Source organism: Muntiacus reevesi, chromosome 3, assembly GCF_963930625.1.
Source record: "Muntiacus reevesi chromosome 3, mMunRee1.1, whole genome shotgun sequence".
NCBI classification, from domain to species: Eukaryota; Metazoa; Chordata; class Mammalia; order Artiodactyla; family Cervidae; genus Muntiacus; species Muntiacus reevesi.
In genome coordinates this window covers 69,415,644-69,487,732 of record NC_089251.1, presented here as the reverse complement: position 1 = coordinate 69,487,732, position 72,089 = coordinate 69,415,644, and positions in this window count along the sequence as shown.

Here is a 72,089-nt window from a genome sequence, read left to right as displayed (position 1 = left end):
ATGTTTTACAGATATTGTTTCTACACTTTCTAGTGTCCTCACTTCAGTCATAATCTAAGAAAATAATTTAAAAATTAATCTGAAGTCACAAATGACTATCTTCTTTTAAAATTAAGACATATTTTCATTTTATTAAATATCATTTTTAAATTGATTATTTTGAAAAGAGCATTATTCAATTTACTTATCCCAAAGATTCTTGGTTTTTTTTTTTTTGGCTATACAACTTTCCTTTCCTTTCTTCAGGAAGGAAGAGAAGTTTAGAAAAAGGCATATTTCTGATAAGGAAAAAGAATTGTATTCATCTAAAAATAATTTGGGATATTTCATCACATTTTGGTTTCCTAGGCATAATATGATGTTTCTTAATGTGTAGAAAATTAGAAGGAATACACAAAGCACCTTAAATAATATGTTTGTGGAATTTGAAACTGGATATGTCACTTGAATTTAGAAAGACATTAACATAGCCCTTAGATATGTATAGCTGAATCAACATGCTATATCTGAGTAGCTATAATTACATTTAATGGATGGAACCACTTGTTAATAAAATGCAAAGATCATTTGATACTAAAATAACCAAGGTTGAGCACACATAGTGTTACTTGCCTGCCTTCATTGTTTCTTTCTTTCCCTCTCCTTCTCTTCCCTTCTTTCCTTTTTCATGGTCTTTTCTCTTCCTCCCTTTTTTTCCATTATTTCTTTCAATAGGCCTCTGGAATGTAAGCAGAAATGTTACACTGTGAAATTAACTCTTTTTTTACTACAAGAAAATAACTCCTTTAGACTGTTTTTGTCTTGTGGTAAGTAACTATAAAAAGTAATGTATTAAAATTATTGATATTCTGCAAAAAGAGTTTTCAAAATACATGTTCTATTTTTTTGTTTGGAAGTTTATAACCTAAAATAGGCAATGCAGACATAAACACAAAACTGGAGCACATATGGAGACAGTAGTAATCGGAGTCTCTAGGTTATTTCCCACAGTATTTGTTTATATCACTAATTGGATAATATGATGATGTAAAGAGCACTAGAAGAGACCAGGAGCTGGTGTTATTTCTGAATCTATACTGTACTATCTGACCATGGTTAAATCCTTATTTCTCAGGACCTCAGCTTCTTTGTTAATAGTGTTTTAAAAGACTTATCCTGCTCACTTCAGTTTTTTTTTGTTAATTAATATCAACTGAAGAATGCAAAATGCTTTAAAGATGTGATATGATATTAAAGTGAATAAAATTATGTTTCATCTCTGCCTCATTAATGCAACTACAAGTTCTCTGAAGCTAGAACTACATCTTCAAAATAAAAAAAAAAGAAGAAATCTCTCACTCTGCCTGTTAGTCTATGTTATGTGCTAAATAAATAACAGCTAAATACAAGTAATAACACAGGAGCAATACATATGTAAATGCCAAAAGTCATTCCAAGGCACTTATCACAAGAGGTCAAATATATATAGACATATATGAACTGAACTGATGACCCTACTGAATATAAAATGAAATAATCATGACAAATAGATACAGTGAGAAAGTGAGAAATAAACTATCAAAACCTGTATTACTATAAAGATGCATTACCTAGGATGAAAACTATTTTTCTAGTTTAATTTCTCACCACTCTCCTTCTCTACATACTTGTTCCAATATGCCTGGATAGTTTAGGATTTCATGTCTTTCCTCATTCAATTACATTCTCTCATGGGAATGCTCTTATAAACTAAGGGAAAAAAAAGCTCCTTGGGGTCCAAATCCAAATCCAAATCACACCTTCAGTGTGAATTACTCATCCCTTTGTTTCATTTCTTCTCAGCTACTCATCTGTTTCATTATTCAATGTGTGAGCTACAAGTCACTGTGGAAGGAAGGATGAATCTGAGCATATATGTCATTTGCCATGTACAAATCTGGTCTTACAAGTTCTTCTAGGCAGCAGGCGTGATATTTATCACATGACCATGTTACACGAACTGCATTTCTTCAAGTTTCCCAGAGCAGTCTTCTAGCTGCTCTTCCTGAATCTGCTTGCCACCTAATGCCAAGGCCAGTGCCACACATTTAGATGTTGGTTAAGGCAGCACCTCATTTCTGGATTTAATTTCTCTCTCACTATCTCTTGCCATGTAGGAAGAGATGTGAAGAAGTGAGAAATGTTCGTTGCTCAGTTATGTCTGACTCTTTGCAGCCCCATGGACTGTAGCCTGCCCGACTCCTTTGTCCATGGAATTCTCCGGGCAAGAATACTGAAGTGGGTAGCTATCCCTTTTCCAAGGCATCTTCACAACCCAGTGATTGAACCCGGGTCTCCTACACTGCAGGCAGATTCTTTACTGTCTGAAACCATTCCAAAATTAAGTGACTTAAAGCAACAATTCATTTGCTCATGAGTCGACAGAGAAGCAAATTAGCCAGGCCTCCAGGTAAGGTGGCAAGTCTCTCTCCCATGTTGTGGTGACTGGGCTTTCTCATGCGACTGCAGTTATCAAGTAGTTCAATTTTTAGGGCTTGGTCAAAGGTCTGCTGGTGGTTAAGGCTCTGAGCTGGGTCACATGTCTCCATAGCCTAGCCTAGGATTTTTCACAAGCCTCAGTAGTGAGAAAGTGAGAGTGGCACCTGCAAGGGCATGGAGCCTAGGGAATGACACATAATATCATTTATATAATCTACCATCATCCATAGAAATATCACAAGACTAATTTCAAGGAAAAGGAGAGTCATATGGCAAGTTTAGTTCAGTTCAGTCGCTCAGTTGTATCCGACTCTTTGTGATCCATGGACTGCAGCATGCCAGGCCTCCGTGTCCATTGCCACGTCCTGGAGTTTACTCAAACTCATGTCCATCTAGTCAGTGATGGCATCCAACCAGCTCATTCTCTGTTGTCCCCTTTTCCTCCTGCCTTCAATCTTTCCCAGCATCAGTATGTCTTTTCAAATGAGTCAGTTCTTTGCATCAGGTGGCCAAAGAGTTAAAGCTTCAGCATCAGTCCTTCCAATGAATAATCAGGACTGATTTCCTTTAGGATGGACTGGTTGGATCTCCTAGCCGTCCAAGGGACTCTCAAGAGTCTTCTCCAATGCCACGTACAAAAACATCAATTTTTCAGCGCTCAGCTTTCTTTATAGTCCAACTCTCATATCCAACATGATTACTGGAAAAACAATAGCTGGGCTCTAAAATCACTGCAGATGGTGATTGCAGCCATGAAATTAAAAGGCGCTTATTCCTTGGAAGGAAAGTTATGACCAACGTAGACAGCATATTAAAAAGCAGAGACATTACTTTGTCAACAAATGTCCATCTAGTCAACGCTATGATTTTTTTCAGTGGTCATGTATGGATGTGAGAGTTGGACTATAAAGAAATCTGAGCACCGAAGAATTGATGTTTTTGAACTGTGGGGTTGGAAAAGACTCCTGAGAGTCCCTTGGACTGCAAGGAGATCCAACAAGTCCATCCTAAAGGAGATCAGTCCTGGGTGTTCACTGGATGAACTGATGTTGAAGCTGAAACTCCAATCTTTTGGCCACCTGATGCGAAGAGCTGACTCATTTGAAAAGACCCTGATGCTGGGAAACATTGACAGAGGAGGAGAAGGGGATGACAGAGAATGAGATGGTTGGATGGCATCACTGACTCGATGGACATGTGTTTGGGTGGACTCCGGGAGTTGGTGATGGACAGGGAGACCTGGTGTGCTGTGATTCATGGGGTCGCAAAGAATCGGACATGACTGAGCAGCTGAACTGAACTGAATAGCTTTGACTACATGGACATTTGTTGGCAAAGTAATGTCTCTGTTTTTTAATTTGCTGTCTAGATTGGTGATAACTTTGCTTCCAAGGAGTAAGCATCTTTTAACTTCATGACTTCAGTTACCATCTGCAGTGATTTTGGAGCCCAAAAAGATAAAGTCTGTCACTGTTCACTGTTTCACTCTCCTCTTTCACTTTCATCAAAAGGCTCTTTTGTTCTTCCCTTCTGCTATAAGCATAGTGTCATCTGTATGTCTAAGGTTATTATTTCTCCCAGTAATCTTGATTTCACCTTGTGCTTCATCCAGGCCAGGATTTCTCATGATGTACTCTGCATATAAGTTAAATAAGCAGGGTTAATATACATCCTTGACATACTCCTTTCCCTATTTGGAACCAGTCTGTTGTTCCATGTTCAGTGCTAAATTTTGCTTCCTGACCTGCATACAGATTTCTCAGGAGGCAGGTCAGGTGGTCTGGAATTTCCATCTCTTGAAGAATTTTCCATGGTCTGTTGTGAGTCACATGGTCAAAGTCTTTGGCATAATCCATAAAGTTGACATATATGTGTTTTCTGGATGTCTCTTGCTTTTCAATGACCCAACAGATTTGGTAACTTGATCTCTGGTTCCTCTGCCTTTTCTAAATCCAGCTTGAACATCTGGAAGTTCACAGTTCATGTATTGTTGAAACCTGGCTTGGAGAATTTTGAGCATTACTTTGCTAGCAAGTGAGATGAGTGCAATTGTGCAGTAGCTTGAGCATTTTTGGAATTGCCTTTCTTTGGGACTGGAATGAAGACTGACCTTTTCCAGTACTGTGGGCACTGCTGAGTTTCCAGATTTGCTGACATGTTGAGTGCAGCACTTTGACAGCATCATCTTTTAGAATTTGAAATAACTCAACTGGAATTCCATCACCTCCGCTAGCTTTGTTCGTAGTGATGCTTCCTAAGGCCCACTTCACTTTGCACTCCAGGATGTCTGGCTCTGGGCGAGTGATCACACCATTGTGCTCATCTGGGTCGTGAAGATTTTTTCCAATAGTTCTTCTGCGTATTCTTGCCACCTCTTCTTAATATCATCTGCTTCTGTTCAGTTTCTACTCTTTCCATCCTTTATTGAGCCCATCTTTGCATGAAATGTTCCCTTGGTGTCTCTAATTTTCTTGAAGAGATACCTACTCTTTCTCATTCTATTATTTTCCTCTATTTCTTTGCACTGACCACTGAGGAAGGCTTTCTTTTCTTTCCTTGCTATTCTTTGGAACTCTGCATTCAGATTGATATGTCTTTCCTTTTCTTCTCTGCCTTTGGCTTCTCTTCTTTTCACAGCTGTTTGTAAGGCCTCCTCAGACAACCATTTTGCCTTTTTCCTATGTTTTTCTTAGGGATAGTCTTGATCACTGCCTTCTGTACAGTGTCATGAGCCTCTGTGCGTAGTTCATTAGGCATTTTGTCTATCAGATCTAATCCCTTGAATCTATTTCTCACTTCCACTGTGTAATCATAAAGGATTTGATTTAGGTCATACCTGAATGGTCTAGTGGTTTTCCCCACTTTCTTCAACTTAAGTCTGAATTTGGCAATATTCATGATCTGAGGCACAGTCAGCTCCCAGTCTTGTTTTTGATGACTGTATAGAGCTTCTCCATCTTCAGCTGCAAAGAATATAATCGATCTGATTTCTGTTTTGACCATCTTGTGATGTCTATGTGTAGAGCCTTCTCTTGTGTTTTTGGAAGAGGGTGTTTGCTATGGCCAGTGTGTTCTCTAGGCAAAACTCTGTTAGCCTTGTCCTGCTTCATTCTGTACTCTAAGGCCAGATTTATCTATTATTCAAGGTATTTGTTGACTTCCTACTTTTGCATTCCAGTTCTCTATAATGAAAAATACATCTTTTTTGGGTGTTAGTTCTAGAAGGTCTTGTAGGTTTTCATAGAACCATTCAACTTCAATTTCTTCAGCATTATCGGTTGGGGCATAGACTTGGATCACTGTGATATTGAATGGCTTGCCTTAGAAATGAACAGTGATCACCCTGTCATTTTTGAGATTGCATCCAAGTACTGCATTTCGGACTCTTTTGTTGACTATGATGGCTACTCCATTTCTTCTAAGGGATTCTCACCCACAGTAGTAGATATAATGGTCATCTGATTTAAATTGCAGAGGGGAATGCAAGTTGGGATGGACAAAGTAACCATAAGCATTTTTACAGATAACTCACTAAACACCAGTCTAGTAAGAGTAAAACAAGTGACTGAGTTTATGTCTGTGCTGAGAAGCACAGAAGTATGGCTAATACTACCTGTGCTTTTCTGGTTGCTCAGTGGTAAAGAGTCTGCTTACCAGTGTAGGAGATGGTTTGATCCCTGCATCAGGAAGATCCCCTGGAGAAGGACATGACAACCCACTCTTACATTCTTTTTTTTTTTTTTTTTTTAAATTATGAAAGTGTGGTAACACATTTACAGGAGACTTGGAGAATATAGAACAAAGTTACATGTAGTTCCACTATATATTATGATCATTTTTAAGTAAGTAAATTAAGAGTTTTAACTGGAGTTTCAATATCAAACTCACAAATTAATAGAGTGAATACACAGAAAAGTGGAAGGACATGGTAGACCTGAAAAACACCATTAGCCTATTCAATATAATTAAGATTTGTACAGTTTTCACACAAGTGTAGGATACAAATTCTATTCAAGTTCCCATACACTATAAACTAGGAGACACTGGAACATATCCAGGGCCATAAAACAAAGTGTAAAAATTCCATGGTCTAAAGGTATTGAAATCATACAGAGTCTGTTCTCTTATCACTGTAGAATTATGTTAGAAATCAATATCAAAAGATATTTGGAAATAATCCACATATTTTCAAGTACAATGTGACATTCACCAAGAAAAATCTTTGATTTAGTCATTGAAAGCTTCAATTAAGTTAGAAGAATGAAAAAAATACAGAAGGTGATTGCAGAGAAGAAAGCATTTAAATGAGAAATTGACATCAAAGATACTTTCAAAACCTCATGTGTTTGGAACTTAAATGTCCAGTTTTAAATGATGAGTATATCTAAAATTCTAACAGGAAAAAATATAAAATATTTGTGACATAATAAAAATGAAAAGAGACTTTACTAGAACTTGTTGCATGCAGTTGAAGCTGCCCAATGCAACTAAATACAATCGCAATCCAGTATTCTTCCCTGGGAAATCCCATGGAGAGAAGAGCCTGGCAGGCTATAGTTCATGAGGTCAAAAAAAGAGTCAGACACAAATCAGTGACTAAAAAACAACAACAATACTATTTGGAGAAAATAAATATTTCTCATGGAAAAGAGGAGGTTCTATGAACAATGTATATACCTTCTAAATCACAAGTATTATCTTTCCTTGAAAGTTCTTTAAAGCTGTGCCTGAATTCAATTAGTATTTGTTGAATAAATGAATGTCACCAGGCATGCCTATAAAAGAGTCTAGACTTGTGTCCTATACTATAGCAAATTCCTTAACACTATTAAAATTTTTTTCAATAAAGATTTGTTCAGGTTTATTATTGCTTCCTAATAATGTATATTTTCCTATGGGATGTTTTATTCTGTTGAGATTAATATTATTTTGGTCATCCATCCTAAGTTCTTATTTTAAACTCTCTGTATTAGTAGTCATGGCCCTTTTCTGCATCTCCTCTGTAAGATTTTCTCAGCCTTCTTAGCTGTCTGTTTTCTCTATTAATAACTTTGTTTTCTAACTTCATTCTCAGAATTAAACTAAAGATATTTAAACACAATTCATTTTTCTTAAATTAAATCTCATATCATATTACTTCACATTTGCAGAGGAGAGTATTTTTCCTTCTCCCTCTTCTTTGCACTATATCATTAAGATATTAACTATAAATTATGTATTAGTTTTGATTCTAACTCTCAAAAAATTAAAATTGCAAGATGAAATGTGAAGTGGAACAAGGGATTATTGCCTGTTGCCTTTTCTAATTACAGCACATAGTAATCCTACTAAGCCCTGTTTTCCTGATCTGCTGCCATGTGCTTTATACATATATATATATATATATATATATTTTTTTTTTTTTTTTTTCTCAGAAGATTGGAATTCTGGTATAGACTACTGCTGCTGCTTCTAAGTTACTTTAGTCATGTCCAACTCTGTGCGAGCCCATAGACAGCAGCCCACCTCCATCCCTGGGATTCTCCAGGCAAGAACACTGGAGTGGGTTGCCATTTCCTTCTCCAATGCATGAAAGTGAAAAGTGAAATTGAAGTTGCTCAGTCATGTCCGACTCTGTGTGACCCCATGGACTGCAGCCCACCAGGCTCCTCCACCCATTGGATTTTCCAGGCAAGAGTACTGGAGTGGGGTGCCATTGCCTTCTCCGTCTGGTATAGACTACATTTGTTTAAATAGGGAACCATGGACAGAACTTACAAAGACAAAAGAGTAATCAAGGTGTGACTTTCCCATTAAATTCTCTGCTCTTTCAGTATAATTCTTTCTTCTGGCTTTCCTTTCAATACAGTGGCTAAATAGTGGGTGAAATATTCCTGAACTAGTCTTGTATATGTGTTTCTTTAGCCCTTCAGTAATAGAGACAGAATTGCTTAGATCAAGAACAGAGATAGAGTTGAAAGGAGGCTGAAATGTCTTTTATTCTCAATACAGATAATGCATTTGAGATTTTGTACATAAATAATAGAAATTTCTTTCTTTTCTCTTTTTGGTAGAGCAAATACCAGGGAGAAATGTGAGCCAAGAGGTAGTGTAGACTAGATTGGGCTGCCACTGATCATTCCTACCAAATGGATGTGGGTCTTAGGGCACCTTTCCTTGTCTACTTTAATCATATTCCTTCAGCATCGTACGACTTTATTTTGATGAAAGAATTGATACAGAATGCCACATGTTACAAGAACTTAGTAGCCTTCTTCACACTGCCTTTGCACATGTATGTTTGGAAGTTATCTTAGAGTACTGGTTCTTACAAACAGTTCAGGAAATTCACCTCAATTCTAGAAATCAGAAGTGTAGAAAGAGAAGTTGGTATTGCTGGCTTCCTTTGTAGGCCTTCAGTTTCAGCCCTCCCAGTCCCATGTTTCTCCAAGCCCTGAGCATTCCTTGGGTTAGCTGGCTAGCTGCAAGTAGTATGTGGGTAGAATAAAGTACTGGGGAACTGACACAGAGAAGAGAATATAACTCCAAATGTATGTGTCAGGGAATAATATCTAACAGGTATGCATTTATCAACAGTGCAAGGGTAATAAGGAAAATAACAGTGATACACATTGAAGTTACTATTTATTAGAAAGTTGTGAGCATATACTTAAAGCTCAATAATAATCATAAAAGAAATAAAAGTAGTCAGTTAGAGAATAGAAAAATACAGAAGCCAGGGTTCCTTTGGTGCAGTAATATTATGCTCTGATCCTTCTGTAGGTGTTGTTTCTATAACCATCTCTTGCTGAATTTTTATAAATGATTAAAGATGTAAGGGGATTGATACTTACATTTACAATTTCTCTGGATTATTACTTCTTGAAGGAAAAAATACTATCTAGATGGGTTCTGTTATTCTCAGAGCTTCCCTAGCAACTAAACAACCATTAACAGTGAAATAATTATGGGAAATATAAATAAACCCTGAAAAATATGAGCATTTGAGAGGTATTAGGTCTTCCTTTATTCAAACAATCTTAATTAATTATTCTAGTCAGGTAGCTTTTAAAGGTAGTTTATCAAGTGACAAACCCCTGTTTTGAAAATTAATATTTTACATAATAAAAATTACATATGTAATAAGACAAATAATAGAAAAAGAGCACTCATTGCCCTGCCTTCACCCTGAAACCCTTGTCTGGATCCCAGGAGACATTGAGACTCCATCATTAAACCTTGGAACTTTGTCCTACACAATTTGATAACCATCGTAGCTGGGCCCAGGTCAGTCCTTAAAACTTGTACAGCCTCCACGGTCATGGTTCTTCTGTCACATACTACCACATCACCTGGAACAAGCTTCTTCTGAGGCTCCAGGTTTTAGAACTTGAGAAATAGGAATGTCAATAAATCTCACATCTCATTTTCCAATCAAATACAATGATAAACACAGGTGTCAAGATGGGCATCAAAAAACCCTTACATTGCCAATAAAGTTTTTTGCAGGACATAGTCTAGGTGCAAACAAATGATGATTGTGATCCCTGCTCCCCCCTCCCCCACTTGCCACTGGATGAATTAGACAGATTCATCTGGTCATAGGTAAAATTGATTAGCTAGAGGCCTGTATCTACAGCGCAAAGAGCTAAAGAGTATGCACATTGTCTGCAGGCAGCCAGATCCTGGAAGAGGGGTAGGAGAAAAAAGCTGCAGCAGGCATGATCGATTCTTTCTTTCAAACTTACAAATAAACCAAATTATTTCCCTAGTGGTGAGGTTGTAAAGATATGAAGAAATGCTCAGCGTTTACTCTAATAGGGGTCTCTCAAAATGGAAATACTGGATATGGGCAGTAAGTGCTCCATAAATATTTGTCATCTGACATTTGGGTCAAATTATACCTACTTGGGGCTTCCCTGGTAGCAGCTCAGCTGTCCCAGGTTCGATTCCTGTGTCAGGAAAATCCCCTGGAGAAGAGATAGGCTACCCACTCCAGTATTCTTGGGCTTCCCTGCTGGCTCGGACAGTAAAGAATCTGCTTGCAACGTAGAAGATCTGCATTTGATCCCTGGGCTGGGAAGATCCCCTGGAAGAAGGCATAGCAACCCACTTCAGTACTCCTGCCTGGAGAATTCCCATGGAGGGAGAAGCCTGGTGGCTTACAGTCCATGGGGTTCCAAAGAGTCGGACATGATTCAGTGATTAAATACACACACATATATACCTATTTGAGAGGTTTGTGCAAGTGAGGTGATGTTTTTGAAAGTATATGATTTTTAGCATTCTCTCCATTATTATCTTAATTATTGCTATTTCTCAAAGATTCACTTTAGTAATATGCTTTTGTTGCTACTTAATGACAGAGTCATCTCCTCTGAAAAAGAGCCAAGTACATTATAACAACCAAACAGCTAATTTGAATGTATGGATAGTTGTTTTTACACGCATGATGATAATATGCTTTAAATGTTTAAGATTATGGATTCACTTTGAAGATGACTGATTACCACCAAAACAAAAAAGGGAAGAAGAAGAAGAAGAAGAAAAAAACCCACCATTGAGCCCAACATACTATTATCAGATATTTTGGTTAAAAAGTTTAAATCATAAGGTTCCAGTGTAAAAGTATGCTTACTTAAAATCAAGATAGGTACCATTAATCAATTTATTTTCTCAGTTGAACATATAACTTTGTTTCAAAAGGTTTACTTTCATTAATTTCCTAACATCATGTGAAGATTTCAAATATGCTTTTAAAAGAACATATTTGTAAAGATTTCTTACATATAATTTGATAAAACTCTCACTGGTCCTTACTAAGAATCACCTAATATGAATGTGATCTTATTTTCATATTTAAATATAACACTCTATTTTGATTCTTGGTCTGATATATCCAGAAAGATTTTCAGGTCCAGGACTCCAGGATCATTTGATCCTATAAGATCTTATACATTTTTATGTTGATCAGAAGTGCAATTGAAGTGTTAAGGTAGACTATTTCTTCACTGCCCTTACCAGCGTGCTATAAGCATAAGCGAGTGCTAACCTCATCTCCTTCTTCACGCAGCAGAAAAAGAAAGAGCAGCTTTGCAGCAGTATCATTGCCACAGGGTGTCTCAGCCCAAACTTAAACTTAATCATAACCACTTACATCAGAAAGAAAACCAGAACACTGATATTCAGAAAGAAACGGCTTCTGCTGCTTAATGGTTATTTTTAATAACACTATTTTTAATACATGTTCATTTTAATAACTAATAGCAGCTGACTGGGGACTTGTGATATTTATTTATGATGACAGTCTACTCCAATAAACATTTTATTAAGGTGAAATTCCACAGTTCTTACAGTTTGAAAAACTAAACTCTTTTATTAAAAAAAAAATCTTTGGCAAGCTTTTGCTGGTAGTAGTAAATATAGTTGTTGTTTTTTTAATTATAGAGGGATTTTAACTGACAAAGTAGGTTTTCTTTCTTTTAAGTTATTTATCTTCTTTCTCCAACAAGTTTTGATATCAAATCAGGAGGTCTTGCTGAAATGTACAGTTTGTGGAACAAGCATAGTACAGGTAGGTTATGAGGGTCAGATTTTTCTGAACCTGTTCCAATGCAGCTTCTTTGCAGAGATACTTGGAGAATAGCCAACATGGAATCAATTCTGAAATACTCTGCTAACCCATCTGGAAGAACATGTTTGTTTCTCAAACAGTCAAAGAGCTCTGCAAGGTGAAGCCTGCCTTCTGTAATGGGGAAGATTTCCCTAAGGGAAGTCTGTAGCAGGCAGTACAGATGTCACTGTAGTGGCATATCGGGACAATGGGAAGACATGTGGCTAGAAGAAATGGACCACTCTATGAGCATGTTGGAGTCTGGGGAAGTCAAACAGTGCCCTGCACAGCATTGCTCTGAGTACCCTGATTCCAGGTCTCTCACAGAGGCCAAAGAGATGAGGAAGTCCAACAGACACACAGGAGCAGGGGCTGGCTACTTATCAAGATATGTCAGTATTCAGAGAATATGGAACACAGGATTTTATTAATAGCACAGAAAAGAAACTTGGAGATTATTTAGTCCAAATTTCTATTTTTACAAGTGAGAAAATGGACTCTAAAACTGAAGATTTGGTTTGCCTAACTTTTTGCAACACTCTTATGGGAGAGGAATGATAGGATCCATTATGAATATTTGGAAAAAACCTAAATGTTCATCAACAAAAGAATGGATACATAAAGTTGTAAAGCCTTAACAACAGTGTACAGGGGAAATATGATGCATAGATTGACTTAACTGTGCATCTCACATGCTTCAGAAAGTGAAATTGAAACCCCATTCAGACCCCATGATTTGAAAATGTGAAAGAATTAGATTTCCCACTTATTTGTAGATTTGCGGCAATAGCCTGATGAATAAAGATGGAAGGTAGAGAGGTAAGCAAATGTTCATGAAAAAAGTCAAGATGGTGTTCCTGTCACCTCATCATCCAGCAGAGAAATACCATTTGCTGGAGAAGTGACCCTGGTATCATTTTCAGAATGAAAGAACTGCTGATACAATAGTGCTATTCTAATTAAGAGAACACACCATCCAGAACAAAAAAGCAATGCTTTCCTCTTAGTTGCTAATATTTCCCCCCCTCTGTAATATTCAGAGAGATTCTGCAAACAAATGTCTTAATGCTAAAAGTAATGTTCCTGATTAATTCTGATTGAACACACACTATGGGCTAATTTATAGAGATTATTTTAATTATCTCAAAAGATTCAGTCAAAACTATTATTATTATTCCATTTTATAGATGTTCAAACAGAGACTCAAAAAGGTTCAGTTGTCCAAGGTCACAGACCTAGGAAATGGAACAATTTGGAATCAATACAGTTCCTTTGCCCTTTAAGACTGAGAGAAAAACACACAGTGTAAAAACTGTGAGTTAAGTTTTCTTCAGTAACCTTACTGAGGATGATAGCCTAGAGAGACAGTCTTTCAGATAATTTTGAGGAACTGCTCTGAAGAGGTTAGGGAGGAGACAGGCTATGTGTGATTTTTTTGTTGCTCTTGTTGGAAAATAAACATGTAGTTGAATAGCAAAGATTTTCATTAATCACAAAGAACAGATACCTGAAATTAATAATTTTACTGCTTTTTTATATATGGAAAGATAGAAGAATCAAGAGTCAATGAAATTTTTTCCTTAGACATGTGTCTTTAGCTATCTAGGAGCCAGGATATCCAAAGTACAGATATCCTGTTTTCCTCTATCCTGAATGTCCTCAAGGTGCACTCTTGGTAGGTGACTTAACTGGCTTAATCCTTCTAGAAATGGAATGGAAGGCAACATTTTTTTTTTTTTTTTTCTTTACACCTTCCACTAATGTCTGTTTGGTTAAAATTTTTTTCCCCATCTTTTTCATTATTGTTCTGCAAGACTTTATTAGTGTGTCTGTTTGATGCCCAGAACAAACATTTAGGTAATTTCTCCCTTTCCTCCCCCAGATGTTTTGGGGTAATGGAAACCTTGCATCAATCTCTAGGGAGCAGTCATCTTCCTTGAACTGTAAATGAAGTGCTAGCTCGAGTCAGATTTCACCTACTGTGTTACCTTGAGCCAAAATCTAATTTTTTTTTTCAGCACAAAAATTCACTGTCAGAATTCTACATGCTATATCCTCCTTCCAGCTTAAGTCAGAAGGACAATACTGATTCTTCATTTGGGTCAGCAGATGGATTTTTCTCACCTCAGTCGCAAGCATCTGAAAATAGTACTAGATAATTCAAACATTCCAGTCGCAGAGACACATCACATTCTTGTATATATAAATGTCTTGCTTATGTTTACTTTTTTCCCTCTCAGGGAAAAGTTAGAGACATAATTGCTTATGAAAATTAGAAGATGCTCATACAAGCAGGTGACATTATGGCTATAGAATGAAATATTTTAAAGAACCCTAAAATATTATGTAATTCAAAATGTGTTTACTCACGGGAAAAGGGCATATGTCAACCAGGGAATACCAGACACCTGTGCATTCTTCTTAAAAATATTCCATTCCATCCTCCAACACACACAGTCTATTATAATCCCTAGGAGAATATTGTCTCCTGCAACTTTACACTGAAATTTCCCTGACATTCACAGACTAAATGAGCCATCATTACTAAGAGGAATGTGAAATAAACTATGTGTGTACTGCAAAGTAAGAATACTATTGGACTTCCCTGGTGGCTCAGATGGTAAAGCATTTGCCTATAATGTGGGATACCGGGGTTCGATACCTGGGTTGGGAAGATCCCCTGGAGAAGGAAATGGCAACCCACTCCAGTCCTCTTGCCTGGAAAATTCCATGGATGGAGGAGCCTGGTAGGCTACAGCTCACAGGGTTGCAAAGAGTTGGACACAATTGAGTGACTTCACTTCACTTCACTTAAGGGATACTGTTGGAGAAGGAAATGGCAGCCTACTCCAGCATTCTTGCCTGGAGAATCTCATGGACAGTGGAGCCTGGTGGGCTATAGTCCATGGGGTCACAAAGAGTCAGACATGACTGAAATGATTTAGCACAGCACAGGAATACTATGTCACCAGTCTTGGAAGAAAATGGAGCCCATGCATGCCAGACAAAATAACAGAGAGGGTTTAACAAGGGGAACTAATTTACAGAGGTATTGGGAGAACTGAAAGCCAAAAATGAGAAGGTGAATTAACCTAGGAGTTAGCAGTGTCATGAAACTAGTGTCTTACCGGGGCTGGAGTAAAACAGCGAGAGTAGGAGCCCTGGATTGGAACCACCCAAAGTAGGTAGAACCAGGAAGAGAAGAACCACAGTGGGAAAAAAATTTCAATCTCTTGAGCCTCCTATTGGTTGACTCTATTAGGAAATCAGATTTCAAGGAAGCCATAAAAGGTTAGCTTGCAGGGCACAGTTTCCCACAATACAGAAGAAGAAGCGGGGAATAAAGATAAGTGAAAATAAATGATGAACAGAACTGTTTCAGTCCACTCTCCTATTTCTATACAGGAGAGCATCATTATCTCTTGATAAACAAGACTGCAGTTTTTCTTAATAACAAACCTCATAGTTTCATTCACATAGCCAGAAAGTCATTTCTACCACATACATTTAATTCATTTTAGTAGCCAGTTAATTCACTTTTAGTGAACTTCAGTTGATGATTATGTCACATGTGGAGGTTGTGGCATCATTGCACTTCTAAAACTGGAAGGATACATCTGGGATAGACTGTTGGAGCGCACAGACAGAAACTTGTGTGCACCAGGACCCAGGAGAAAGGAGCAGAGACCCCACAAAGACTGACCCAGACTTGCCCTGAGTGTCCAGGAGTCTCAAGCAGAGGCATGGGTCAGTGGTGGCTTGCTGCAGGGTTGGGGCAGTAAGTGTAGCAGTACATGCATGGGATGTTTTGAAAGAGGTCGCCATTATTTTCATTACGTCCACCAAAGTTTGGCCCCAGGTAAATACCAGGGAGGGAACACAGCTTCACCTATCAACAGAAAATTGGTTTAAAGATTTGCTGAGCATGGTCATACCCATCAGAGCAAGACCCGGTTTGCCCCTCAGTCAGTCTTTTCCACCCGGAAGCGTCCATAAGCTTCTTAACCCTCTCCATCAGAGGGCAGACAGAATGAAAACCATAATCACAGAAAACTAACCAATCTGGTTACAAGTACCACAGCCTTGCCTAACTCAAGGAAACAATGAACAATGCCTTGTAGGGCCAGCCCAGATGGATGGGTCATGGTGGAGAGTTCGAATAAATGTGGTCCACTGGAGAAGGGAATGGCAAACTACTTCAGTATTCTCGCCTTGAGAACCCCATGAGCAGTATGAAAAGGCAAAAAGATAGGAAACTGAAAGACGGACTCCCCAGGTCGGTATGTGCCCATTATGCTACTGGAGATCAGTGGATAAATAATTCCAAAAAGAATTAAGAGATGGAGCCAAAGCAAAAACAACACGCAGTTGTGGATGAAACTGGTGATAGAAACAAAGTCCGATGCTGTAAAGAGTAATATTGCATAGGAACCTGGAATGTTAGGTCCATGAATCAAGGCAAATTGGAAGAGGTCAAACAGGAGATGGTAAGAGTGAACATTGACATTTTAGGAATCAGTGAACGAAAATGGACTGGAATGGGTGAATTTAGCTCAGATGACTGTAATATCTACTACTGTGGGCAGGAATCCCTTAGAAGAAATGGAGTAGCCATCGTAATCAACAAGAGTCCAAAATGCAGTACTTGGATACAATCTTATAAAATGACAGAATGATCTCTGTTTATTTCTAAGGTAAGCCATTCAATTTCACGGTAATCTAAGTCTCTGCCCTGATCACTAATACTGAAAAAGCTGAAGTTTAAGGGTTCTATGAAGACCTACAAGACCTTTTAGAACTAACACCGAAAAAAAATGTCCTTTACATTGTAGGGGACTGGAATGCAGAGTAGGAAGTCAAGAAATACCTGGAGTAACAGGAAAATTTGGCCCTGAAGCACAGAAAGAAGCAGGGCAAAGGCTAAAGAATTTTGCCAAGAGAACACACTGGTCATAGCAAACACCTTCTTCCAACAACACAAGAGAAGGCTCTACATATGGACATCACAAGATGGTCAATACAAAAATCAGATTGATTATATTCTTTGCTGCCAAAGATGGAGAAGCTCTATACAGTCAGCAAAAATAACACTGGGAGTTGACTGTGCCTCAGATCATGAACTCCCTTTTGCTAAATTCAGACTTAAATTGAATAAAGTGGGGAAAACCACTAGACCATTCAGGTATGACCTAAATCAAATCCCTTACAATTATGCAGTGGAAGTGAGAAATAGATTCAAGGGATTAGATCTGATAGACAGAGTGCCAGTTGAACTATGGACGGGGGTTCGTGACATTGTACAGGAGACAGGGATCAAGACCATTCCCAAGAAAAAGAAATGCAAGAAAGCAAAATGGCTATCTGAGGAGGCCTTACAAATAGATGTGAAAAGAAGAGAAGCAAAAAGAAGAGCAAGAGAAGGAGAAAAGGAAAGATATACCCATTTGAATGCGGAGTTCCAAAGAAGAGCAAGGAGAAATAAGAAAGCCTTCCTCAATGATCAATGCAAAGAAACAGAGGAAAAAATACAATGCGAAAGAGTAGGTATCTCTACAAGAAGATTAGAGATATTAAGGGAACATTTCACGCAAAGATGGGCACAATAAAGGACAGAAATTATATGGACCTACAGAAGCTGAAGATATTAAGAAGAGGTGGCAAGAACACACAGAAGAACTATAAAAAAAGATCTTCATGACCCAGATAATTATGATGGTGTGATCACTCACCTAGAGTCAGACATCCTGGAATGCAAAGTGAAGTGGGCCTTAGGAACAAAGATAGTGGAGGTGATGGAATTCCAGTTGAGCTATTTCAAATCCTGAAAGATGATGCTCTGAAAGTGCTGCATTCAATATGCAGCAAATTTGGAAAATTCAGCAGTGGTCACAGGACTGGAAAAGGTCAGCTTTCATTCCAACCCCAAAGAAAGGCAATGCCAAAGAATGCTCAAACTACTGAACAATCACACTCATCTCACATGCTAGTAAACTAATGCTCAAAATTCTCCAAGCCAGGCTTCAACAGTTTGTGAACCGTGAAACTCCAGATGTTCAAGCTGGATTTAGTAAAGGCAGAGGAGTCAGAGATCAAATTGCCAACATCCGTTGGATCATCAAAAAGGCAAGAGATTTCTAGGAAAACATCTATTTCTGCTTTACTGACTATGCCAAAGCCTTTGACTATGTGGATCACCACAAACCGGAAAATTCTTTAAGAAATGGGAATACCAGCCACCTGACCTGCCTCTTTAGAAATCTGTATGCAAATCAGGAAGCAACAGTTAGAACTGGACATGAAACAACAGACTGGTTCTAAATTGGGAAAGAAGTACTTCAAGGCTGTATATTGTCACCTGGCTTATTTAACATATATGCAGAGAACATCATGAGAAATCCTGGGCTGGATGAAGCACAAGCTGGAATCAAGATTGCTGGGAGAAATATCAATAAGCTTGATGAAACCATTATATGGAAGAAAGTGAAGAAGAACTGAAGAGCCTCTTGATGAAAGTGAAAGAAGAGAGTTAAAAAGTTGGCTTAAAGCTCAACATTTAGAAAACTAAGGTCATGGCATCTGGTCCCATCACTTCATGGCAAATAGAAGGGAAAGTAGTGGAAACAGTGGCTGACTTTATTTTTTGGGCTCCAAAATCACTGCAGATGGTGACTGCAGCCATGAAATTAAAAGACCCTTGCTCCTTGGAAAAAAAGTTATGACAAAACTAGACAGTATATTAAAAAGCAGATATATTACCTTGCCAACAAATGTCCATCTAGTCAAGGCTATGGTTTTTCCAGTAGTCATATATGGATGTGAAAGTTGGACTATAAAGAAAACTGAGCATCGGAGAACTGATGCTTTTGAACTGTAGCATTGGAGAAGACTGTTGAGAGTTCCTTGGGCTGTAATGAGATCCAACCAATCCATCCTAAAGGAAATCAATCCTAAATATTCATTGGAAGGACTGATGTTGAAGCTGAAACTCCAATATTTTGGGCACCTGACACAAAGAAAACTGTTACATTTGAAAAAACCCTGATGCTGGGAAAGATTGAAGGCAGGAGGAAAAGCGGACAACAGAGGATGAGATGGTTGGATGGCATCACCAACTCAATGGACATGAGTTTGAGTAAACTCCGGGAGCTGGTGATGGACAGGGAGGCCTGGCATGATGCAGTCCATTGGGTGAAGAGTCAGACACGACTGAGTGACTGAACTGAACTGAACTGAAGGATACATCTGCCATACTTAGTTAGTGTCGACATATGATGGTCAAAAAAGTGAAAATTTTAATTATATTTTTCAACTTGTACATATTTCATTGTCTCACCATGTTAATAATTTTGCATTTGATGTAAGGGTTTTTTGAAAACCATCTAATATCCAAGAATATTTCTCTTGTTTCTTATATTTTGTTCTTTAAATTTCATAGAAGGGCACCTTTCTTCCTCTGGTCATTTACACCAAATCCTAAACTCTTAATTTAATATTTTATTAAAGTCTTATTAAGTTGGAAGAACAAAGTATGTTAAAGCTTTGATAGAGGTTAAATTTATAATTTAATGGTGTAAATCAATAATTTCCAAGGTACAGTAGTAGCATTAAATGTGACTTTCAAATAATGTATTGAATTCCTCTTATGCCCAGACTCATGTTTCTCAGCCCATTTTTTTCTATCAGTCTTTTCTGCAGCAGCCATATTCATGGAGGCAGAACTGGGCAGCACCTTACTTCATCAGCAGGCTCTAATGTGGGAACCTCGAGTAGTCTTGATACCTCACGGCATGCACAACCTAAATGTGCTAGGAAGGAAATCTGTTGTTGAGTAAGCTTAGACAGATGGGAGGAAGCAGTCAAGAGATAAATGTAATTTTCTTCCAGTTTACAGATAAACCCCTCTAAGGCGCATTCTGCACAGCTCTCAAAGGCTTCAATAGGACTCAGGACAAACTGCTCTTCGTGGTAACCAATCTGATCATGTCTTCTTGTGTTAGTTTTCCCCTCTTGTCCTCAAGAGAAACTCAAGTCCTTGTTTCGATCTTCACTTCCATGGAGAACAAAAGCTGAGGCAAATACGTCATGTATTTTTAAATTTTTATCATATATTTTACTGCATTGTATTTTTATTTCATATTTTGTCATAATTTTTATTTTCTTGACACGATTGCCAAAGATTTTATATATATATTATATATGATTAAAATAATGCATTTAATATATCATATTGAATATACATGTATATTTATGTATATATATATCTTGTACTTTTCAAAGGACTTAAAAACTACATCTATTATTTTGAAGCCATAATAGGGGCAAAGAAATTACTATTTCTTTTATTTTCTATGAAAAGAAACTGATACGGAGAAGGTTAAGTGGTTGCTAAAATGTTTCTCCATTCAAGTCCACAGGATGGAATCAAACTTCAATGTGCTTATTGAGAACTTGTTTTTAGGAAGCTGTAACCAAACGATCAGATGTCTATCTCTTGCCTTGAGTTAATGCAGATGGCATTTTACTAGGTGCAGCTTTAAGTGATGGAGTAGAATAACCAAGGCCTTCTGAGAACCTGGAGTGGCACACAAATCATCCTTGTATACAACCATCATCAGTGATCCGATCTCCTACTAGCAAAGGTCATAAGGAGGAAAAAATAGTTGCAAAAAGCACTTAATAGCAGAAACTTCAATCACAAAGACAGGCTTCAAGATCATATTGATCTGGAAATACTGCTGGTGAGGTCATTGGTTAATTCAGTCTTATCATTATGTGACATTTATGTGTAAATTTTCACTGTAATTTGAGAAAATGGGTTTTCTATCAAGGTCTCTGTAAATCAGACCTTAAGCAAGTATTGTTTTTATATGAAATAATGGAAGTAATCAGATCCTGAGACGATGGCCAAACAGAAAATCAAAAATATTTGATTATTTGCCATCAGAAATATGTCACCAGGGGAATGCTGATCTGCTTTTTTTAAAAAAAATAACTTAACATGATATCTTAGTATATAAATTTTACTGGAAGAGAAATTTATTCTCTGCCCTCTCCTCTTGTCCACTCCTTTCTCTTCAGTTGAGCCTCATTTCTCTCCTCCCACCATACTAGTCTGTTTCTTCTGTCTCAGAATTACCTTATATGGCTCAGCTGAAAAAAAAATTGCCTGCAATGCAGGAGACCTGGGTTCAATCCCTGGGTTGGGAACAACCCCTGGAGAAGGGAAAGGCTACCCACTCCAGTATTCCATGGACTGAATAGTCCATGGGGTCACAAAGAGTTGGACATGACTGAGCATTTTCACTTCACTTTGCTAAGTACAAAAATATTACGTTCCCATAGACTACCAGTTCACAAGGATTCCCTATGCTTTGGAATATAAATTGCTAGAGAGTAATATTGCTCTCCACAATAGTAGATATAATGGTTATCTGAGTTAAATTCCAGTCCATTTTAGTTCGCTGATTCCTAAAATGTCAATGTTCACTATTGCCATCTCCTGTTTGACCACTTCTAATTTGCCTTTATTCAGGTACCTAACATTCCAGGTTCCTGTGCAATATTGCTCTTTACAGCATCGGAATTTACTTCCATCACCAGTCACATCCACAAGTGATCATTGTTTTTGCTTTGGCTAAATCTCTTCATTCTTTCTGGAGTTATTTCTCCACTAATCTCTAGTAGCATATTGGGCACGTACCAACCTGGGGAGTTCATCTTTCAGTGTGCTATCGTTTTGCCTTTTCATACTGCTCATGGGGTTCTCAAGGCAAGAATACTGAAGTGATTTGCCATTCCCTTCTCCAGTGGACCACATTTGTCTGAACTCTCCACCATGACCCATCCATCTTGGGTGGACCTACAAGGCATGGCTCATAGTTTCCTTGAGTTACACATGGCTGTGGTCCATGTGATCAGATTGGTTAGTTTTCTGTGATTATGGTTTTCAGTCTGTCTTCCCTCTGATGAAGAAGGATAAGAGGTTAAAGGAAACTCCCTGATGGAAGAGACTTACGGAGGAGAAAACTGTGTCATGTTCTGATAGGCAGGGCCATACATAGTCAAAAAAGAGTCCGAAATGCAGTACTTGGATGCAATCTCGAAAATGACAGAATGATCTCTGTTCATTTCCAAGGCAAGCCATTTGATATCACAGTATCCAAGTCTATGCCCTGACCAAAAATGCTGAAGAAGCTGAAGTTTAAGGGTTCTATGAAGACCTACAAGACCTTCTAGAACACCCTCTTCGAACAAGACAAGAGAAAGCTCTACACATGGACAGCACCAGATGGTCAATACCGAAATCAGATTGCTTATATTCTTTGCAGCCAAAGATAGAGACGTTCTATACAGTCAGCAAAAACAAGATGGGAAGGTGACTGTAGCTCAGATATCAAGGGAACTTTCCATGCAAAGATTGGCACAATAAAGGACAGAAATGTTATGGACATAACAGAAGCACAAGACGTTAAGAAGAGGTCACAAGAATACACAGAAGAACTATTCAAAAAAGATCTTCATGACCCAGGTAATCACGAAGGTGTGATCACTCACCTAGAGCCAGGCATCCTGGAATTCAAAGTGAAGTGGGCCTTAGGAAGCATCACTAGGAACAAAACTAGTGGAGGTGATGGAATTCCAGTTGAGTATTTCAAATCCTAAAAGATGATGCTGTGAAAATGCTGTTCTCAATACGCCAGCAAATTTGGAAAACTCAGCAGTGGCCACAGGATTGGAAAATATTTGTCTTCATTCCAATCCCAAAGAAAGGCAATGCCAAAGAATGTTTAAACTACTGAACAATTGCACTTATCTCACATGCTGGTAAAGTAATTCTCAAAAGTATCCTAGCCAAACTTCAACAGTTCTTGAACTGTGAACTTCCAGATGTTCAAGCTGGATTTAGGATAGGCAGAAGAATCAGATATCAAATTGCTAACATCCATTGGATCATTGGAAAAGCAAGAGAGTTCCAGAAATACATCTATTTCTACTTTATTGACTATGCTAAAGTATTTGACTGTGTGGATCACAGCAGCCTGTGGAGAATTCTTCAAAAGATGGGAATACCAGGTCACCTGACCTGCCTTCTGAGTCATTTGTATATAGGTCAAGGAGCAACAGTTAGAACTGGACACGGACCAACAGACTGGTTCCAAATTGGGAATGGAGTACATGAAGGCTGTATATTGTCACACTGCTTATTTAACTTATATCCAAATACATCATGAGAAATGCTGGGCTTGATGAAACAGATGCTGGAATCAAGATTGCTGGAAGAAATATCAATAACCTCAGGTATGCAGATGACACCACACTAAAGGCAGAAGTGGAAGAAGAACTAAAAAGTGTCTTGATGAAATTGAAAGAGGAGAGTAAAAATGTTGGCTTGAAACTCTACATTCAGAAAACTAAGATCATGGCATCTGGTCCCATCACTTCATGGCTAGTAGATGGGGAAACAGTGACAGACTTCAATTTTTTGTGCTCCAAAGTCATTGCCGATGGTAACTGCATCCATGAAATTAAAAGATGCTTGTTTCTTGGAAGAAAAGTTATGATCAACCTAGACAGCTTATTAAAAAGCAGAGACATTACTTTGCCAACCAAGGTCTGTGTAGTCAAAGCTATGATTTTTCAGATAGTCATGTATGGATGTGAGAGTTGGACTATAAAGCAAGCTGAGTGTTAAAGAATTGATGCTTTTGAGCTATGGTGTTGGATAAGACTTCTGAGAGTCCCTTGGACAGATAGGAGATCCAACCAGTCCATCCTAAAGGAAATCAGTCATGAATATGGTTTGGAACGACTGATGCTGAAGCTGAAACTCCAGTCCTTTGGCCACCTGATATGAACTGACTCATTTGAAAAGACCCTGATGCTGGGAAAGATAGAAAGCAAGAGGAGAAGGGGACGACAGAGGATGAGATGGTTGGATGGCATCACTGACTCAATGGACATGCATTTCAGTAAGCTGCAGCATTTGGTGATGGACAGGGAGGCCTGGGCTGCTGCAGTCCATGGGATCACAAACAGTAGGACACAACTGAGTGACTGACATGGACTGAACTGAATATATATCTCCATGATACTAACTATGTATGTGTATTCTTCAACATCCCAGGCAGTGCACTGGAGAAGTGGAAGTTTAGGTGACTTACATTACAGTAGGCAAAATTCTTGAATGCAATGTTGGATATTTATATGAACCTTCTTTCCATTTCTACATATAAATTGAAATGTTAAATATACAGACCGTTTGACAATGTTCACAATAGGTTTCCTTTCTATCAAATCCACAGATATGAGTCGAGTCCTAAAATGGAGGAGGAATAGGATGGGGAGACCACTTTCTACCCCACAAATTCAACTAAAGATCATTTGAACACTGAGCAAATTCCACAAAACAAGTTCTGAACGCTGGCGGAGGACACCAGGCCTCCAGAAAGGCAGCCCATTGTCTTTGAAATGAGGTAGAACAAAACATAAAAGATGAGAGACAAAAGAATTACTGATGGAGACCCATCCTGGAGAGGGATACGTGAAAGAGGATAAGTTTCCAAACACCAGGAAACCCTCTCACTGGTGGGTCTGTGGAGAGTTTTGGAATCTCAGAGGGCAAAATGACCAGGAGGAAAAAATAAATAAATAAAACCCACAGATTTTGCGCCTAACCACAACTCCCAGTGGAGCAGAAGCCCAGAGGCTCACATCCACCACCAGCAAGCGGGGGCTGAACAGGGAGGCACGGGATGCATTGCTTAGGGTAAAGATCTGGCCTGAATGCCCTGAGAGCAATCTGAGGGAGCTAATTTCAGATAGCAACCCAAACTATGGGATAGCCAGAGAGAGATTTTAAAAAAAAAAAAGAGGGAGAGAGAACTTTCCTGCAAAAAGTTCTAACCTAAAGCACTGCCTGGCCTGCTCACAGAACATAAAAGGACTGAGCGAATACCAGAGAGGAGCTAGCCAGCTGCAGACCGGCCCATCCCCCAGCAGAGACAGAGAGGCAGGCAGGTGACAGCTGGAGTTGGAAGGCAAGGGGCAATCTGGGCCCCAGAGACAGCATCCTTTACCAAAGTGTGAGCAGGCTCCCAGTTGCTAACCAAGTCTTCCTGGGATCCTGGACGGCTGACATCCACCAGGAGGGTCACAGCCAGAGAGCAGCTCCCCAGAGGAGACACACAGCACACCTGAGACGGTGCTCCCACTGCACACCCAGGAAACCGAGTGACTGGGGCCTGGGAGGTGATAAGATGTATCGCCCACCTGGGGAGAGTGTGCTCACCAAGTACCTGGTCGCCTGAGCTGCTCGGACCTAAGGGCACAAAATGCAGGCCCAACCGACTCCGTGCCTTTGTAGAGTACCTGAGAACCTGAACCTGAACGGTTTAGACCTGGGAAGTGCACGCAACCCAGGGCCTGCTTTAGACAGTCCCCTGCAGAGCAACCTGGAACCTGAGCAGTGTAGACTGGGAAAGCACACATGCCATCAGCGGGGGCAAACCCTGTGTGGCCCAGACACTGCGAGCACTCCCCCCACATGCCAGTGCTATTTGTTTGCAATCTTCCTCCCTCCCCACAGCACAACTGAACAAGTGACCCTAAATAAGTGACCACTTTCACCCCCTTGTGTCAGGGCAGAAATTGGACACTGAAGACACTTGCAAACAGAAGAAACCAAAATAAACAGAGGGAGCCACTTTGGAAGTGACAGGTGCAACAGATTAAAACTCTGTAGTTAGCACCAACTACATTGGAAGGGGTCTATAGATCTTGAGAATAAGTATAAACTGGAACAAGGAACTATCTGAAACTGAACTGAACCAACACTGCCCTAAAGAGCTCCAGAGAAATTCCTAGATATATTTTACTATTATCATTTTTTAAATTAAAAATTTTTTCTTTTGAAATCCATTATTACTCCTTTAATTTTCATTTTTATAACCCACTATTACCTTGCAAAAAAAGACCCTATTTTTAAAGAAAATGTATTTCATATATATTTTTTATAATTTTTGTGATTTTTTAAAAATATTGTATTTTTGAGAGTTTAACCTCTACTCTAGATTTTTAATGTTTGATTTTTGATATTTGTGATCAATTTTGTACCTTTAAGAATCCAATCTTCAGGACCTATTTTTCCTTAGCTGTGTGAATACTGGCTTGATTGAGCTCTCCCCCTTTTCACTCTCCTTTTTCTCCCCTAGGTATCTCTATCTCCTCCCTCCCCTTCTCTCCTCTACCCAACTCTATGAATCTCTTTGGGTATTCTGGACTGTGGAGGGCACATAGGGAATTGATTACTGGCTATATTGGTCTCTCCCCTTTGATTTCCCCTCTTCTCACCCCGGTCACCTCTATCTCCCTCCTCCCTCTTCTCTTCTCTGTGTAACCCTCCAGAACTCTCTGGGTGTTCCTCGCTGTGGAGAAACTTTTCTCCATTAATCTAGATGTTTTATCATCAGTGTGGTGTGGATGAAGAAGTCTTGAGGCTACAGTAACAATAAGACTGAAAACCAGAGGCCAGAGGCTTAAATCCAAAACTTGAGAACACCAGAAAACTCCCGACTCCAGGGAACATTAATCATAAACAGCTCATCCAAAAGCCTCCATACCTACACTGAAACCAAGTGCTACCCAAGGGCCAACAAGTTCCAGAGCAAGACATACCACATAATTCTCCAGCAATGCAGGAATACAGTCCTGAGCATTAATATACAGGATGCCCAAAGTCATACCAAACCCATAGACACCTCAAAACTCACTACTGGACACTTCACTGCACTCCAGAGTGAAGAGATCCACCCACCAGAACACTGATGCTAGCTTCCTTAACCAGGAGTCCTTGAAGATCCACTTGTCCAACCCCACCCACAGAGAGGAACCTCCACAATAAAGAAGAACCACAAACTTCCAGCATACAGAAATGCCACCCCAAACACAGAAATCTAAACAAGATGAAAAGGCAGAGAAACATTCAACAGGTAAAGGAACATGATAAATGCCCACCAAAGCAAACAAAAGAGGAGGAGATAGGCAGTCTACCTGAAAAAGAATTCAGAATGATAGTAAAAGTGATCCAAAATCTTGAAAACAAAATGGAGTTACAGATAAATAGTCTGGAGACAAAGATTGAGAAGATGCAAGAAACGTTTAACAAGGACCTAGAAGAAATAAAAAACAGTCAAGCAATAATGAATAATGCAATAACTGAGGTCAAAAACACCCTGGAGGGAATCAACAGTAGAATAACTGAGGCAGAAGATAGGGTAAGTGAAGTGGAAGATAGAATGGTAGAAATAAATGAAGCAGAGAGGAAAAAAGAAAAAAGAATGAAAAGAAATTAGGACAACCTCTGGGACAATGTCAAACGCCCTAACATTCAAATCATAGAAGTCGCAGAAAAAGAAGACAAAAAGAAAGGCCATGAAAAAAATACTTGAGGAGATAATAGTTGAAAACATTTCTAATATGTGGAAGGAAATAGTCATCCAAGTCCAAGAAACCCGGAGAGTCCCAAACAGGATAAACCCAAGGCAAAACACCCCAAGATACATATTAAGCAAATTAATGAAGATTAAACACAAAGAACAAATATTAAAAGCAGCAAGGGAAAAACAACAAATAACACACAAGGGGATTCCCATAAGGATAGCAGCTGACCTTTCAATAGAAACCATTCAGGCCAGAAAGGAATTGCATGGCATACACAAAGTGATGAAAGAGAAAAACCTACAACCCAGATTACTGTACATAGCAAGGATCTCATTCAAATATGAAGGAGAAATTGAAAGCTTTACAGACAAGCAAAAGCTGAGAGAATTCAGCACCACCAAACCAGCTCTTAAACAAATGCTAAAGGATCTTCTCTAGACAGGAAACACAGAGAACGTGCATAAATTCAAACCCAAAACAACAAAGTAAATGGCAATGGGATCAAACTTATCAGTAATTACCTTAAATTAAATGGGTATTGCCCTAACCAAAATATAAAGACTGGCTGAATGGATACAAAAACAAGACCCCTATATATGCTGTCTACAAGAAATCCAACTCAAAATAAGGGACACATACAGACTGAAAATGAAGGGCTGGAACAAGATATTTCATGCAAATAGAGACCAAAAGAAAGCAGGAGTAGCAATATTCATGTCAGATAAAGTAGAATTTGAAATAAAGGCTGTGAAAAGAGACAAAGAAGGACACTACATAATGATCAAAGGATCAATCCAAGAAGAAGATATAACAATTATAAATATATATTCACCCAATATAGGAGCACTGCAATATGTAAGGCAAATGCTAACAAGTATGAAGGGGGAATTAACAGTAACACAATAATAGTGAGAGACTTGAATACCCCACTAAAACCTATGGATAGATCAACTAAACAGAAAATTAGCAAGGAAACACAAACTTTAAATGATACAGTGGACCAATTAGAGACCTATAGGACATTTCACACCAAAACAATGAATTTCACCTTTTTCTCAAGTGCACATGAAATCTTCTCCAGGATAGATCATATCCTAGGCCATAAATCTAACCTTTGTAAATTCAAAAAAATTTGAATACATTCTAAGCTTCTTTTCTGATCGCAATGAGGTAAGATTAGATGTCAACTACAAGAAAAAACCTATTAAAAATACAAAAATATGGAGACTAAAAAACACGCTTATGAATAACCAACAAATCACAGAAGAAGTCAAAAAGGAATTCAAAATATGCATAGAAACAAATGAAAATGAAAACACAACAACCCCAAACCTATGGGACTCAATAAAAACAGTGCTAAGGGGAAGGTTCATAGCAATACAAATTTACCTCAAGAAACAAGATAAAAATCAAATAAATAACCTAACTCTACAGTTAAGCTACTAGAAAAGGAAGAAATGAAGAATCCCAGGGTTAGTAGAAGGAAAGAAATCATAAAAATTGGAGCAGAAATAAATGAAAATAAACAAAGGAGACCATAGCAAAAATAAACAAAGCTAAAAGCTGGTTCTTTGAGAAAATAAAATAGACAAACCATTAGCCAGACTCATCAAGAAAAAAAGAGAGAAGAATCAAATAAAGAAAAGTAGAAATGAAAATGAAGAAATAACAATACACAACACAGAAATACAAAGGATCATAAGAGACTACTATCAGCAACTATATGCCAATAAAATGGACAACTAGGAAGAAAGCGACAAATTCTTAGAAAGTATAACCTTCCAAAACTTAACTAGGAGGAAATAGAAAATCTTAACAGGTCCATCACAAGCACGGAAATCAAAACTGTAATCAGAAATCTTCCAGCAAACAAAAGCCTAGGACCAGATGGCTTCACAGCTGAATTCTACCGATAATTTGTAGAAGAGCTAACATCTACCCTACTCAAACTCTTCCAGAAAATTGCAGAAGAAGGTAAACTTCCAAACTCATTCTATGAGGCCACTGTCATCCTAATACCAAAACCAGACAAAGATGCCACAAAAAAAGAAAACTACAGGCCAATATCACTGATGAACATAGATGCAAAATTCCTTAACAAAATTCTAGCAAACAGAATCCAACAACATATTAAAAAGATCATACATTATGACCAAGTGGGCTTTATCCCAGGGATGCAAGGATTCTTTAATATCCACAAATCAATCAATGTGGCACACCACATTAGCAAATTGAAAGATAAAAACCATATGATTATCTCAATAGATGCAGAAAAAGCCTTTGACAAAATTCAACATCCATTCATGATTAAAAACCCTCCAGAAACCAGGCATAGATGGAAAATATCTCAACATAATAAAAGCCGTATATGACAAACCCACGGTAAACATTATCCTCAATGGTGAAAAATTGAAAGCTTTCCCCTGAAAGTCAGGAACAAGACAAGGGTGCCCACTCTCACCACTACTATTCAACATAGTTTTGGAAGTTTTAGCCGCAGCAGTCAGAGGAGAAAAAGAAATAAAAGGAATCCAGATTGGAAAAGAAGACTAAAATTCTCACTGTTTGTAGATGACATGATCCTCTACATAGAAAACCTTAAACACTTCACCAGAAAATTACTAGAGCTAATCAATGAATATAATAAAGTTGCAGGATACAAATTAACACACAGAAATCCCTTGCATTCCTATACACTAACAATGAGAAAACAGAAAGAGAAATTAAGGAAACAATTCCATTCACCATTGAAACGAAAAGAATGAAATACTTAGGAATAAATCTACCTAAAGAAACAAAAGACCTATATATAGAAAACTACAAAACACTGATGAAATAAATCAAAGATAACACAAATAGATGGAGAAATATACCAAGTTCACGGGTCGGAAGAATCAATATAGTGAAAATGAGTGTGCTACCAAAGCAATCTCTAGATTCAATGAAATCCCTATCATGCTACCAAAGGTATTTCTCACAGAACTAGAACAAATAATTTCACAACTTGTATGGAAATACAAAAAGCCTCAAATAGCCAAAGCAATCTTGAGAAAGAAGAATAGAACTGGAAGAATCAACCTGCCTGACTTCAGATATTACTACAAAGCTATAGTCATCAAAACAGTATGGTACTGGCATAAAGACAGAAATATAGATCAATAGAACAAAACAGAAAGCCAAAAGATAAATCCACACACCTATGGATATCTTATCTTTGACAAAGTAGGCAAGAATATACAATGGAGAAAAGACAACGTCTTTAACAAGTAATGCTGGGAAAACTGGTCAACCACCTGTAAAAGAATGAAACTAGAACACTTTCTAACACCATACACAAAAATAAACTCAAAATGGATTAAATATCTAAACATAAGACCAGAAACTATAAAACTCCTAGAGGAAAATGTAGGCAAAACACTCTCTGACCTAAATCATAGCAGGATCCTCTATGATCCACCTCCCAGAGTAATGTAAATAAAAGCAAAAATAAACAAATGAGACTTGATTAAACAAATTATTTTGCACAACAAAGGAAACTATGAGCAAGGTGAAAAGACAGCCTTCAGAATGGGAAGAAAAAATAGCAAATGAAGCAACTGACACAGAATCTCAAAATATACAAGCGGCTACTGCAGTTCAGAAAAATAAATGACCCAATCAAAAAATGGGCCAAAGAACTAAACAGACATTTCTCCAAAGAAGACATACAGATGGCTAACAAACACATGAAAAGATGCTCAACTCATTATAAGAGAAATGTAAATCAAAACCACATGAGGTAACATCTCACGCTGGTCAGAATGGCTGCTATCCAAAAGCCTACAAACAATAAATGCTGGAGAGGGTGCAGAGAAAAAGGAACCCTGTTGCACTGGTGGTGGGAATGAAAATTAGTACAGCCACTATGGAGAACAGTGTGGAGATTCCTTGAAAAACTGGAAATAGAACTTCCATACGACCCAGCAATCCCACTGCTGGGCATATACATGGAGGAAACCAGAATTGAAAGAGACATGTGTACCCCAATGTTCATTGCAGCACCATTTACAATAGCCAGGACATGGAAGCAACCTAGATGTCCATCGTCAGACAAATGGATAAGAAAGCTGTCATACATATACACAATTGAATCTTACTCAGCCATTAAAAAGAATGCATTTGAATCAGTTCTAATGAGCTGGATGAAACTGGAGCCTATTATATCGAGTGAAGTAAGTCAGAAAGAAAAAGACCAATACAATATACTAAAGCATATATATGTGGAATTTAGAAAGATGGTGACAATGACCCTATATGTGAGACAGCAAAAGAGACACAGATGTATAGAACAGGCTTTTGGACTATGTGGGAGAAGGCGAGGGTGGGATGATTTGAGAGAATAGCATTGAAACATGTATATAATCATATGTGAAACAGATCACCAGTCCAGGTTCGATGCACGATACAGGATTCTCAGGGCTGGTGCACTGGAATGAGCCTGAGGGATGGGATGGGGAGGGAGGTGGAAGAGGGGTTCAGGATGGGGAACACATGTACACCCATGGTTTATTCATGTCAATGTATGGCAAAACCCACTACAATATTGTAAAGAAGTTAGCCTCCAATTAAAATAAAATAATTTTAAAAAAGGGAAAAAAATCCACAGATACTTGTCTTTATATTGCATGACTTGATAAATTTGCTTTCGGTATCACTTTTTTTCTAGAGATAGGAGTGGTTTGCAAGCATTGCTGCTGCTGCTGCTGCTGCTAAGTCGCTTCAGTCATGTCCGACTCTGTGCGACCCCATAGACGGAAGCCCACCAGGCTCCCCCGTCCCTGGGATTCTCCAGGCAAGAACACTGGAGTGGGTTGCCATTTCCTTCTCCAATGCATGAAAGTGAAAAGGGAAAGTGAAGTCACTCTGGATTTGCTAATTACAGTAGACTTGTGGAAACTGGTTTAAAAAAGTAAGTTTTACGTATGCAATTTTGTAAGTCAAGTACTCACCTATTCCAACTTTACTCAAATATAATGTACATTTCATGAAGTACACTCCAATAGATGAGTGAATGACCTACAACTCAAACACCAAATATAGCTTACTGCCTGTTTTTATAAATGAAGTTTTATTGGAACACAATCATGTACTGCCTATGGAAATTATATTTGACACAAATACAGAGTTGTGCATCATGATATTGCTTATGGATATTATATTTGGCATAAATACAGAGTTGTGCATCATGGTAACATTTAAACGTTTTATTTTCCATCTTGTAGTGAACACTTGCAGGCTTCCCAGGTGACTCACTGGTAAAGAACTTGCCTGTAAACGGAGGAGACATGAGGCACAGGTTCAAACCCTGGGTTGGGAAGATCCCCTAGAGGAGGGCATGGCAACCCACTCCAGTATTCTTGCCTGGAGAATCCATGGACAGAGGAGCCTGGTGAGCTACAGTCCACAGGGTCGCAAAGAGTTGGACATGGCTGAAGCAACTTAGCACACACTAAAAGAATCCTTGAGAAAGAGAAGAAGTAAACTATAATCATTTCAACTAGCATACTGGATCCGTAATATTTTTTTTTTTTTTTTTAGTTGTTGCTTATAATTTCTTTTATTTTAAAGCACATGGCTCACTAATGAGTTTGGGATTAAAACCCACAAAAAATGTGTAGGACATGTTAGCATAATCAGTGGTTTGCCAGTCTTGTTTTAAAGAATTTAAATGAAGGAAAATAAAAGATAACCTGTCAAAGCAGAGATCAAAAATTTAATGGCATGTGTCCATGTGAGTAGAGGCAATACTTTTAGCTTCCGCACTGTTGCTGGGCCAATAAGCTTCAGGGTAGTTTCAAGGAACAGACAAAAGTATAGGGATTATGGCCTTTATTTGTGAGTATGCAAGTGGAAATCATTTCTGTCTACCTCAAAGAAACAGATTTCTTATAAACCCTAAAATGCCTTACAAACAGATTTTACTTACATGAATATCAAAATATTTGACCTGATTATGAATGAGCATATTTCACAGTACAGGTAGTTTTGTTAGTGGCTACACTGGTTTCAGAGGAATTAAGAGCAAGAGGAGCATTCTTAACTGCTGACTCAGGGTATTCTTAGCACATGTGATTTGGGACTAGAAAAGAACTTAGTGATTATTTATTTGAACCTTCTCATTGTAAAGGTAGGACAGTGGTATCCCAGAGGACTTAAGTGATGTGCTTAGCATGATGCAGAATATTAATGTAAAAGCCAAAATTAGAACCAGATTGGGTCAGTTTCTTGATCATATTGTTTTCTAACCTAACATGATGTACCCAAATTTGCTGACCACAGTTCTGACAATCAAATTTTACTTATTTTTAAATATTGCTAAATAGAAATGACTTTAATTTCTATTTAAAATATTAAATTAATACTTTAAAATGTTATGCAAAGGGTAAATTTTTGTTAGATATCAAAAACATACCCAAATTTGTAAGGTTTTGTCTCATATTTATACAAAGTGAGCAATCATGATTACGTTTTCTGTTGAGGGACACTGAAAGATTTTCTTGGCATGTTTTTACTATCTAGTTTTCACTGTTAGCAACTTATTTCATTTAGTCAAGTATTATCCTCTTCCCCTATATTTTTTTGAGTTGCAAATATTCCTGAGAAAGGTACTATATTAAATCATCAGTTCTTTAGTTTGAATGAAATTTCCCAGATTACATTATAAGGACATGGAGAACAAAAGGTTTGGGAAGAAGAAACATTAAATAGAGAAGAAAAAGGAATGCATTTTTTGTTGTTTGCTAATGTTTATTAAAACCTTAAATGGAGAAAAAAATTGGGAAAAGAAACCCAAAACACTAAAGACAAAATTTGAGAGTTGAAAGGGACCTTAAAAAATCTCTTACTAGCCTCATCTGGTGCTTGAAGCCTGCTTGTGATAATTCAAATGTTCCAGTGGCAGAGAGTTGTCTACTTTCCGGCAAAGTTTATACCATCATTGACAACTGGGACAATCATTTTCAAGAATCAACCTTTATATTGAATTGCAGTTTGTTCCCCAGTAGTTTCTTCCATCGATTCTTATTTCCTCATCCACTTGACATGCTTCCCAAAATACAAGGAATGATCTGTCTTTTTTATATAAACTATAAACCTTTCCTTTTGGGAATATGTCACATTCCTCCCATAGTTGTTTCTCTTCTACAGTCGGTCTTTACTCAAAGGTGGGACACAGAGATAACCTATTTTTGCTAGAACTAACATTTTAGAAATCAGACCCAGGTGTTATGAAAGGTGTCAAACGGAAGCAACTTATATTTTATTTTTATTTTTTAATCCATAGTCGAGAGATTTAAAGAAAGCAGTATGGGCTTCAAAGCCATGTGCTGAAAAGGGGATCTGTGCTATAATGAGGCTTCTGGGTGCTTTTAAAAAATCAAATCAAACAAGTTCTACAACTCTCAGGAGGTGTAGATAGATATAAACTTGCAAAGGTGCCAATTAGGGACACAGAAAATAAGATTTAAAATTCTTCCTAGTGGGTAAAAGGTAGGATAGAAATTAGAACCTAAATATATAAATTCTGAAAAATCTGCATAGGTCTCTAAACCTTAGAATAGTTCTGAGGACTTGCCCTTCAATCTCTTGACTAGGCTGATGATATGTGTGTCAATCTATGTACATAGCCCCTTCAGCCCTCTTAGCACAATATACTCACAGCCAGGAAGGAAAAACATTCCAGAGCATGTCACTGATTTTTATTTTATTTTTTATTGGATGTCTTGGACAAGTCTTTTTGTACTACACAGCATGAAAATTGCAACCAGGCTTCATGCTTGAGTACTAGTTGAGTACTAAGTAAGTTTCTTACCATCATGGAAATTATCCTACTTTAGAGGAGCTCAACTCTACCCCCAAAGGCAGTCAGATACCCAGCAGAGAGCTGCTGCTCTGTGCTGTCTTGTTCAGCTCAGTGGATTGTAGCTGATCAGTGGATTGTAGCTCACCAGGCTCCTCTGTCTATGGGATTTCCCATGAGTTGTCAGTTCCTACTCCAGGGCATCTTTCTGACCCAGGGATCAAAACTGCATCTCTTGTACCTCCTCCTTGGTAGGAGAATTCTTTACCACTGTGCCACCAGAGAAGCCTGCAGAGTATGTAGAACAATCTCTGTGTGGGCATGTTCTCATGTGCTTGGAATCTAATTAAAAAGAGAGAGAGAGAGAAAGAGAGAGAGAGAGAAAGAGAGAGAGAGAGAGAGATTAAGGTCTCATTTCCTGCTAACATGCAGATTTGTTTTGGAAGGGTACTCACTTTTTCTTGATGGAAATTTTTACTTTATGGGGAACGCTTTGAGTAATATCTTTCCATATACCACTGGATGAAAGAAGAAAAGAATCAGGAAATTGAGGCAACAAGAAGAAAGAGAAGACTAGGCCACCAAAATTAACTTTGTCTTCTTAAAAAGTTTGTGGGTAGTAAGAACAGTTGTTACCCAAGTCACTGAATATCAAGTCAAGGCCCCAATTTCAATTCATGCACATCTCTTATTCAGTGTTTACATTAAGGCAGTTATTCCAAATGCTCTTTCTCAGCTCTCTTTTATTTTCTATTACTCTCCTTCCTGTCAGGTTAGTTTTAAAATACCCACATCTTAAAACTGTCTCTGCTCCATCTTCCCTGGGCCTCTTTCCAGGTTACCCCATGTGTCTGGAAATGTTCACATTATTCCAGTTTGCATGCCTCCTCTCATTGGTGTATCTGAATTTTCTCTTTTTCTAGAGATCTGGAGAAGATTCGGGAGCTTCACTCATATCCATACCTTGTGGATATCATTCATAACCCAATATTTTCCAATCAGGCCATTAACCATTTTGATAACTAGTGACGTTTTATCTGTTTGATCTGTTGCCTATGCAGTTAGTTTCTCCAGTTCTCCAGACTGACTTTCATTGGTAACTGCCTTAGATCACAGACTTCTAGAGAGATAAGTTTAGTTCATACCCATTGGAATGTCATAGAAAGTGAAAGTGAAGTTGCTCCATCCCGTCTGACTCCTTGCGACCCCATGGACTGTAGCCTACCAGGCTCCTCCATCGATGGAATTTTCCAGGCAAGAATACTGGAGTGGGTTGCCATTTCCTTCTCTGGGAGATCTTCCTGACCTAGGGATTGAACCCAGGTATCCCACATTGTAGGCAGATGCTTTACCATCTGAGCCACCAGGGAAGTTATATGTAAAAAAATGGAGATAAAAAGACTGTCTACTTTTAAGTATTTTATTCATCAATACCCCAATCACAATCCACTATAGTTCTTTTGGGGGCACTTGAAATTACCATTGTAATGACTCTTATAGACTAAAATTCTGTTTTCAAACGACATAATTAAATTGAACCTAAATTCTCTGTAAAGAATAAAGTACCCACTGATAGCCATTGGTTCACTATTAGAGTATAGTTTATCAGATTATCGGGCTGTCAGGTCACAGAGAGCTTATCCAGGAAAAGGAGATTTGAATGACATGAAAGAGCGTCAGAAATGTTCAGAGAATTAGATGGTGTTTGAGAACTCTAATTCAGAGCGTTCTACAGTGCCATGATCAATCATAAACTCAATTATTAGTTAAGGGACAGAAAGGACTGGAAAAAGAAAAAAAAGAATGAAATATTTTCTATCAGGCAAATTGAACCTATAAATGCATAATAAATGCTCTCTTATGAGGATGACTGTAATGAAGAATATCACTTAGCCTTCTCTAGTAAATAACTATTAATATTAGATTCTTTCCATAGAATTCCATAATCTGTTTTCTCAGCTCCAAACACCTTTGATTGAAAAACTAAAGATGTAAACAATAGTAAGAGGAAAATATTCATCAGATTAAATAGTCACTCCAGGATCAAGTGAACACTAGAAAATTAATCCTTCTAAGCACTTTGAGCTTTCTCCTCCTCAAAAGACAATTTCCTTAAAGATCCATACTAGAAGAGTAGTGAAAAAAGCAAACTTAGAAACAACAGGATGAAAAGTCTCATGTGTGTTCATGAACTTTAGTGACACTTCTATTTCCAAGAAAGAAGGAAGGGCAGACAAGTAGTTACTATTATGCAATTTCCTGGTACTCTTTTATTATGCTAATAAATATATTCCCTCTGACAAAGTAGATAGTGTATCAGCCTGTTTTGAAAGCTCTTAAATGTGGATTTCTGTTTCCTCAGGGAATCAGATTGCACATTTATTGTTTCTGTTATTGTTCCTTTGAGCAAAAATGTGAGTTTATATTAGAAGAGAATTCCAAAAGAAAGCTTATTTTCCACTGAAACTTTATAATTTAAAATACACACACACATACACACTCCTATAGGGGCCCGACTTTGTGTTAGAATTTATAGTACAAGATAATTTATGTAAGGCGTATTAACATATTCCCACAATAACTTATAAGGTCAACAATATTACCCTATTCTCTAGATTAGGAAACACAGGCATAAGCTATATTCTGATGTCCAAGACACACAACATTTTAAAACCACAGAACACATTTAAAATATGCTGCAATTTGAAGAAAATAGAGAATAATAGCATTTCTGCAGTTTTAACTTGCTTTAAAATTTCCCAAGCTCTTTAATGTCCCCTACCTCATTAAATAGGAAAAGGAGTACGTCAAGGCTATATATTGTCACCCTGCTTATTTAACTTATATGCAGAGTACATCATGAGAAACGCTGGGCTGGAGGAAGAACAAGCTGGAATCAAGATTGCCAGGAAAAATATCAGTAACCTCAGATATACAGATGACACACCCTTATGGCAGAAAGTGAAGAAGAACTAAAGAGTTACTTGATGAAAGTGAAAGAGGAGAGTGAAAAAGTTGGCTTAAAGCTCAACATTCAGAAAACTAAGATTATGGCATCTGGTCCCATCACTTCATGGCAAATAGATGGGGAAACAGTGGAAACAGTGGCTGACTTTTTTTCCTGAGCTCCAAAATCACTACAGATGGTGACTGAAGCCATGAAATTAAGACGCTTACTCCTTAGGAAGGAAAGTTATGACCAACCTAGACAGTGTATTTAAAAGCAGAGGCATTACTTTGTCAACAAAGTTCTGTCTAGTCAAGGCTATGGTTTTTCCATTAGTCATGTATGGATGTGAGAGTTGGACTAAAAGAAAGCTAAGCGCCGAAGAATTGATGCTTTTCAACTGTGGTGTTGGAGAAGAGTCTTGCGAGTCCCTTGGACTGCAAGGAGATCCAACCAGTCCATCCTAAAGGAGGTCAGTCCTGAATATTCATTGGAAGGACTGATGTTGAAGCTGAAACTCCAATCCGTTGGCCACCTGATGCAAAGAGCTGACTCATTTGAAAAGACCCTAATACTGGGAAAGATTGAGGGCAGGAGGAGAAGGGGACGAAGAGGTTGAGATGGCTGGATGGCATCACCGACTCAATGGACATGGGTTTGGGTAGAGTCTGGCAGTTGATGATGGACAGGAAGGCCTGGCATGCTGCAGTTCATGGGGTCACAGACTGAGTGACTGGACTGAACTGAACTGAACCTCATTAAATCTTTATGACAGCATTTGAAGGAGGATATCTGAATAACATCATTTCTACTTTACATATGAGCAAATTAAGAAGCTCAACAAGTTACTATGGTTATATAGCCAGGTGGGCGATTTAGAACTAGAAACACTCCTGACAGCTTGTAACAAAAAGGTACAGGAAGGTCACTTTATAGTAACTAGTTACTACAATTTATGCATGTATATATCTACATTGTTTTCCTGTTTTGTTTTGCTTATGATAATACAAGTTTGGTATGGAAAATATGATACAGAAGAATGTAATAAAAAATATTTTACCACCCAAAGGCAATTATTATTACCCTTATGGAGATAATTATTTCAGATGTCTGTGGTATAATATATATAATGTATAAATTATATAACATGTAATGCAATGTTCAGTTCAGTCGCTCAGTCGTGTCCGACTCTTTGTGACTCCATGGACTGCAACACGCCAGGCTTCCCATGCCAGTATCACCAACTCCCAGAGCCTATTCAAACTCATGTCCATCGAATTGGTGATGCCATCCAACCACCTCATCCTTTGTCATCCCCTTCTCCTCCAACCTTCAATCATTCCAAACATCAGGGTCTTTTCAAACGAGTCAGTTCTTCCCATCAGGTGGCCAAAGGATTGGAGTTTCAGCTTCAGCATTAGTCCTTACAATGAATATTCAGGACTGATTTCCTTTAGGATGGACTGGCTCGATCTCCTTGCAGTCCAAGGGACTCGCAAGACTCTTCCCCAACACCACAGTTCAAAAGCATCAATTCTTCAGCACTCAGCTTTATTTATAGTCCAACTCTCACATCCATACATGACTACTGGAAAAATAATAACTTTGACTAGATGGACCTTTGTTGGTAAAGAAATGCCTCTGCTTTTTAATATGCTGTCTAGGTTGGTCATAGCTTTCCTTCCAAGGAGTAAGCATCTTTTAATTTCATGGCTTCAATCACCATCTGCAGTGATTTTCGAGCCCCCCAAAAAAGTTTGTCACTGTTTCCATTGCTTCCTCATCTATTGGTCATGAAGTGATGGGATCGAATGCCATGATTTAGTTTTCTGAATGTTGAGTTTAAGCCAACTTCTTATAAATGGTACAATATGTATCAAAGTTATGTTTAATATAAGTGTTAAAATGCAATAAAGCTTAGTTTTATATTAATACCTTATAATATAAATCATGCATTATAATATAATATGTTGTTACATAGATCTGCATTTGGACCTTGATCTTATCCTCTAATAGCTAGGTGGAAAAATGATTTACTCCCCAAATTTCTATTTACTCATCTATAAATGAAAATAATAACAATACATTATTTGAGGTTTGACTTATTCACCATAGTATATAAGACCCTTAGTTCAGTATCTGAGCAGACACTTTATAAATACTTTTGGTTGTTATTACTTGTACACTTACTATTCACATGTATCACATGCATATATGTTAAATAAATATATCCAGGACAATTTTATAATTGTAAACATATTTTTCCTGAGGTTCAGGAATTTGCTGATTTTTTTTTTCACTCAGTAATACACACTGGATATTTTTCTGCATCAGTGGGTATTCACAACTATCTTTTAAATGACTTTTTACTGTCCAATGTATGCTTGTACCATGGATTATTTAATGTCTTCGGTACTGATAGACATTTAAGTTATCCTAATTATAAACTATTATAAATAACTGAAAATAACAGCTGTCTCTACATATTCAGCTGTTTTATACAAATAAATTTTTATTAGTGGGATTAATGTGTCAAAAACAAACAACTGCAAAGTAGATGGTTCATCTAGAAAATGGTGTGATTACAAATTAGTCAGATTTTAGAGGAAAAGAACAATCGATTCAATGGTATATTAGGCATATCAGTTAAGATGATTCAGTTGCAAGAAACAGAAAAATTTAACACACCTAAGGTACACAGTAGATGGATTTATCATCCCATAATTGGAATTATTAAGACATCAATTATCTTCCACTGTTACATTCCACCATAATTCACTTCTTTCATTTCCCACATGTCTTTAAGCCATGCTGATGATCACATTCAGACACTACTAGTCCAATATAAGAAGAGAACTCCTTTTGTATATTCATTTACCAGCACAGAAAAAGATGGATATCTAGCTAGATACAGTGAGACAAAAGGAAAGTCATGTGAGATATATAGAGTGAATAAAAGAATGAAACGAGTGAAAAGTTGGAAAAGAAAGAAATGCAAAGGAATAGAGGAAAAGAACAGAATGGGAAAGACTAGAGATCTTTTCAGGAATATTAGATAACAAGGGAATTTTCATGCAAAGATGGGCACAATAAAGGACAGAAATGGTATGGACCTAACAGAAACAAAAGTTATTAAGAAAAGGCGGCAAGAATATACAGAACTATACAAAAAGGTTTTCATGGCCCAGATAACCACAATGGTGTGATCACTCACTTAGAGCTAGACATTCTGGAATGAGAAGTGAAGTGGGCCTTAGAAGCATCACTAGGAACAAAACTTGTGGAGGTGATGGAATTCCAATTGAGCTATTTCAAACCCTAAAAGTTGATGTTGTGAAAGTGCTGCACTCAATATGTCAGAAAATTTGGAAAATTCAGCAATGGCCACAGGACTGGAAAAAGTCAGTTTTCACTCCAATCCCAAAGAAAGACAATGGCAAAGAATGCGCAAATGACTGAACGGTTGCACTTATCTCACACACTAGCAAAGTAATGCTCAAAGTTCTTCAAGGCAGGCTTCAATAGGATGTGAACCATGAACTTCCAGATGTTCAATCTGGATTTAGAAAAGGCAGAGGGAACAGAGATCAAATTGCCAACATTTGCTGGATCATCGGAAAAGCAAGAGAGTTCCAGAAAAACATCTATTTCTGGTTTATTGACTATACCAAAGCCTTTGACTGTGTGGATCACCACAAACTGGAAAATTCTTCAAGAGACCACTGGACCTGGTTCTTGAGAAATCTGTATGCGGGTCAAGAAGCAATAGTTAGAATTGGACATGGAACAACAGACTGGTTCCAAATAGGAAAAAGAGTATGTCAAGGCTGTATATTGTCACCCTGCTTCTTTAACTTATATGCAGAGTACATCATGAGAAACGCTGGGGTGGATGAAGCACAAGTTGGAGTCAAGAGAGTAGGGAGAAATATCAATAACCTCAGATATGCAGATGACACCACCCTTATGGCAGAAAGTGAAGAAGAACTAAAGAGCCTCTTGATGAAAGTGAAAGAGGAAGGTGAAAAAGCTGGCTTAAAACCCAACATTCAGAAAACTAAGATCATGGCATCTGGTCCCATCTCTTCATGGCAAGTAGATGGGGAAACAGTGAAAACAGTGAGAGACTTTATTTTTTTGTGCTCCAAAATCACTGCAGATGGTGAGTGCAGTCATGAAATTAATAGACACTTGCTCCTTGAAAGAAAAGCTATGACCAACCTAGACAGCTATTAAAAAGCAGAGATATTACTAACAACAAAGGTCCATCTAGTTTCACTGACATATTAGGAATTGGTGAACTAAAATGGACAGGAATGGGCAAATTTAATTCAGATGACCATTATATTTACTACTGTGGACAAGAATTCCTTAGTAGAAATAGAATAGTCCTCAGAGTCAACAAGATTTCAAAATGCTGTATTTGGCTGTAGCCTCAAAACAAAAGAATAGTCTCTGTTGGTTTCCAAGGCAAACTGTTCAAAATCACAGAAACCCAAATGTATGCCCCGAGTACTAATGCCTAAGCAGCTGAAGATGATGGGTTCTATGAAGGCCTAAAACACCTCCTAGAACTAACAGCCAAAAAAGATGTCCTTTTTATTACAGGGTATCAGACTGCAATAGTAGAAAATCAAGAGGTACCTGGTATAAAGGAAAGTTTGTTCTTGGAGTACAAAATGAAGCAGGGCAAAGACTAAAAGAATTTTTTTCAGAGAACACATCGGTTAGAACAAACATCCTTTCAACAACCTAAGAGACGACTCTACACATGGACATTACCAGGTTGTCAATACTGAAACCAGTTTATTTATGATCTCTGCAGCCAAATATGGATATGTTCAACACAGGCAGTAAAGATTAGACCTGCAGTTGACTGTGGCTCTGATCACAACCTTCTTGTTGCAAAACTCAAGCTTACATTGAAGCAAGTATGGAAAACCACTACACCATTCAGGTATGACCTTAATCAAATCCCTTTTGATTATACAGTGGGGGTGATGAACAGATTCAAGGGATTATACCTGGTAGATAGAGTGTCTAAAGACTATAGATGTAGCTTCATAACACTGTACAGGAAGGAGTGACCAAAACCATCCTGAAGGAAAAAAAAAAAAGAATGCAAGAAGGCCAAGTGGTTGTCTGAAAAAGTTTTACAAATAGCTGAGGAAAGAGGGGCTTCCCAGGTGGTACTAGTGGTAAAGAATCTGCCTGTAATTCAGGAGATGTGCATTTGATCCGTTGGTGGGGAAGATCCCCTGGAGGAGGAAATGGCAACCCACCCCAGTATTCCTGCCTGAAGAATCCCATAGACAGAGGAGCCTGCCGGGCTACAGTCCATGGAGTCACAAAGAGTCAGACACGACTGAGCATGCATGCATGCATGGAGGAAAGTGAAATGAAAAGTAAGGGACAAAGGAAAAGGTACACCCAACTGCATACAGAGTTTCAGAGAATAGCAAGGAGAGATAAGAAGGTCTTCCTAAATGAACAATGCAAGGAATAGAGGAACACATAGAATGGGTGAGACTAAAGAAGGCAATGGCGCCCCACTCCAGTACTCTTGCCTGGAAAATCCCATGGATGGAGGAGCCTGGTGGGCTGCAGCCCATGGGGTCGTGAAGAGTCGGACATGACTGAGCAACTTCACTTTCACTTTTTACTTTCAAGCACTGGGGAAGGAAATGGCAACCCACTCCAGTGTTCTTGTCTGGAGAATCCCAGGGATGGGGGAGCCTGGTGGACTGCCATCTACGGGATCGTACAGAGTCAGACATGACTGAAGCAACTTAGCAGCAGCAGCAGCAGAGATCCCTTCAAGAAAATTGGAGATATCAAGGGAGCTTTTCATACAAGGATGGGCAAGAGCAAAACAGAAAAAGCAAAGACCTAAAAGAAGCAAGGGTTTCCCTGGTGGCTCACAGGGTAAAGAATATACCTGCAATGTGGGAGACTGGGGCTCAGTAGCTGGGTTGGGAAAATCCCCAGGAGGAGGGTATGGCAACCCACACCAGTACTCTTGCCTGGAGAATCTCCATGGATAGAGGAGCCTGGAGGGCTATAGTTTGAGGGGTCACAAAGAGTCAGACACAACTGAGCGACTAAGCAAATGAGAAGCAAAAGAGATTAAGAAGAGGTGGTAAGAAAACACACAAGAACTGTACAAAAAAAGACTTAATAACCCAGATAACCACGATGGTGTGGTCACTCACCTAGAGCAAGACATTCTGGATTGTGAGGTCAAGTAGTCCTTAAGAAGCATTACTATGAAAAAAGCTAGTGGAGGTGACAAATAAGACCTTCTTGTCTCTCCTTGTTATTCTCTGCATCTCTACATTCAGTTGGGTATTTATTTTCCTTTCTCCCTTTCTTTTCACTTCTCTTTCTACAGCTATTTAAAATCTTAAAAGATGATGCTGTTAAAGTGCTGAATTCAATATGTCAGCAAATTCGAAAAACTCAGCAGTGGTCACAGGACTGGAAAAGGTCAGTTTTCATTCCAATCCCAAAGAAAGACAATGCCAAAATATGTTCAAAATATGACACAATTGCACTAATTTCATATATTAGCCAGACTGTGCTAAAAATCCTTCAAGCTAGGCTTCAGAAACATTGGAACCAAGGACTGACTGACATACATGCTGGGTTTCGAAAAGGCAGAGAAATCAAAGACCAAACTGCCAACATTCATTGGATCATGGAGAAAGCAAGGGGGTTCCACAAAAATATCTAGTTCTGTTTCATTGACTACATTGAAGAATTTGACTGTGTAGATCACAAAAAACTGTGGAAAATTCTTAAAGATGGAAGTAGCAGACCACCTTACCTGTTTCCCAAGAAACCTGTTTAGGAGTCAAGAAGCAAAAGTTAGAACTGCACATGGAATAACTGACTGGTTTGAAATTGGGAAAGGAGTGTGCACTCCTGTATACTGTCACACTGCTTTTTAAACTAATATGCAGAGTACATCTTACAAAATATTGGGCCCAATGAATCACAAGCTGGAATCAAGATTGCTGGGAAGAATATCAACAACCTCAGGTATGCAGTTGATACCATTCAAAAGCCAGAAAGGGAGGAGGAACTGAAGAGCTTCTTGATGAGGATAAAATAGGAGCGTGAAAAAAGCTGACTTGAAACTCAACATTCAAAAAACTAAGATCATGGTATCCAGTCCCATTACTTCATGGGAAATATAAGGGAAAAGAGAGGAAGAAGTGATAGATTTTATTTTCTTGGGCTCCAAAATCACTGTGAACAGTGACTGCAGCCATGAAATTAAAAGATGCTTGCTCCCTGGAAGGAGAGCTATGGCAAACCTAGACAGCAAATGAAAAAAGCAGAGACATAACTTTGACAACAAAGATATGTCTAGTCTAAGTTATGGTTTTTCCAGTATTCACGTATGAATGTGAGATCTGGACCATAAAGAAGGCTGAGCTCTGAAGAATTGTTTATGAATTGTGCCGGAGAGTTTCTTGGACTTCAAGGAGATCAAACCATTTGATCTTAAAGGAAATCAACCCTGAATTTTCATTGGAAGTATTGTTGCTGAAATTCAAGCCCCGATACTTTGGCCACTTGTTGCTATGGTTCGACTCATTGGAAATGAGCCTGATGCTGGGAAAGACTGAAGACAAGCAAAGAAGAAGGCAGCAGAGGATGAGGTTGTTAGATAGCACCACCGATTCAATGGCTCTAAATTTGAACACACTCCAGGAGATTATAGAGGACAGAGGGGTTTGCATTTTATAATCCATGGGGTTGCAAAGCGTTGGACATGACTTAGTGAATGAACAATAACAACAACAATATAATGGTAAATACTACTTTTGTATCTTTCTCCTGGCATGTTACATTGTTTGTGACTTAAAATCTTGTTCAGGAGTGGAAGGCAGTTTTAAGGGTCTTCACTTGGTTTTTAACTTTCTTGTCCTTCACACCAAGGAACCAATGTTCAGGTAACTACCAAAGATGTCCATTCCAATATACACTCAGGTATCTTGAAAATGATCACTAGGTCTAGTAAACACAGTTTGAGCTGGACCTCAGCCTAGTCTCCATTTATTACTTGATCTCCATTGTACTTCCATTCTAACAAGATTTCTTGATGATATATTATCTTTCCAGGTCCAATGATCCTCAACAGCCTGAGTACCCCCATTCACTAGTGTATGCACATCTGACATAAATGTCTGTATGACACTCCAGTATAGTTGTTATATATTCACTCACCATGCTCACGCAGGTCCCTCTCCCCAACTGGTCAATGGATTCTGCCAGCTGTCCCCTGTTTGGAACTAGGCAGGAGATCATAACTTCATTGGGGCAGCTGCCTTCAACTTCCTGATTATCAGTCATTGATTTATTTGGTGTGTATAAGAGGATCAATAACATTGTTGACTGTCTATTTTACCCCTAGTAGTGCAAAATTCTACTAAATATTCCCACAAGTAATACCCTTCTGAATTCTACTCTGACCTACTGCTCAAAAAATATTTGCACATATCTTGCTTCCGCTTCCAGTTATTAAGCACCACCAAGTGTCTTCTATTATTTTGAAATCCTAACATTTCTGTTTTGGGGAAGCAAGGCCTATAGCCTATTGCTTGTATTAATGCTTGCTTGCAGAGAAGTCACCAGCGAGCTTTTAAAGAATGCCATTGCTTCTTTTTATCAGAGCATTCCTTATTGTTTTGGTAAATGTACTAACATGATCCTATCTCAAAACAATCGCTAGTGAGATTTTTGGCCATTGCATAGTATATTCATAGTATCATGCCCAATCCTTTGAGAATTTTGATTCCTTCTCTGTTGTTTGCAACAGCTTTTCTGGCATCTCTATTTCATTTAATGTGAGTCACCCACTTTTCTGAATGTGGAAGAAGCAAAGTAGTAGTGTATTTATTAGTGTTACATCTCAGGGTTCTTTCCAGGATGTTAAATGCTATACCTCAGGAGACTCCTCCTGTATTGATATAATCTGCCATATTTAAATTTCTGTTCTTTCACCTTTATTCAGCATACTAATAATCCAGTCCCATATGTACTTGACTGTTTCCTGCTAGTACATGATAGCCAGCTCCTGAAATACTTCAGCACCTAACAGGCTTTCCTTTCAAAGTTTCAATATTTACCTGGTTGATGACTGTGACATGACCTTAGTTAGTCTGGTGGCCAGAAAGAGAGGTGGCCGTTGCTCTTAAGTTGGGGGTGGGGTGGGGCGGAGAAGCGCTTGTGTTCTTGTTAGACAGAAGCCTCTGTATTATTTTTAAGCAAGTGGAGGAAACCCTAGTCTTCTACAAAAAGGATGAACTAATTCCACAGTCCCAGAGGTTCAGAAGAATATAAGGATTTATGATTTTCAGGTTCATGATCTGAGATATTTCCATGCAAAGCCTTAGGTCCTTTGCACAACAGACATGTCAGGATTGAGAATTCAATATTTTTTGGAGCTCTGCTACACTTATAATTAAGTTCTGGAATTAATTCTCAGTCTTTTTTTTTCCCTCTTGCCCCGTGGCTATACAAGAGAGAATCTTTAAAAGCTGCAAGGAATTCTTCTGGCTTTCACACCCTTGTATTGGTGATTGTTTACCTGAAATCTTTCAGTGTTTTTTTTTTTTTTTTGTGTGTGTGTGTGTGTGTAATGCATTAAGGATTTCATAACAAAACATTGCAAAGCAACTATACTCCAATTAAAAATTAAAACCAAACCAAAAGAAAACAGTCAAATAGTGACAAAAAATGACAGTAACTAACAGTCAAAATGTCTTGCTTAATTAAATAAATTCCAGTATATCTGATCTATTACCCTTAAAAAAACAAAAAAAGAAAAGGATTCCGCAGTCCACCTACATACTAATTTCCTCAAAGTTCTATCAGCACAGTTTGACTCTCTAGTATCCCATCTTTGTTTACTGTTAGTGAACTTGCTAACACTGCATCACAAGCATATGCTAAATGCAGTCAGCACTCCATCTAATCAGTGATGGCATCCTCACTGCCATGAGCCAGTTAGTGACACAGAGTCTACATCCTCTTTTAGAGGCTGCTTCCTAAGACCACTTCTGGTACCAAATATCATGAATCTGGTTCTTCAGAAAACAGACTTTGCTATTTATACGTAGAACGTTTACTGGGATATGATCTCAGTAGTAACATTTGGCAGAGACGCAAACTGCATAACTGAGTAGGAGTAGCTGAACCAAGATGTAGATATAGACATGGCCTCAACTGATCCCTTAGAGAACACTGGAGTTGGGAAGGCCCTTGAGAATCTTTCTGAATAAAGTCAAGGGACCAGGTCACAGTACCTGTACCTCAGCCAGTTAATCCATACAGACCTTCTGAGAGGTCATTTAGTTTCAGTATGGACTGTTCCTGGAAGGGGACTCAGCCATGAGCCACTAGCAGCTAGTATTCAGGGCAAGTTGGAGAAATCAGTGCATTGGTCTGAAAGATTAATGCAGTTGTTTTACAATAGAATCAATAACGTTTAAAAATAGTAGCAAGAAAATAAAGGGAATGATGAGAAGTTTCACTAATTTCTGAGTAAAGATATTTAAGAATTGTTAGTTCTTTCAGAAAGGAACAAGAGCATGCTAACCTTTCCTTCTCATTCTGTTAATTGCATGCACAATACAAAATGTGACTATGGCACAGAGGAAAGTGAGATCTTAGACAGCAGTTTGAGATAAGCTGTTACCAAGACATTCTAGGCTTCAGATCAAGAAAAAGGGCAAAAGAAAAATGGCTAAATGGTGGAGTTTCTTCTCAATTCAGGGATTCAAACAGATTCAAAGGATTAGATCTGATAGACAGAGTTCCTGAGAAACTAAGGATGGAGGTTCATGACACTGTACAGGAGGCAGTGATCAAGACCATCCCCCAAATAAAGAAATGCAAAAAGGCTAAATGGTTGTCTGAGTAGGCCTAACAAATAGCTGAGAAAAGAGGAGAAGTGAAAGGCAAAGGAGAAAAGGAAAGATATACCCATCTGAACGCAGAGTTCCAAAGACAAGCAAGGAAGATAGGAAAGCCTTCCTCAGGGATCAATGCAAAGAAATAGAGGAAAACAATAGAATGGGAAAGACTAGAGATCTCTTCAGAAATTAGAGATACCAAGGGAACATCTCATGCAAATTTGGGCACAATAAAGGACAGAAATGGTATGGACCTAATAGAGCAGAAGATATTAAGAAGAGGTGGCAAGAATATACAGAAGAAATATACAAAAAAAATCATGACCCAGATAATCATGATGGTGTGATCACTCACCTAGAGTCAGACATCCTGGAATGCAAAGTGAAGTGGGTCTTACGGAGCATCACTAGGAACACAGCTTATGGAGGTGATGGAATTCCTGTTGAGCTATTTCAAATCCTAAAAGATGATGCTGTGAAAGTGTTGCACTCAATATGCCAGCAAATTTGGAAAACTCAGCAGTGGCCACAGGACTGGAAAAGGTCAGTTTTCATTCCAATCCCAAAGAAAAGCAATGCCAAAGAATGTTCAAACAACCACACAATTGCACTCATCTCACACGCTAGCAAAGCAATGTTCAAAGTTCTCCAAGGCAGGTTTAAATAGTACGTGAACCATGAACTTTCCAGATGTTCAAGCTGGATTTAGAAAAGACAGAGGAAGCAGAGATCAAATTGTGAACATCTGCTGGATCATTGAAAAAGCAAGAGAGTTCCAGAAAAATATCTACTTCTGCTTTATTGAATATGCCAAAGCCTTTGACTGTGTGGATCACCAAAAACTGGAAAATTCTTCCAGAGATAGGAATATCAGACCACCATATGTGGCCCTTGAGAAATCTGTATGCGAGTCAAGAAGCAACAGTTAGAACTGGACATGGAACAACAGACTGATTACAAATAGGAAAAGGAGTACGTCAAGGCTGTATATTGTCACCCTGTTTATTTAACTTATATGCAGTGTACATCATGTGAAATGCCAGCTTGGATAAAGCACAAGCTGGAATCAAGATATCAGGGAGAAATATCAATAAGTTCAGATATGCAGATGACACCACCCTTATGGCAGAAAGAGAAGAAGAACTAAAGAGCCTCTTGATGAAAATGAGAGAGGAGTATGAAAAGCTGGCTTAAAACTCAATATTCAGAAAACTAAGATCATGGCATCCAGTCCCATCACTTCAAGGCAAATAGATGGAGAAACAATGGAAACAGTGACAAACTTTATTTGTTTGGGCTCCAAAATCACTGCAGATATTAACTGAAGCCATGAAATTAAAAGACACTTGCTACTTGGAAGAAAAGCTAGACAGTGTATTAAAAAGCAGAGACATTTCTTTGCCAACAAAGGTCCACCTAGTCAAAGCTATTGTTTTGCCAGTAGTTATGCATGGATGTGAGAGTTGGAGTATAAAGAAAGCTGAGCACCGAAGAACTGATGCTTTTGAACTGTGGTGTTGGAGAAGACTCTTGTGAGTCTCTTGGACTGCAAGGAGATCCAACCAGTCCATCCTAAAGGAAATCAGTCCTGCATTTTCATTGGAAGAACTGATGCTGAAGTTGCAACTCCTATACTTTCACCACCTTATGCAAAGAACTGACTTATTGGAAAATACCGTGATGCTGGGAAAGATTGGAGGCAGGAGGAGAAAGGGATGACAGAGGATGAGATATCTTGATGGTATCACCAACTCAATAGACATGAGTTTGAGTAAGCTCTGGGAGTTGGTGATGGACAGGGAGGCCTGCCATGCTGCAGTCAAGGGGGTTGCAGAATGTCAGACATGACTGAGTAAATGAACTGAACTGAGTTCTTCTCGATAGAACAAGGGAAGGTTGTCAGAGATGTGTTTTATGAGACAAAATAGCATGGGTGAATCTACTGACAGAGTTGATCAATATTGTGAACAATACAATAAAAATTTTCAAATACATTTTATAAAACAGGGTGTATATCCTTGGAGTTTGGAAAAGAAAATTCAGGTCAATACATGTTATGTTATTTAGTCATGGTCACATAACAAGTTAAGGACTAATATGAGGATTAGTAATTTCATTCTGATGGAGTGTATGTATAAATGTGCAAATATGGATACTGGTACCACACTCCTTAATACAGGATGGAATATCTTGAACTTTGGGCCTAAGGTAATAAACATGAGAAAGAAGGATAAAGGAGGCAGAAGGTTTAATCTCAGTCCATACGCACATGTCAAAATGAGTCAGGGGAATGGACAGAGTTGAGCAGATTGAGTTTGTTTAAGTTAATGCTCCCAGTGTTCCAAATGTGGCTGCAAATAGTGACAGGCTATTGGGGTATGGAAAAAGCAGTTGAAAGATTTCTGAAATTGGAGACTTTTTTGTTTAAGCTTCGTCTTTCATCACAAAATTTTTGGCCAACATTTCTTTTTATGAGCTGAAGTAAATTTAAACAGGAAACTTCACAATTTTCTTTGTGATTGCACATCAGTAATTTCAAGATTTTTTTCTTGGGAATTCGGTTGGTAATTACTAAAACTCCAAAGCTAATTATGTTGTTATGCTACTGGGACTGTAGCTATGGATGAGAAGTCTTCTCCATTAACAGGCTCAATTTGTAGGCACTGATAATTCTGCTTTCTCCCTAAACCCTTCCTATCCTTCTTCCCACCCCCTTGAGGGTGGAAGGAAGCAATAATTTAATGATATATCCCTTTGGAAAGTGAGATTTTACTTTAAAAAATTGCTTAGTCAGAACAGAAAATAATTTCTTTTTTTAAGGAACAAGCAATCAAGCCATATCCATTTAATCTGAGAGATTCTGAAAACACAAAGACATACTTTAAAATGGCAACCTGGCTTCTAAGAGGACTGAGACCTCTTTAACAAGGCAGAACTACATAGATCATAAGTAAATTGTATTAAATAAGTAATCACAGACTGAATTGTTGTGCAGAGCTAATATCCCTACTCATCCCACATGAGTAGGATGTTGATTTTGTAAGCTGTTAAGTGTGTATTGAGGTGTGAGGCTTCAAATATACAAGAATATCAATGTACTTGGACAGGCAGTGTGTCTAAAGCATCCCACACTGAAGCAAAGGCAGCTGTGTATTTTAACAATACCACACTGAGGTAAATAAAACTGCAAATTTGTTTGAACAAAATGTCACAAATTCAAATAAATGTTTATGACTTAATGACTTATTAAGCTATTAAAGTTGCTGTCTTCCAAGACATGAAGGGAAAATTAAACACGTTCAAGACAAGGACTTTAAAACTATGTATCAATAAATGGGCAAATGTCAAGACATGTCAGAATAGAGCTTGCATGTTCAGAAAAACAGGACACAATCATATCTTTTGGAAAATGGAACACTTACTTTGCCACCTTGGGCAAGGTTTCTAATATTGCAATATATTTTAGTTTTCCCATTTAAAATAGAGTATAATATGCTATTATGCTGGTGACAGAGAAAAGATAACACTTTTTGTCATAGTTAGAAATATTTGTAGTCCAATACTAAAAAAGAAAATATTTCATTTACAGCATTTCTAAATCTCTCTTTAACAACATAGCTCTTAAGAGTGAAATTTTACAGCAAAATGGTCCTAAGGTGTAATTAATTTTAGCATGTTGGTAACCTATATATTTTAGTAGACAGTGTTAAGCTATAGAAGCCCTAACTTCTTTACTTGCAGGAACCTATGGACAGATGTTAGTTCTATTCTTGGGCTTCCCTGATGGCTCAGATAGTAAACAATCTGTCTGCAATGCAGAAGACCAAGATTTGATCCCTGGGTCAGGAAAATTCCCTGGAAAAGGGAACTGCAACCCACTCCAGTATTGCCTGGAGAATTCCATGGATATAGGAGCCTGACAGGTTATAATCCACGGGGGTCACAAAGAGTTCCACATAACTGAGTCACTAACAATTTCACTATTCAGTTTTAGTTCCATTCTTGCATATACCATGTACCAAGCTGCTTGACTATGAATAAAGTATTTTAGTTCTTAAAACATCAAGTCTTAACCACTCAATTTTAGTCACGTTACCAGTAAATTAAAGATAGTAACACCAATCTCGAAGAGTTGTCAAGAATCAAACAGCATAAGGAAAGTATTTAACAGAAGCAGAGTGTACTTAATACACTTCTGTAATTTCCACATGCATTTTAACAGGAAAATTAAATATTTCAGTTGTTCAAATATTTTCTTAAAATTGAAAGTAAACTGTAATCATCATTGCTCTAGATTTTAAAATCTTTCTTTCCCTAACCACCATCCCTAAAAAACAAAGAGCAACAATAAGAAGCAATCTGCATTAATATTGGCTATTTCTGAATGGGGTTTTGCTTTTCTGTTGTGAAACAGAAGACAGTTATCTCAGGTAGTCTTTGTTGATATTATCATGCATATTATCCATTTTAATGAAAAAGTTACTTATTATTTCACATAGTAAGCTCTTAATAAAAGTATGTTGATTACCTGATTAAGTCAGCCAAGCAAAATATGATCTGATTGGGTGAATTCCAAGCACAATTATATATCATAAATGAGTCAAAATTAGAGATGTATTTATTAGCATAGTGACACTTGAATTTACATGAATTACATGTCTTATTGACAAGGTACTGCTAATTAGAGTTGCTTTATGACCCAGCAAAATTTTAGAAAGAGATTAAAATATTATATGGAAAAGAAAATAATGATCAAAGATCAGAGTTTTGGGTGCTGAATTAATGTGATAGACTAGTTCTTAAGCAGTTATTCTAATTAATTCATATTTATTATACTGAAAGTATGGGGGCTTCCCTGGTAGCTCAGCTGGTGATGAACTCACCTGCAATGCAGGAGATCCGGGTTTGGTCCCTGGGTTGGGAAGATCTCCTGGAGGAGGGCATGACAACCCACTCCAGTATTCTTGCCTGGAGAATCCCCAAGGACAGAGGAGGCTGGCGGGCTACAGTCCATGGGGTCACAAAGAGTTGGACATAACAGTGATTAAGCACAACACAACACATACTGAGAGCACATTGAATGAAGATTCTCAGACCATCCATGAAGTACTTCAATGGGTGACATCCTCAACCACCTGTAAAAGGATGAAACTAGAACACTTTCTAACACCATACACAGAAATAAACTCAAAATGGATTAAAGATCTAAACGTAAGACAAGAAACTATAAAACTCCTAGAGGAAAACATAGGCAAAACACTCTCTGACATAAATCACAGCAGGAACCGCTATGACCCACCTATCAGAGTAATGGAAATAAAAACAAAAATAAACAAATGGAACCTAAATAAACTTAAAAGCTTTTGCATAATAAAGGAAACCATAAGCAAGGTGAAAAGACAGCCTTCAGAGTGGGAGAAAATAATAACAAATGAAGCAACTGACAAAGAATTAATCTAAAAAAACACAAGCAGCTCCTGCAGTTCAATTTCAGAAAAATAAGTGACCCAATAAAAAAATGTGCCAAAAATCTAAACAGACATTTCTCCAAAGAAAACATACAGATGGCTAACAAACACATGAAAAGATGCTCAACATCACTCATTATCAGAGAAGTGAAAATCAAAACCACAATGAGGTACCATCTCATGCCAGTCAGAATGGCTGCTATCCAAAAGCCTACAAACAATAAATGCTGGAGAGGGTGTGGAGAAAAGGGAACCCTCTTACATTGTTGGTGGGAATGCAAACTAGTACAACCACTATGGAGAACAGTGTGTAGATTCCTTGAAAAACTGGAAATAGAACTGCCATATGACCCAGCAATCCCACTGCTGGGATTCCCATACACACCGAGGAACCCAGAATTGAAAGAGACACATGTACCACAATGTTCATCACAGCACTGTTACAACAGCCAGGATGTGGAAGCAACCTAGATGTCCATCAGCAGATGAATGGATAAGAAAGCTGTGGTACATATACACAATTGAATCTTACTCAGCCATTAAAAAGAATTCATTTGAATCAGTTCTAATGAGGTGGATGAAACTAGAGCCCATTATACAGAGTGAAGTAAGTCAGAAAGAAAAACACCAATACAGTATACCAGTGCATATATATGGAATTTAGAAAGATGGTAACGATGACCCTATATGCAAATAGCAGAAGAGACACAGATGTATAGAACAGTCTTTTGGACTCTGTGGGAGAAGGCGAGGGTGGGATGATTTGAGAGAATAGCATTCAAACATGTATATTATCATATGTGAAACAGATTGCCACTCCAGCTTTGATGCCTGAGACAAGGTGCTCAGGGCTGGTGCATTGGGATGACTCTGAAGGATCGGATGGGGAGGGATGTGGGAGGGGGGTTTCAGGATGGGGAACACATGTACATCCATGATTTATTCATGTCAATGTATGGTAAAACCCACTACAATATTGTAAAGTAATTAGCGTCTAATTAAAATAAATAAATTAAGGAAAAAGTAAAACCCACCACCAACAACAACAACAAAAAAAAAAAAAAAAAGAAAGAAAGAGAAAAAAGAAAAAAAGTGCTCCTGAAGCTACAAATGGTGAGAAATCTTCAAACAACCCACAGCTTTATTTTTTAAGCTTTATGAATTCCACAAATTATAAAAATAAAATTACTGAATTTCTTTTGTTTTTTTCTTTTCATGACAATTACATATATGACATTATCTTCTAAATTGTAGTTATTTATTACTCTGAAAATTTAGTTCTGAGTTATTTTACAATGATGAGTTGCCTTCCATGAACTCTTATGCAAATTAGGAAAAATGACAGACAAATTTATTGTCTAGAAGTTTGTACTCAATTTTTTTGACATCAGATTGAATTTTAATACAAGTTATACAAAATAGTCATATTAATATTAATAGAACAACAGAGGGAATTATGATTTGTGAAATATCAACAATGACTAAAAAATATTTTTAGGCTTTAAGATAAGATGCATTCACCTTCCTATTGATTTTTTAATGTTTGTGTGAAATAGGAAATGAAACAAAATTGCTGAATTGTGGCAAGATCTGATAATTTTTAAATTTATGACAGCCAATGAATTATCGGTTAGATATATAAAGGATTTTCAGTATATAAACAATGAAATTGAACTCTGTCTCTGATAAATTGATAGTATCTCTTGATCTGTATTCAAGTTTAATGACTCTATCCTCTGTTATGTTAAATCTGTTGGCAAGCCCTGCAATGAAATATTCATTTCAGTTATTTTAGTTTTTAACTTTAGAATCATTTAGCTCTAGCCATTTTTTTTTTTTTAGTTTTAATTTCTCTGTTGAGACTGCATCTCTGTTTACTTCTTATCTGGATATTTTTCTTTAATTGTCTGAACATATTTATAACATCTATTTGGAAGCTTGGGCTCCTTTACTGAATATTGTGCCTACTCAAAGTCTGTTTCTATTGACTACATTTCCCCCCCCCCCCCCCCGAATTTGCATCAGAGTTCTATATTTCTTTGCTTGCCAGGTAATTTTGTTTAAATCCAGACATTGTGGACACTATATTGAAGCACCTCTGTATTGTCTTTTGTTCTTCTGAGGTTTATTAGCTTTATTTTTCTGTAGTAGGTAATTAAATTTGTGCTGTGCTGTGCTTAGTCGCTCAGTCGTATCTGACTCTTTGTGACCATGGTCTGTAGCCTGCCTTGCTCCTCCGTCCATGGGATTCTCCAGGCAAGAATACTGGAGTGGGTTGCAATGGCCTCCTCCAGGGGATCTTCCCAACCCTGGGGTCAAACTCAGGTCTCCCACAGTGCAGGCAGATTCTTTACCATCTCTCCTTCCCATGATGTGAAGACACTGATGTCTCTGGTCAAAATTATGTGTGTGTGTCTGTCTCTTTAGGCAGCTTCTTGATGCCTGTATAATTTCACAACAAACCAACAATTAGGAAGAAGTTATCCTCGGATATGTCAAATGGGTAAGACCTCAATTATCTCCTGATGAGGCTGTGTTTCACTTAACAAATTAATTAAAAAGCACAGTAAATCATGAACTCTCCCCAAGCTTTCATTTTCCCCTGGAAACTCTCTAGGGTCTCCTACATTTGCACAAAATTTTAAAGTCAGCAGTAAAAAAGAGTGTTTATTATTCAAAATTTTCTATGTCTCTGTTGCTTCCTAAATCTTCTCTTTGCATTTTTAGCTTGTTTGGCACCTGCTCTTTTTTTTTTTTTAACTTTTTATTTTTTATTGGAGTACAGTTGACTAACAATGTTGTGTTAGTTTCAGGTATACCTGAAATGATTGTGCTCTACTTGTCCTCTGGCAAGGAAAACTAAAGGTTTCCTTCCTGAAACCTAAGCTGATAGGAATGGTAATATCCCTAAACTACAAGTGCTTCATTCTTCTATGATTCAGAGGCAGTTGTTCATAAATAATCACTTCTCAATTTTTTAACCTGTCTTTGGTCATCTTCCAGTGTCTTGAAATAGTTATTTATAGTTATTTTGGCTAATTTCATACTTATTTTCTTCAAAGGAAAATTACCCATCACCTCACACTACCAGGAACAGGAACAGAGTCCTAGATGGATATTTTAAAATCCAGTCAAGAGGTTTATTGACATACGTATGTTTGGGACCTTTTCCCCTACACCCAGGTGAAATATTTCTTACAGCCCATACTTCTATGCTCATTATTATGTAACTGACAGTTCTATCATTGCTGCAAGATTTTAAAACACATACTCAATTAAGAAGTTTGAATGTTGGATCTGAGATAGTAATCAAAATACCGCACTGCATTTAGTGTACTTCCTAACCCTCCCAATCCAAGGAGAAGGAAATGGCAACCCACTCCAGTATTCTCACCTGGAGAATCTCATAGACAGAGGAGCCTGGTGGGCTACAGTCCAGGGGTCACAAGGATTTGGACACGACTGAGCGACTTGGCACACCCAATCCAATTCCAGCTCAGTTCTGCTATAGGTTGCATAAAGGTATAGCTTTGGTGTTTTTTTCTGTCATTAGAAGAAATTTTGTTGGTTCTCTAGCAACAGAGTCGGTTTTAAATCTTTACAGGGTGAGATCAGAGAGAGAGTATACTTAGGAAAGAAAAATAAACATCTTTCTTGAATTAGTGCAATTGTAAGTTGGTTCTGTGATTGGTGGAACTGGCAAAAGTTCAAAGATTCTTAAGTTCCTATTACCAATAGACAATCGCTGAGTCTCCTTGTATTTTTTTATTTTTTTAATATATAGTATTCTCTAGCAGGTCATTATTGCTCTGCTTTAGTTTTTGTTTTTCTGACAATCTGTCCTACCTGAATACTATTGAGGTTCCTACTTTCTGGCAGAAGTCTTTTGAATAGGACTTTAGTTAGCTCCAGGTTACCTCACCTTTTCTCATGACTCACACCAATTAAAAAAAAAAAAACTTGCATATTGCCTGTTCTAATCCATTTAGGATTACCTGTCTACTGAGAAATATGTACGCAGATCAAAAAACAACATTTAAAACTGGACATGAAACAACAGATTGGTTCCAAATTGGGAAAGGAGTATGTTAAGGCTGTATATCGTCACCCTCCTTATTTAAATTACATGCAGAGTATATCATGAGAAATGCCAGTTTGGATGAAGCACAAACTGGAATTAAGATTTCTGGGAGAAATATCAATAACCTTAGATATGCAGATGACACCACCCTTATGGCAGAGGCGAAGAGGAACTAAAGAGTCTCTTGAAAGTGAAAGAGGAGAGTGAAAAGCTGGCTTAAAACTCAACATTCAGAAAACTAGGATCATGCCATCCAGTCCTATCACTTCAAGACAAATAGATGGGAAAACAATAGAAACAGTGAGAGACTTTGCTTTTTGGGGCTCTGAAATCACTGCAGATGGTGACTGTGCCATGAAATTAAGAGATGCTTGCTCCTGGAAGAAAAGTTATGGCCAATCTAGACAGCATATTAAAAAACAGAGCTATTACTTTGTCGACAAAGATCTGTCTTGTCAAAGCTATGGTTTTTCCAGTAGTCATGTGTGGATGTGAGAGTTGGACTATAAAGAACGCTGAGCACTGAAGAATTGATGCTTTTGTACTGTGGTGCTGGAGAAGACTCTTGAGAGTTGCTTGGACAGCAAGGAGATCAAACCAGCCCATCCTAAAGGAAATAAGTCCTGAATATTCATTGGAAGGACTGATGCTGAAACTGAAACTCCAGTACTTTGACCATCTGATGGGAATAATTGACTCATTTGAAAAGACCCTGATGCTGGGAAAGATTGAAGACAGGAGGAGAAGGGGTTAACAGAGGATGAGATAGTTGCATGGTATCAATGTCTCAATGGGCATGAGTTTTAATAAACCCCATGATTTGGTGATGGACAGGGAAGACTGGTGTGCTGTAGTCCACGGGGTCGCAAGGAGTCAGACATAAGTGAGCGGCTGAACTGAACTGAACTGAATTGAATCCATCAGGGAGGTCCAGTCCATCCCAGTATAGACACTGTACTCTGCTTCCATAAAGAGCTTTATTTATCAGGTATGAGTCAGAGGACAAGAACCAATTTGCCCCTCAGTCAGTCACCCCCATCAGGAAGCTTCTGTAAGCCTCTTATTCTTCTCCATCAGAAGGCAGACAGACTGAAAACAATAATCACAGAAAACTAACCAATCTGATCACAAGGACCACAGCCTTGCCTAACTCAATGAAACTATGAGCCATGCCGTGTAGGTCCACCCAAGATGGACGGGTCATGGTGCAGAGTTCTGACAATACATGGTCCACTGGAGAAAGGAATGGCAAAACACAGTATTCTTTCTTTAAGAACCCCATGAACAATATGAAAAGGCAAAAAGATAGGGCATTGAAAGATGAACTCCCCAGGTCAGTAGGTACCTAATATTCTACTGGAGATCAGTGGAGAAATAACTCCAGAAAGAATGAAGAGATGGAGCCAAATCAAAAACAACATCCAGTTGTGGATATGACTGGTGATTGGAGCAAGGTCCGATGCTATAAAGAGCAATATTGCATAGGAACCTGGAATGTTAGGTCTGTGAGTCATGGCATATTGGAAGTGGTCAAACAGAAAATGGCAAGAGTGAATATCAACATTTTAGGAATCAGCGAACTAAAGTGGATAGAAATGGGTGAATATAACTCAGATGACCATTATATTTACTGCTGTGGGCAAGAATCCCTTAGAAGAAATGGAGTGGCCATCAAAGTCAAAAAAAGAGTCTGAAATGCACTACTTGCATGCAATCTCAAAAACCATCGAATGACCTCTGTTTGTTTCTAAGGCAAACCATTCAATATCACAGTAATCCAAGTCTATGCCCCAACCAATAATGCTGAAGAAGCTGATGTTGAATGGTTCTATGAAGATCTACAAGACCTTCTAGAACTAATGCCCCCCCAAAATGTCCTTTTCATTATAGGGGACTGGAATGGAAAAGTAGGAAGTCAACAAATACCTGGAGGAACAGGCAAAATTGCCCTTGGGGTAGAGAATGAAGCAGGACAAAGGCTAACAGAGTTCTGCCAAGAGATCACACTGGTCAGAGCAAACACCCTCTTCCAACAACATACAGGGACTCTACACATGGATGGTCAATACCAAAATCAGACCGCTTATCAATTCAGTTCAGTTCAGTTGCTCAGGCATGTCTGACTCTTTGTGACCCCATGACCCGCAGCACGCCAGGCATCCCTGTCCATCACCAACTCCCGGAGTCCACCCAAACCTATGTCCATTGTGTCGGTGATGCCATCCAACCATTTCATCCTCTGTTTGCAACCAAAGATGGAGAAGCTTTGTATAGTCAGCAAAAACAAGACTGGGAGGTGACTGTGGCTCAGATCATGAACTCCTTATTGCCAAATTCAGACTTAAATTGAAGAAAGTAGGGAAAACCACTAGACATTCAGGTATGAACTAAATAAAACCCCTTATGACTATACAGTGGAAGTGACAAAGAAATTCAAGGGATTAGGTCAGATAGACAGAGTGTCTGATGAACTTTGGACAGAGGTTCATGACACTGTACATAAAGCAGTTATCAAGAAGGCAGTTAGCAAGAAAAAGAAATGTAAAAAGGCTAAATGGTCATTTGAGGAGGCCTTAAAAATAGCTATGAAAAGAAAGGAAGTGAAAGGGAAAGGAGAAAAGGAAATATATACCCATTTGAATACAGAGTTCCAAAGAATAGCAAGGAGAGATAAGAAAGCCTTCCTCAGTGATTAATGCAAAGAAATAGAGAAAAATGAGAATGGGAAAGGCTAGAGATCTCTTCAAGAAAATTAGAGATACCAAGGGAAATTTTCATGCAAAGATAGGCTCAATAAAGGACAGAAGTGGTATGGACCTAACAAAAGCAGAAGATATTAAGAAGTGGAGGCAAGAACACAGAGAAGAACTGTACGAAAAAGATCTTCACGACCCAGATAATCACGATGGTGTGATCACTCACCTAGAGCCAGACATCCTGGAATGTGAAGTTAAGTGAACCTTAAGAATCATCACTAAGAACAAAGCTAATGGAGGTGATGGAATTCCAATAGAGATATTTCAAATCCTGAAAATGATGCTGTGAAGGTGCTGCATTCAATATGCCAGCAAATTTGGAAAACTCAGCAGAGCCCACAGGACTGGAAAAGAACAGTTTTCATTCCAATCCCAAAGAAAGGCAATCCCAAAGAATGCTCAAACTACTGCACAATTGCACTCATCTCACATGCTAGCAAAGTAATGCTCAAAATTCTCCAAACCAGGCTTCAACAGTACAGAGACATAACTTTGCCATCAAATGTCCATATAGTCAAAGCTATGGTTTTTCCAGTAGTTATGTATGGATCTGAGAGTTGGACTCTAAATAAAGGTGATGCAGAATGGATGCTTTTGAACAGTAGTGTTGGAGAAGACTCTTGAGAGTCGCTTGGACAGCCAGGAGATTCAACCAGTCCATTTTAAAGGAAATCAGTCCTAAATATTCATTGGAAGTACTGATACTGAAGCTGAAACTCCAGTATGTGGCCACCTGATCTGAAGAACTGATTCATTTGAAAAGACCCTGATGCTTGGAAATATTGAAGGCAGGAGGAGTAGGGGATGACATTGGATGAAATGGTTGCATGGCATCACCGACTCAATGGATATGAGTTTGAGCAAACCCCAGGAGTTGGTGATGAACAGGGAGGCCTAGCACGCTGGAGTACATGGGGTTGCAAAGAGTCGGGCATGACTGAGCAACTGAACTGAACTGACTCTGCTGCCATAAGCAGCTTTAGTTTATCAGGTATCAGGTAGGGAACAGTGTATGGTTTTCCTATGTCGAAGAATCACTTAGGATGCTTTTTTAATGGTCCATTTGAAGTTCACTTTACCACATTCTTACCAGGAAAAGGATAGAAACTTAAGGCAACAACTCACACCTACTTTCCTATTCTTTTTCAGGCCTTTAATTGGACTGAGAAGCCGAAGAGTTGAGAAACTGTTGCAATTTTGTAAGGTATGTATATGAAGATCTTGCTTTCAAATTCACATAGCCCTATCTTCGTGTTTTGGTCAAAATGTCAGTTTTAATATCTCATTTTACATAATTCAAGATAGTGATTTTTCATATCAGATTATTTAGAACATTTGAGCATTGTATTTTAGGGATGGTAAAATTCTTACTGCTAACATTTAGTTATTTTGAATGAATACGTACTATGCAAACTGTGAAAAGGACACTGAATTGAGGCATGCAGCAAAGTGACAAGCTTAAAATTAAGGAGCCAAGAAATTAAAATCCAGAGGATTGGATGAAATTGGACTTTCATGATGCTTCTGAGATAAAGTGTAGTGCAATGTTTAAGAGTGGAAACTGTAGTATTATACACCGTTTCCTGCTGTAATGATTACTAGTCTTGTCATCTTAAAATCTAAGTCTCACTTTTTTCATCAATAAAAATTAAGTAATAATAGAACCTACTTCATAAACAACACAGACTATTTATACTCAGTGGTCCCCAACCTTTTTGGCACCAGGAACCAGTGTTGTGGAGGACAATTTTTTCCATCAACCAGAGATGGAGGATGGTTTCAGGATGAGTCAAGAGAACTACATTTATTACGTACTTTATTTCTATTATTAAATCAAATCCACCTCAGATAATCAGGCATTAGATCTTGTATGTTGGGGACCCCTGGGTATACTAATTGAAACCATCTAACACCTCTAAGTACATTTGAGCTCTCAATAAATTTTAACTTTTACTATCATTATTATAATATTTAGAAATTTCTAGTTAAAGAAATACAGACAATTAAGAAAGTAGTTTTTTTTTTTTTTTTTTTTTTTTTTTTTTTGTAACATAGATATATAATCATGGTTCTGGGACCAATTCAATATCACAATTACCTACATCAAACATTATTAAATTCAAGTCATAAACTGCAGAGTTTCTGGATTGGTGGAAAGATCTAGATAGAGACTTTTTTCTAGAGACTTCTAGGCATGGATACTGATTTCTCTCAGAAGTGATACCATGACCCTACTGATACTTTGGTTCAAGAACAGGCAAGCCTCAAATGAACTAATATTTCTAATTCTTCTTTAATATTATGTAGGCTCTGGGTTGCAAAACAATTTCACTTCTTAGTTCTGACAAGACCAAAACTTGCTCTAACAGTGAAACTGGAAGCCATTTTATACTCATTAAGGACTCTGGGGATCAAAGAGTGATGTTCCAAGATGTGTAACTTTGCAAGCTCTTTTAATTTCATAAGATTTTGAATCTAAGTAATTATATTTAGAACTTGAGTTAATCTTACTATATGTATTTGTGTATGTGAATGTGCATAGGCATGCACATATGTGTGATCTCTTCTTAATAATACATAATCTATATCAAATAATGTACACAGTTTGCTAGCTAGGGATTTAATTTATGTCATTAAAATACATGACCCTGCTGTATTCACAACTTAGTAGCTGGCAGTAGTCTAATGCTTACAATAGCTGCTGTAGAATATACAACTGGACGTCTCCAAGTGAAATGCTTATCTTTATGAATACTTACCTACAGGCCTATATGAAAATGGTAAAAACATTCCATTTATTCTGTCTTCCAGAAAGTATAAGGAATAATTTCAGTTTTTGATTTTTATCAAAAATCTTTCAAAGTTTGCCATATAGTTGATAAATAACTCTATCTTCTTCTATCACTTAATGCAATATTCATGATAATATATTTACTTATGTCATTATATCTTCATTATGTAAATGGAACTATAGAAGGAATAGATCTAAACATACTTGGGCAAGTAATTGCCAGTGAATAGTCCAAAGTAAAATCAAACTGCCAAGTGAAAAGATATGTGGGAGATGAAGGAAAATTAATAGGCATACTTTTGTGGGAAATGAAACACAAACTCACTATGGTTTTTGCTAGTAAATATACCATGTCTGGGAAGGGAGGCTGTTAATTAGTAAATTTTACTCCCTTCACATGTACAAATAACTGTCATTAATTTTTCAAAAGTTAAAAAAGTTAACTTTTTGTAAAAAGTTATAAAGAAATAAAATGTATAAAAAGATAAATGCTGATACTAATGTAACTAATATTTTATCTAACAGCTGTAAAGAATGAGTGCTTACTGGAAAGTTCAGACATTGCACAGAGTATGCACTATATCTTATATATATGTGTGTGTATGGTTCTGTGTCTGTGTGTTTATGTAGGCTCTAATGATAGCTTGGACTTTAGTACACATAAACATATAAAAACTACCCTAATGCCTCTTCTCCCTTCTGTTTTCCCTCCATTTTATGTTTAGTCCTTTAAAGTCTTACCAAGTTTACTCGCCCTTTAAACAACCTTCTTTGCGGGCTTCCCTGATGGTACCGTGGACAGAAATTCACCTGCCAATGCCGGGGACACAGATTCCATCACTGGGCCGGGAAGATTCCACACACTTTGGGGCAATTAAGTCTGATCATCATAACTACTGAGCTGGCTCTTCAGAGCCTGCAAGCTGCAGCTACTGAGCCTGAATGCTGCAACTATTGATGCTCATGTGCCTAGAGCCCTGCTCTGCAACAAGAGAAGCCACCACAATGAGAAGCCCATGTATCACAACTAGAGAGTAGCCCCCAGTCTCCTAGATGCCACATGTTGCAACTAAGAGTTCACATGCCAAAATTAAAGATCCCATGTGCTGCATCTAAGACACAGTGCAACCAAATGAATAAATATTTTTGAAAAAGACTTCTTTGAGCACTAGAGTCCATGTAAAGTGCAGTAATCCAAAGATAAAAATAATTTTACATTTATTGTTAAAAAGAATATTTGAATTATGGCTCTGATCACTTATCTGGGTGGCATCAAAATAATTACTTAGGCTCTACAGGCCTCAGTTGCTTTATCAATAAACTAGGACAAAAGTACATGCTTGTATGATTTTTATGATAATTGCAGGGAAATGTATAGAAAGTTTGTGGATCAATGTCTGAAACACACAAGGAATTAAATAAGTGGCAATTTGCATTGTTGATAGTAGCCTTGAAAAGATCATTTCAGGCCAAACTATTCTCAGCTTTTATGTTTGCTGATTTTTTTGCCTTTTGATTTGTATCTTTTTATACATCTTTTCATTATTCCTAAGGATAAGCAGATTAATAGGAACAGAGATCTCAGTTTGGGTAAGTAAAGTCAAATGGCTTTGAAGACTAAAATGATCACAGAAATTATTTATTTTGTTTTTCTCATTTTCAGATGGTGCAGATTAGTTAGATTCAAATGACTTGGTAAAAATTACCAATTTATTTCTGATAGACCAGAAATCATATTGTAGGTTATCTGTCCTTTGACCATTATTATTTCCACTATTATATATGTATATCACTTTATAACAGATATAAACAGATGCAAAAATAGATAATAATAAATCTCTCTATATTTTTGTGGTTATAATTTAAGTTGCAAAATATTTTCTCTACAAATATATCTGCCTCAAAAAAATTAAAACATATCTTAAGTACATTTTCTACTTATTCTAGGAATGCAAGACAATCTGTCTACCTCACATTCAGGCCTTCTCTGATTGTATCCAGGAGAGCGGAACCAGGTAGTTACACAAGTAAGACAAATCTCTTCCATCATTACTTGTCTACTGCTTTCTCACTCTCAGTGATGATGGAAGGTTGATCTGATCATGAGGAAGTAAGAAATTTGCCATCTTCTCAGGGTTTTTTTCCCCCCAAGAAAAGGTAGAATCCTTTCTTTTTTTCTTTTCTTTAGTTTTAGCTGTCCTTAGTTTTCACTCATGATCTGGTTTTAAGTTTAAACACCCAATTCTGCACATGTCAAGGAGTCAAGAAACAAACTGCTTCAAAATACTCTCAGAAGTTTTGAGTAACACTGAAAATATACTCATCTAAATACACACACACACACACACACACACACACACACACACACACACACACACACATATATATATATATATATATATACACATTTCACAATTTGAAATCTGTGGCAAACCTCATTTGAAAACTGTTTACATTTTGGAAGTTAAAAATTATAAGTTATTGTATTTATGGATTTTCTTGACACCTTTGACATCTCCAGGTCTCCACTCTATTCCACAAAGAAATATAGGCATAGGTGACTTAATTGCAGTTCATTTTATTGCTCTTTGTGGAGAGTGTGCTTTTTACAGAATGAAGTTTTGTGGCAAACTACATCAAGCAAGTCTACTGGCACCTTTTTGCCAACAGCATTTGCTCACTATTTCTGAGTCTGATTTTGTTAGGTTTTCTAATATGTCAAACTCTACCAGCAAAAAGATTTTGACTCACTGAAGATGTAGTTGATGGTTAGCACATTTTAGAAATAAAGTATTTTTAAAATAAGGTGTGTATATTGTTTTTTAGCCATAACACTATTGCACAATTAATAGACTATAGTGTAAGGATAACTTTTCCATGCACTAGGAAACTAGGAAGCTTGTTTGACTTGCTTTCTTGCAACATTTGTCATATTGTGGTGGCCTGGAACTAATCTCATAATATCTCTAAGGTATGCTTGTAGTGATATTATCTAATTTATTTTTATCACGAAAATCAGTCATTGAATATACTTTCACAAATATACATCCATGCAGCGATTATTATTAACACAAGAAATAAACACAAAAGGTAAATGGATTAAAAGCAATAGAAAACAACATTGTAAAAGTCTATCAGGCCAATAGAACACATGGGCTTTCCTTGATCACTCCTTCCATGTGTCATCATTTTCCCCTTAACTTCAAAGGAAAAATCTAATGACTGGTTTAATTAAAAATTATCAGAATTGGTAAGAGTGGCATGACCTACAGTTGAAGAGCCCTGGATTCAAAACACATCTCCATACAAATGTGTAGAAATGTAAAACAAGCCATCTTAATGTACTAAGTCTCAGTTGTCTGTAAAAAAGATTTAATAATATCTACTTTAGAGGAGGCTATCAAGATGGCAGCATAGAACACTTGGCTAACCTCCTCACCATGAGCACATCAAAACTACAACTAAATATAGAGTGACTCTTGCTGAAATTGAATTGGGGACTTAGCAGAACAGCTCTTCTATGTTGAAGACTATAAAGAAAGACTCACACACATTCAGGTAGGAAAGGAGCTTGCTCAAACTCATGTCCATTGAGTCAGTGATGCTATGCAAACATCTCTTCCTCTGCTGTCCCCTTTTCCTCCCGCCTTCAATCTTTCCCAGCATCAGGATTTTTCCCAACGTGTTGGCTCTTCGCATCAGGTGGCAAAAATATTGGAGCTTCAGCCTCAGCATCAGTCCTTCCAATGAATATTCGGGATTGATTTCCCTTAGGATTGACTAGTTTGAGCTCTTTGCAGTCCAAGTGACTCTCAAGAGTCTTCAACACCACAGTTCGAAAGCATCAATTCAGCTTTTTTTATGGTCCAACTCTCACATCCGTACATGACTACTGGAAAAAGTTATAGCTTTGGCTATATGAGTGAGTAAATTCATAGTTTTATGCCAGTTATAGGTCACTATTACCTGGCATTCAATGCACAGGAAGACAATCTCAAGATAATAACTTGTTACTTTTGGCCCTCACATCTCTATTATCTTCCAAGTCTAAGAGAGAAAAAATAACTTATTTTATACATCTTTCTTTCCTCTCTGAACTCCATTCCAAGTCATGGATCAGGGAATAATAAGATTAAGTCCTTACTAAAAATAAATAATGCTTCTGTTTTCTTCCTGTATAAATCTCCAAGGAAAGAAATCTCTAAATATCTAGGTACCTGCTTGGAATTTGTATGTGTTTTAGATGTGAGGGAACAGAAAAATGACACATGAATTAATGAACCAATAAATTATTGTGTCCCAGCTCTTCCTGCCATATCAGATCACTTTTTTTTATTTTGCTTGCAGTCTTGATAAATAAATATCCAACATATTGCTGCTTATTTGTATGTGATTAGAAACATCAGATTCAGCAGGAGTTTACTCTATGTAAAATGGCTTTCCTGCTGCTCTGGGTTCTAGTGAAAGAAAGCCAGTGAGTAAATCAATTCATTTTAAGTTATCTATGAATTTAAAATGTTCACCCTTTCTAGGACACAGGCTTACACAGTAAAGAAAGGAACTCTTAACTCTAAGGAGTAGAACTCTGTAAATCGTTAGAAAGATATTGTTTGGAGAGAGGGTCAGGACCATTAAAAGTTGGAACATAATCTTTTTTTTTGAAAGACCACTAATCTCAATATATAGACCTATTTGTATTAAGCGAATCTAAGTATCAGGGACTATGTTACATTTTTATAATGGGAATTGTTTAATTCAGGAAACTTATTAAAGGTGAAAATGCATTGCTGAGCCATAAGAACAGAAGGTAGAGGTTTATGGATAGGGATTCAACCCATCTGGAGCGTATTCCCAGAACCATTGCTGAATAAGTAATACAGATTCTCATTTGGACAATTTTTGCTTGCAGGTGGCAAAATGAGTCTTCCCCCTTGCCCTGGGGATTTAGAACGTAGAATCTTGGCAAAGCATGAAACTTCTTCAGTTCATGCAGAAAAAGAGCTGGAAGATAATGTTCATTTATTAATTTCTTTAGGGATGAAGTAGGTTAAATTATCAGCAGGAAAGGTAAATGTCTCTGGAAAAGCTAAGGATGACAATTTCTACATTTCCTCACTTAATATTCATCAAGAAGGGAACACTGACCTTCACTGAGTACACCTTTCATTTATTGAGTAATGAAGCAATTTGCTGTCAAATTGTTTTATCAGGCCCTATTAGTCACCTGGGATACAATGGATAAGAAATTTAATTTTATTATTTTCGTGGGACTAGAGATCTAGGACTGAGTCTAATTTAGGGAGGCAGAGTAGAACATGTGTGTTCTCTAGATTCTTAAGAAGGAGTGCTTTAAGTCTTTTGAAATAATGGGTTGCAAAATGTCTTGTGAGTTGATTTACTTTATATAAGCCCTTAGACTTGATAACAGGAAAACAAGTGCCTCTGTGACTGGGATGTCAGAGAAAAGCTAATCTCACAGAAAAAGAATAACTCCTACTTGTCCAACAGTACTTCAGCTTCACCTTTCCATTTTCCTTCAATTAGGTTCAGTTCTACCAAGTTCATGGAGAGCACCTTAGGGTCAGATAAATTTACTTGAGTAGACCCAAAATGGGGGAAATATTGGTTCTGGAAGAATTCTTTTGAAGCCTGTATCAGTTTAGATGTATGAGTTGATCCTTCACTCAATTGTGAATGAAACTCATGATCTTTTCTCAATCTTAACAGCCATTCTAGTACCATAAATGGTATTTAAATTTTCCTACTATCAGCAATACACATTAACTATACATCTGGATTTTGTCTGAGAATTCAATCAGTATTTTCTAACTCCATCAAAGATCTGAGACTAATTAAAATAGAGTCATGATCTGATTGCATCTGCTGGATGTCATTCTTTACAAATTGTGCTATCAGAGTATTACAGACATAAATCTTGTTAGCTCTGAATCCTTCTGAAATGTCTTTGTTAGCCTATAGTATAATATCAGTGTTATTGTATCAATCTTTTAAAAGGATGATGTAAGAAGCATTTTTACCATAAATATTTGTTCTAAAATTTTACTATTAAAAATACCATCCATTTTTACAACTGTCATTGATAAAGATATTCAGAACAAATTTCCATTGTATTAACAGAAAAAAATTGTCAAGACTATCTTCTGATCATATAGAATTAATTGGAATTCTATAATTACCCAAGTTTTGCATTTGTCTTTGCTCTTAGAAAGCATGAGTTTAAATTAGTATTCAATCACTCATACATTGATGTACCATTTGTTTATTTTTTTCATTTCTCTGTTTTCTATTCAACTTGGGCATTGTAAGGTGCTTTGTCTTTTCTTGAAAACCATCTAATAAATTTTGGGGATATGAGGGAGCTATATATTTTATAAAAATACATTCATCAAAATAATGGTTCTGTAAGTTGAATCCATCATAATCTTTAAATTTTAAAAGGACAAATTAAAAAGCACTGTACAATAATTTGTCTAGTGTCTCTTTAAGTAATATAAGACATAAGGAGAAGAATGGGAAGATTAATAAAAGTTCTATTTTAGTTTTCCTGCTTTACTTCTTTCTATAAATTGAATATCTGCTAATCTAAATCATTGATTCAGGACTAACTTTCAAACTTTGGTTAGAATTTACTTTGTAGAATTTATTATCAGAGTTTGTCTGTTAGCTTGTAACAACTCAATGACAAGTCTTTGAATGCATTATTCGCTTCAACACCTCAAAAAGTACCTATACCTTTGGCTAATTATTAAGGAAATGTGCACAGTTGGACATTGAATTGAGTGAATTCAAAAAAGTTCAAACATGTAAAATGTAAAAATGCAAGAAATATCTAAGGTATAAGTAAAATTATTTTAAAATTTTGCCAAAAATCGCATTAATGGTTGTTTCACCCAGAAGTACAATATCAATCATTAGGAGAAATTATAAATATGAGGGCAATGCAGAAATTTTACCGATAGTTGCTGGCAATTGTTGGTTGACTACATGCAAATCAACATTCTTTTTCATATGTAAGCTAAAAGACCTACAGTTATGATGCTAGCATTGCGAGATTTTTCTATACATCGAACAAGCATTTTACTTCCAGATAATTTTCACTCTTCTTTCCTTTCATAGAACCCATTAATTTTTATATATGTTCTTTCTTATGGCATAGGGCCAACAATATAGGGGATACAAAATGTTTCTATTTGGATTTCTTTATGAAGAATATCACCTTGATTTCAGCAATCTAATTCTTATTAAAAAGTTTTACTTTAAGACACATATATCAAAGTACATTTCTTTCTCACTCACTTTGAAAACAAAAACTAACTTCCTAATTTTTAAAATTTGCATATATTGAAGGCTTCCTTATTGGCTTAGATTGTAAAGAGTCTGCCTGCAAAGCAGAAGACCTGGGTTTGATCCCTGGGAAGACCTGGGAAGATCCATGGAGGAGGACCTGAAAATCCACTCCAATATTTTCCTGGAAAATTCCCATGGACAGAGGAATCTAGTGGGCTACAGTCCATGGGGTCACAAAGAGTCAGAAACAACTGAGTGACTTAGCACAGTGCAGCACAAAATATTATAAAAGGGAAAAGCATATATCTTTCTCCTGGTCTCTGAGTCTGGTCAAATTCTTTACACCATTGGAAGGTAAGGGCATTTAATGCTTATTTGCTTCTTTAAAAATAATGCACTCAAGTTTTCAATTTTCTTTTGATGGTTGGGGCTCTGTACCCTCAACAGAAAATTAAAAACTCTAGATGGTCAATACTGAAATCAGATTGA